Source organism: Neovison vison, chromosome 4 (assembly GCF_020171115.1).
Source record: "Neovison vison isolate M4711 chromosome 4, ASM_NN_V1, whole genome shotgun sequence".
NCBI classification, from domain to species: domain Eukaryota; kingdom Metazoa; phylum Chordata; class Mammalia; order Carnivora; family Mustelidae; genus Neogale; species Neogale vison.
Window position 1 is genome coordinate 178,575,671 of NC_058094.1, and position 72,089 is coordinate 178,647,759.

The 72,089-nt window shown below is 44.1% G+C and overlaps 1 long non-coding RNA gene across 1 annotated transcript; it reads right to left on the reverse strand.

Annotated features, from left to right (window-relative positions):
- Positions 1-34,317: 34,317 nt before the first annotated feature.
- LOC122904062 lies at positions 34,318-52,769 on the reverse strand. Its single transcript, XR_006384138.1, has 4 exons — positions 52,728-52,769; positions 45,888-45,974; positions 34,995-35,146; positions 34,318-34,346 (listed from the first exon to the last, which is right to left on the reverse strand). It is a non-coding gene; the product is annotated as an uncharacterized LOC122904062 (long non-coding RNA).
- Between the last annotated feature and the right edge of the window lie 19,320 nt (positions 52,770-72,089).

Here is a 72,089-nt window from a genome sequence, read left to right on the forward strand (position 1 = left end):
CACCTGCCAGCATTCCAGAAGACCTCTTATTTATAAGATCCCTTTCTTTGGCTCAGACTTGTCTCCCCTTGCCAATTGATTCAAAAGGATAATGACCTACTTTTAAGTAGAAAGCCCCTAGGAAGTCACTTTGAGAGGAAATTTCTCAGGAAATTCCCTAGTAATCTGTGGGGTGGATATCAGGATCTTAAATCTGCTTAAAAGCCAACCAGCCCCAAACTAGTCTACTGTGCTACAAGCCTGGATGGCAGGTTAGGACTGTGCTGTTTCTTAGTCTGCGACTGGGTCCTTGCGTGTGCTTACTAGGTGGAAACGAGTCCGGCTGTGCGTTCGTGCTTTGTTCACATTTTTGCATGTATATTTAACGTCAATATAAATTTTACTTAAAACAAACATCCTGCCAGGAGATACATATCGTTTGAGTCTCTTCTACATCTTCCTTGTGGATGCCTAAAAATTTCTTTGGGGAAGAGCTCCAAACCTTTTGCACCTACACTGAGGACTGAGCATTAGGTAGCTTCTACATGGGACCCCTAAAACATCAGTTTTTTAGTATGGCTATGTCCCATGTAATATTTGGGACATAGTTACACTTAAAAAAAAATCACATTTACCTGAAATTCAAATTTAACTGGGCATTCTCTATTTTGCTTGCTAAAGCCAAATTTTGGATAAACTGTTTCTTAGCATATCTCAAATATTTTTTTTAAGATTTTTTATTTATTTATTTGAGAGAGAGAGACAGTGAGAGAGAGCATGAGCGAGGAGAAGGTCATATCTCAAATATTATGTGGAATGATTTATACTAAAAAAATACTCATCTGAAGTTCAACTTCAACTGGAAGTCCTGTATTTTATCTGATAACCCCATTCTGAGTGATTTATACATACAGATTCATTGAACACTCATACAACTGAATGGGGGAGGTCCTATTATTACCTCCATTTTACAGATGGAGGAAACTGAGACATATAGGCTTAGTAGTTTTCCTAAAAAATCTACAATATCAAGTGCTGGTCAAGATACAGAAAGTTTGGCACTGTCATTCTGCAGGTCAAAATGCAAAATGACACAGTCACTTTGGAAAGTCATTTCATAGCTTCTTAAAAACACACACTATCCTAGGACCCTACCTACAACATCACCCACCAAAGCCCTTTGGAAGAGATTCCACTGGATCCTGGGAAGCGAAAGTAAAAACTAACTGTTCACATACTGCACTGTACTCTAGTTGGTAGATCTGTGTCTCACAGGAGCAAGGATTATAAGTTCTGAAACTGGGGCGCCTGGGTGGCTCTGCCTTTGGGTTAAAGCCTCTGCCTTCGGCTTGGGTCATGATCTCAGAGTCCTGGGATCGAGTCCTGCTTTGGGCTCTCAGCTCGTCGGGGAGCCTGCTTCCTCCTCTCTCTCTCTCTGCCTGCCTCTCTGCCTATGTGTGACCTCTGTCTGTCAAATAAATAAATAAAATCTTAAAAAAAAATAAGTTCTGAAACTATTTGTATACTAGAGAGGAAAAAATAAGCAAATATGTCATACAAATAACTACAGATAATCTCTCACTATTAGAAAAAGAAGTTACAGGTAAGAAAGGAAGAAGGCTAGAATAAACCTTCACGTACTGGACTGGAGTCAGAGGTATCAGTACTGATTTGTGTCCGTGAAAAATACACACACAGATAAACAGACAGAGAAATAACAAGACAGGGGTATACACACATGAGGGGGTATACATACATGTAATTACCTACTATCTTCATATAGGCTAGAAGCAGTAACTCCCCAGGAGCGAAAGAGTACACCCACTGCCCAGTTCTTGGTTTTTAATACCATTCTCCAATAAAAGGAGCCAAAAATCCTTGGAGAACTGGTTAATTCTAGGATTGGGGCAGAAAATGATAGAAGATGAACCTGGAGTCTCTTGTGGTGCCAGAGAGTAAGGAGGAGCTAAAAAAACAGGAGCATATCAAGGGGGCCAGGGAGCCACCAGAAAGAGCTTCCAAAGGCCAAAGTTGGAACCATCTGAGCCATAAAATAAAGGAAGGGATTAGATTAGAAACCAAAGAAATGAAGTAAGTATCTATGAGTCCATACTGCTATAAATAAATACATGAGGGATAACTGACAAGTCCTTGTCACAGAATCCCAATTAACACATGTAGAAGGAATGAGGGAAGGAGGAAATCGCCATCAGACGGTCACAGTAATCACTGCTGAAACCAAGAGGAAAGGAAGGGCACTCATGTCAGGGGGCAAGTGTTTCCACAGAAGCGGGATACTTGCATAGATTCGAAGTATCTCTCTTCAAACATTCAGTAGCTACAGGAGGAAAATAGTAAGTTTATTGTGGGGAATCCTGACAAACATGGCCTCAGCCAAGCGACCAAGGTTCACACCACCAGTAACACATATCAAAATTATGCACTCCTGAGTCAAAGCACGAAGGACAACCTTCTGTTCTATCCTTCTGCAAACTACATCATATTAATCTCATGAGGAAACATCAGATTAACCCAAATCGAGGCTCATTCTCTAAGGTAACTGACCAGTGCTCTTCCAAAGTATCAAGGTCATTAAAGATAGGGAAAGCTAACGAGACCTAACAACCAAAAGAGTGTGGGATCCTGGAACAGGGGAAAAAAAAAAAAAAAAAGACTAGTAATGGATAAAGTGGTGAGATCCAATTAGAGTCTGGAGCTTCATATAATGTCCCAAGATGTAAGATGCTAACATTGGGGGGGAGGGGGAATGAGTCAAGTATACATAGTAACTCTCTTTACTATTTTTACAACTCTTCTGAGTCTAAAATCATCTAAAAAATAAAAAGATTACCCTCTGGAATGTAAAACTCCCATTCCTTCACACAGTCCCTTACTCGGCAAAAAATAAGAAATAAAAACAAAAATAAATTAAAAATAATTAAAACTAAAGAGCTGGTTTCGGCTGTAAGAACAGGGCCAGGCTACCAGACTTCTGACTACTCAATTACTTTCTTAGTCCTCTTTTCATCTTTAAATCAGGTCAGGAATCCTAAAGAGTCTATTTTTTTTCCCCCTTTCCTTTTTCAAACTTCTAAATCAGGATTTCCTACGGAATGCAGCTGGCACTCTGCTCCCACAGAGCTCGAAGCCTGCTGGAGTGACAAGGCCCGACTGGTGGGCTGTGACCCTTCCCAGCCTCTGCTGTACTTAAGCTTTCCAAGTGCAGTTCTGGGAAAATGGGTTCTGGGGGTGGGGAGTAGGTGCCATATTCTGTTAAGATGTCTGCAGCCTCTTCTAGAATTTTTGGGAAAAAAGCCGTGCGGAGGAATCTCACCAAGAGCAAGAGTTGCAAGTTCTGGTCTTCAGTATCCCCACTGCCTCATTTTTTTGTGGAAAAGAACTCCCGTCTCTGAATGTATAAATAAACTATTAGTGGGTAACCAAGTAAAAACCATCTGCTGCCATCTGAAGATGCTGCCAAACTGTGACATTTCAGAGGGCTGTCTACATCTTCCATCTTTCCATCTTTAAAAAAAAAAAATTACATTTTTTAACCTAAAAGCAGCTATTTTACCTCATTAAAGTGTTGGATTTTTTTTTTTAAGATCTTTATTTGTTTTAGAGAGAGAGTATGAGAGGGGGTGGGGCAGAGGGATAAGGAGAGAGAATCTCAAGCAGACTCTATGCTAAGTGCAGAGCCTGACATGGGGCTCGATCTCACAGCCCTGAAATCACGACCTGAGCCGTAACTAATCATTGGTTACTCAACCGACTGCACCACCCAGGCTCCCTTAAAGCATTTGATATTGTATGAGAGACTGGTCTCTGACTTTTCAGTTAGCTCACAAGGTAAAGACCAATTTTGATCAATGTAAAATATTTGCATATTAGTTATGAATCACTGGCAATAATTACTTTAATAGGAGATGTTTCTGCCTAATAGAAAAATGGGCTACCTACCAAAAATCCACCACCAAAAGCTACCCATACCTATGGTTGTGTGTCAGGGAGAAAGTATATCTGTATATCTTTAATAGGTTCAAGACACACTGGAACTATTTATCTTTGGAAGCTCAGAGATTCTTGGAACTTCCAGGGTGGGAGAACTAGCACCATTGTTCCTTTCTCCAGGCATCAGGCCAACCTCGTAAAGCCTCAGGAGGACACACCTACGTTCATGGTAGTTGGGATTGCCACAACTTGATCACAGCAAATTAGTAAGCTGGCATGTTCACAGGGCACACTGGGATTTTTCCAGAAAGTCTACAAGGAGAAATTGTAGCTCAGAACAATCCTTGGAGGGGCAAGGGAAGGAGCTTTAGGTCCTGTTTCCAGTTGATCAACTTGTACCTTCCAGAAAACCACAATCCATGCTCCAAATTGCTGCATTTCATCTCAAACTAGATTTAGAAGGCAATTTAGGATAAGGGAGATGCCAAACCAAAAACAGTCAAGATAATGTGAAAAAGAACACAGGACTTTTGTTAAATGTCACAATTTCCTAGGTCATTTCCACCATTCAACCTTGTTATAAAAACAAGCAAAGCCAAATGAGACAGGTTGCAATCTGTGTCTTGAACCCCAGGATAGCGCTACAACAATGTAATTCTAAAATATGAATAGGAGATAGGTTTCTGACTTTTTCCAAAGTCAGATATTCATTCTACTTCCTGGCCTCCAAATCCCAAGGATAATGACTCAGTAGATTTGTGGTGGGGGAGCGAGAGCAACCAGACCCTTCTGGTTCAAGATGGCAGTTTGACTCTACAGAGAGTTGTGGGGCCAAGAGAGGACTGGAGCCCTTGGTGTTCATCTCCACATCCCTGGAATAGAGGCCTTGCGGACTCTGGGGCAGCCCAGGCTCTGGGTGCCAGCTGGGTGTTCTGGAGGTCCAGGCCAGGCTGCGAGTGTGAGGCTGAGGCCATGGTGGTGATTGATGGCACACCAAGAGCAACGAGGAAGTAGAGTTCTGCTCCGTTGCTGAACAGTTGCCTAGGCTTTCCTAGCAAGTACTCGTACTTATGGCTATAGGTCAAGATTAAGTGTATGGGGATGCCTGGGTGGCTCAGTTGGTTAAGTGTCTGCCTTCAGCTCGGGTCATGATCCCAGTGTCCTGGGATCGAGTCCCACATCGGGCTCCTTGCTCCCCAGGAGCCTTCTTCTCCCTCTGCCTGCTACTCTGCCTGCCTGTGCTCTGTCTCTCTGACAAATAAGTAAATAAAATCTTAAAAAAAAAAAAAGATTAAGTGTATGAACCTTGGTCATCAGTGAGTGTTTTATTGTCATTGCTCAAAAGGGTAATATGAATAATTATGGGATGCTAAATTCATAGCCTATTACTTTAGGGGGAGATCTACATATACATGTCTCTCTCCCTTCGAAGAATGTGTGTGTATGTGTGTGTGTATGTGTGTGTGTGTGTGTGTGTGTGTTTGTACAGCCACAGATATATTTATATATTTAAATATATATTATGTCCAGAGATCGGCCAATTTCAGGCCTACATGCTAGACATGATAAAACTTTATTTCCAGTGGCTTTCCCCCTTGGCCACACCAAATACTGATGCCTGGTTCCCATCCCCAGGGGTTCTGAGGGATGGCCTGGACATTGCAACATGAGGCTAAGGTGGAGGACCTCAGCTGCTTTTCGAATCTAAACCCCCCAGATCTAGCAGCATTGATTTCTATGGGGAAGCAATCAGAGCCAGCTTCCTGTGTGGCCAGTGAGGGCCACCGTGGAGAGGAAGCATGCTCTGTTGACAACTCTTGAGGGAAGATGGTTGTGCAGTTGCTGGTACACTGCTCCGGTCCTCATCAAAGGTCAACTGTCACTCTATTACCCACAGACCACAGCTGTCGATGGGTTTCTGTCTGGATAAGAGGCTGGAGCAGGCTTCACAGTTAATGCAGCCACGAGCTCAAACAAGATGGTAGAGTCAGACAGGAGAGCTTTGGTCCCTCACAGCCTCTACGGAGAGCCTAAGTCCCAGCCAGGTGGCTGTGTGGACTTCTGTCCTAGGAGATAACAGAGAGCTTCTAATTATAGATCTGAATCCAAGTTCAAAATCTCTATGGATTGCTAAACAACTAGTCTGTCGACTGTCTTATTTGCAAGTAAGATCAACTTCCTGGTATCTTTGTCTCTCCAATCATCCAGTAAACATCTTTGTATCCTCCTCTCTCATGGGAGGGGAAAAGGAATGTATCCTAAGCTGCTCCAGGCTTGAAAGCAGAGGGGTAGCCACATCAGCTCATTTCATCCCCCCTTCCACTGCCCTAAGAAGTGGCTCACTCTCCTGGCCTTCCCACAGTTGCTCCGAAGAGGCCACAAGCCTTGTCTGTCAGCCAGTGGGTAGGTGTTGGTCAGGACCCAGTGGCCAGCATGGAGTCCCATCTGCCTGGAGTGGGGGATGGCGGATCCAGCCACTCTCTTGCAAAGGCAGCCCGTCCCCCCCATTGCATGTGTCTGCACACGGTCAGGCCAGGCTCCTTGGCCCTTTCCACTCAGGGTCTTGTGTTGCTGCATCTTTCTGTTTCCTCCTTCAGGCAGCTGGTGGGAGTCTCTTCCAAACCTTGGTGTATTAGCTCTTTGCTGCTATCTTACAAATTACCACAGACTAGGCAGCTTAAGAAACACCCATCTATCATCACAGCTTCTAATGGCCAGGAGTCTGGGCACAACCTGGCTGGGTCTTCTGCTCAGGGTCTCTGAGGTTGCAACCAAGCTGCTGTTCTCATCAGGAGACTAGACTAGAGAAGAAACTGTTTCTGAGCTTACATAAGTAGTTAGCAGCTTTCTTCTCATGGCTATAGGACTCTGGGCTCTGGAATTTTGCTGGGGGGCGCTCTCACCCCCAGAGTCTCCCCGCTGTGTAGCCATCTTTCAACATGGCGGCACCCTTCTTCACAGCTCCCGCCAGAGAGTCTCCTTCTTCCCTTTGCTGAGTTACCCAATCACTACAGCAGTCACCTGCTAGATTGAGTGCAGTTCCTCCTGCACTCAAGAGAAGGGGAGATACAAGGGCACGACGCACTGGGGGTCACCTCAGGGTGTGTCTGCCACACTCAGCCACTTGGCTTTTGTCTTGGACACAGACTGTAGGATTAGACTTCCTCTTTGATCCTTCTTGCCAGGCCTGAACTTGACCTCAATTTTTGTCACTGGTCCCTGGCTGCTTCCACTAGCTCCCCCAACTCTTTCTCCCTCTAGATGCTCTTGGATTATAGTTGAACGTGCTGGTGGCAATCATCCTAGACAGAGAGATGCCATCTAAGGAAGCGTAGACAGGTTAAGTGGTCTTGTCCAAGGTCACATAGATTATAGAACAGATGGAATCCAACCTGGATATGTTTGATTCCAAATTCCATGACCTTGGAGCCTGCTTAGCCTATGTGATAGGAATAATAATTCCATCCACCTACCAGGACCAATAATGAAATAATAGATAGAATGGGACTTTGTAAATTGAAGAGTGTCATGCAAATATTTATTAATTAAGCGTTTCATTCATTAAAAGCATGCATTTTTTGGCTTTTTAAAAAAATAGATCCTCTCTTGCTTTTGCCCTTTGAAAACCCCACATGTAAGACAAATTTGTTTACATAGCTTTGTGGCATATTAACAAGAGTTTAATCTTTTTAAATGTTTCCCGTATCATCCAATGTGCGGCTTACAAAGCCCGAGTGGGGGAAAATTAACCAAAGAAAAATCTTTAATCTCCCCCTTCTTCATCTTCCTTTGTCCTTTCTGTGCTCTCTTAACAGCCTTCCTATTTAGACCCATGATTTCCATGAAGGAGCTACCAAACTTGGGAGACCAGGCTGTCTGTCCAGACGCCTTGATATCTAAAAATACAGGGAACATGTAACAGAGGCTTCCTTCACCTTCCACTTGGGTCCTGCACTGCCCCAAGCTCTAATCTCAGTCGGCAAACCCGTGGAGCTGCGGCTGCTCTGATGGGGGCCCGGGGAACGACACTGAGGCTCAGGCCTACCAGGCCCCCATGAGCGCACCAGACTGGCGAGCCCCGAATCTGGGCACAAGTCAGCCTCCGTCGGCTGGATAACGGAAGTCGGTCTCAAAAGCAGAACACTGAACAATCACACCATTGTCTGAGAAGCCCAGGCTCTGTCTTGGGTTATTTAAGGCGATGAGGACAGACCATGGAGATCCCCACATGTCTCTGGCGCTGAGACCCACGCCACGGCTCACAACACGAAACCGCCTGCTCTTACATATGGCCCACTATTCCGCTCGCCCAGCTACAAAGTGTTCTCTCTGTTCTGATTGCCGGGTTCTCCCAGAGTATCCTGAATCTCGGTCTGTAACACAGTCTTAAGCGAACAGCACACGGTTGCGGAGGGGAGTCACCTCTTAAGCTCCGAGGTCACACGTGATCAAAAGTCAGAGACACCTGGATGGCGAACTTGAACTGGGCCATTGGGTATCTGGTCGACCGTAAGCCTCTCCAGGCTTTCATTCCTTCTCTCTGAAATGAGAACACCTCTACTACCTAACTCACTGGTAGGCTGACATTTTGTCATGCGTTAACGCATGTAAGAGCTGACCGCAGAGCTCAGTCTCAACAGAAGCCACTGCAAGGACAGAGGTATTCCCTAGCTATGCCGGCCCATATGGGAACACCTGCTGTGCACGGCTGTTGAGCACTGAAAACCTGGCTGGTCTGGGCTTGGCTCTCTCATTTTTTTCCCTCCTCCATTCTAAGACAGATGTCAGGCCATTATGTTCCCTTGAGAAGACCACGCCCAAGGGGACTAAGAGTCATCCATGCTCCAGTATGATTATCAGTTCTACCACGAAATAAGCCATTCCCAGAGTTTCCTGGGGTGCCACTAAATCACAGACAGGGGTGGGGAACAGGGAGAAGGTGCGTGGAAGAAAGGAAAAAAGGGCAAAGCAGGACACCCATGCTGGAAAGAGGTGGTCCAGCTGCCCACACTGAGAATTCTCCCTGTCTTCCCTTAACAGAGGCACATCACAGTGCACGGCATTTTACAGTTTGCAGCCTGTTCCTTAAGAGTCTCTGAATTGTAACAACTAATTCTGCAGGGCAGGTCAGAGACATTTTGTTCATATTACCCTGGAGGAGTAACCTCCCACGGAGGGAGGGGTGAGCAGGGGAGACCACGTGGTAGCTGGCCAACACTTCGATTTCGCATGCTGCCTTCAGACTCTCCCAATATTCCACAGGCTAGCAGTAAGCCTCGAGGCTTTGAGGCATCAAGTTTTTTTTCTCTCTAGAGCTGTGCTGTGCAGGATGGTAGCCACTAGCCATGTGTGGCTATTAGGATTTTTAAAAACTTGGAATTAGGGTGCTTAGGTAGCTCCATCGGTTAAGCATCTACCTTCGGCTCAGATCATGATGCCAGGGTCCTGGGATCGAGCCCCCGGTTGGGCTCCCTGCTCAGCGGGGAGTCTGCTTGTCCCTCTGCCCCTCTGTCCCTCTCCTCACTTGTTCTTTGTCTCTCTCAAATAAATAAAGTCTTCAAAATAAATTCTATCCTTGGTCACACAAGCCATATTTCAAGGGCTCAAGAGCCATAGTGGACTACTGTCCACACTGCCGCCCAGAGCAGAGAACATTCCATGACTGCAGCAAGTGCCAGCAGAGAACGCTGGTCTACAAAGGACTATTGATGGCGTATCCAGAAAAGTATATTAAATAACTACTTTCTTCGTTGTTGTAATAACTTACGTTGTACTTGAAAAAATGAAAACAAGCCTTACCCTGTTCCAAATCCCAAGGAATCATAATCTAGAGTCATAATTTCACCTGTCGTTCACAGCTAAAAATAAAAAGCGAAGGCTTCACCAACACACAGCACTTCTCTTTCTTTTGGAAGGTGTGTTTGCTTCCTGGGGCCCAGTGACATTCTAATAGTCTCATCAGTGTCTGTGGGTGGCAGTGCCTTCTGTGCACCAAGACCCAGTAATTCCGTGAAGGTGACAAGAACATGGGGACCTGAGCTCAGGGTGAAGACACGTAATCCGTGCAGCCTGATGTTCCCCTTCATCGTCCCGGTGACGAGAGTTCTCTAGGTGGACCAGTGTTGCTGCTATATTTGAGCATCAGAGAAGAATGCTGCCTCCCATGAGAAACCTTTATCCATTTTTGATAGGTGCTAGCTGTAGCATGCCTACAGACTTCTAGAAGCATCAGGACCTGAACATTCCATGCTAACGAAACCGACGCTGTGGCAGAACAAGTAAAAGCAGACCTCGAAAGAGAAGGACAGCGTTCCAGCCCATGCCTGGCCTGAGGCCAGCTCTGCCAGTGTCCACAAGTCCTTCACAGCGCACGTCTTTGCTTGCACAAGGATAATGGTGTGAGGTCACACTGATAACAACAGTGACCAATTTATAGATGTTTACTCCATTGGGCTCAGTGCTAAGGATTAACACGCATTATGCTACAAAACTCTCTAGTCACGCTGTCAGGGGTCACTGCTCTAACCCCACCTCACAGCACCTTCAGCAAGTGAAGGGACACCCTTGCTCATGCAGTAAGTGGTAGTAGCTGAACGTAACCAAGAGGATCTGGCCACTTCTATGAATCTCTAGGAGTATGCTGGCCCAGGACCCTGCCAATTCATCTGTATACCCATCCAGCCCTCCCCCACCACCTCCCGACTTTTAATCAGCTTCCCCGGTCACCTGATTTAGTGGCAAAGCACATGGGCTCTTTGTAGAATAGCTGGGTTCTAGTCCCAGCTCTCTGGTTACACCTGTGTGCTCATCTGGACTGGGTGGTTTGTCATCTATCAAAGGAGGAAGATACTGATGGCTTCCATCACCTGAGAGCTAGGTTCGCCACAGAGACAGAACCTGCATTTTAACAAGATCCCCAGATGTATTTGCACATTATTTGGAATCCCCATGCTGTACTAGAAAACAGTGTCCTGCCAGGAACTATCAGTGGGATCCGTGAGACTCCCCCCTGCACCCCCACCCCACCCCGCAGTGGGCTGTGAAGCCAGACTGGTCTCCCAGGTGTAGCTCAGAGAGCTACAGCATTCCCCAGGTGATCATGGCCATGGTAGGCCAGAGGTTTACTCTGCAGAAAGAGGAGGGGATGAGGCTCAGTCGGGGCTGCCAGGACTCAAGTCAACGAGATAACAACAGCCACAGAGATCCGGCAACTCATGAGGGCTGCACAGAAAGCAGCATTTAAGTGGAACAGAATCTGCTGGCATCAGTTCCCATAAAGATTTCATGCCTAATTAGGTCCCACCTAAGAAAGCTGAATCCTGCTGTGGGGAGACGGGGAGGCCACTGTGGTCTCTCTGAGCACTGACTGCTCCCCACCAGGGGCCAAGCCAAACTGCGTCCGGGTCTGGTCCTCAGATTCCTGGAATTCTGCCTGCGAGGGAAGCTGCTTACAGGCCACTAGGCAAGTAATTTTGAATAAAGGATCCTCAGTGCCTCCAACTGGGTCTATTCTTTCCTTCCGCCCCCTCCACCCCCCACTTTCTTAGGAGGTTCCCGGGAACAGAGCTTGCGACAGGAACTCGTTCCCACGATTTATTGGGAGCATGCTCTCAGGAGAAGGGGTACAAATAGGGTTGCTGATAAAATTTAGGATGCCTCCTTCAATTTTAATTTCAGATAACCAACAGATAACTTCAATGCAAGTATGACCCAAATATCTTGTGGGACATACTTCAACTAAAAAGTTTTTCATGATCTTAAATTTAAATTGAACTGGTGTTGTTCATTGCTTGGTCTGGAAACACTGACTGCAATGGAAGACAGGCAGGGAGAGGAGCTAAGTAAGCAAGCAGGTAGATAGAGCTGGACCTGGCTTTCGCTTGAGCCCATGAGGAGTCCAGAATGTACACAACAGTAGTCCTACCTTGGAGCAAAGGGACTGGCTTTCTGTGCTGGTGTTACTCAGTCAATGGCATGGTCTGCCTCTGGGCAAGGGGGGAGGTAAATCCCGTTTGGTCAAGGGCAATTCTCCAGAAACCAAGGGTGCCTGGGAGTTGCCAACAGCCAGTCCTCAATCAAGATGGGGTACAAGAGCATCCACGACACCCTCCACTCCAACATATACACTCCTTATCAATCCTCAAGCCCTTGAGAAGTCAACATCTTCGTGATGGTTTTACACTGGAAGAGCATCCCTGGATCTTCTATTCTCATTTCATTGGGCTAGATCCATATGGAGGGCTTTCAAAAAACAGAAAAGGATTGTGTTTTATTCAATAACTGCCAGACCTGCATCGTCAGCGTATTATCAGGTCAACTCTGGGCAGTTCCAAGAGCTGGGCTGAGCATTTTCTTTCTGTGGTATTTCTAGAACAGAGTGATTGTTTCACTAGAACGGGAAATGGGGGAGGGAGAAAAGCTTCCTGCCTGGTTCCCGCCTTCCAGGCAGTGAGGACTTGGCAATGTCTGCTGGAGGCAGGCTTGGCCGGTGTCATTTTCAGAATACAAAATGACATGACAGCTTATGGACTGGGCATGAATCATACATAAGCAGCTAAAGAGATTCCTGTGTTTTATACACATTTGTCTATTTAAAACCCAGCAGAAAACTCAAGGTGAAAAGAAGTGTTCGGCACCAAAGACTTCCAAATTCAGGCTGGTGGGCAGGAGGGGACAATTGTGCCCATTTATTCAGCAAGGACACTACAGGAATATATTCCTACACTTCAGATTCAAGAGTTCTCCACTGATACTGCTGGTTATTGCTAGCTGTTTGCCAGCTACAACTAGATCAGTCTTCCCAGAATGTGGTCCACAGAACACCTCCCTGGTAAGTGAGGTTGTGTGTTTAAGAGTTAAACAACTCTAGAAGACATACAAATACCTAACAGACACATGAAAAAGTGTTCATCATCATTAGCCCTCAGGGAGATTCAAATTTAAACCACACTGAGATACCACCTTATACCAGTTAGAATGGCCAAAATTAACAAGACAGTAAACAACATGTGTTGGAGAGGATATGGAGAAAGGGAAACCCTCTTACACTGTTGGTGGGAATGCAAGTTGGTGCAGCGATTTTGGAAAACAGTGTGGAGGTTTTCCTTAAGAAATTAAAAATAGGGCATCCCTATGACCCTGCAATTGCACTACTGGGTATTTATCCCAAAGATACTGATGTAGTGAAAAGAAAGGCCATCTGTACCCCAGTGTTTATAGCAGCAATGGCCACAGTCGCCAAACTGTGGAAAGAACCAAGATGCCCTTCAGTAGACGAATGGATAAGGAAGATGTGGTCCATATACACTATGAAGTATTATGTCTACATCACAAAGGATGAATACCCAACTTTTGTGTCAACATGGAAGGGACTGGAGGAGATTATGCTGAGTGAAATAAGTCAAGCAGAGAGAGTCAGTTATCATATGGTTTCACTTATTTGTGGAGCATAAGGAATAACACGGAGGACATGGGGAGATGGAGAGGAGAAGTGAGTTGGGGGAAACTGGAAGGGGGAGACGAATCAAGAGAGCTGTGGACTCTGAGAAACAAACCAAGGGTTTTGAAGGGGAGGTGGGTAGGGGATTAGGTGAGCCTGGGGTTGGGTGTATATTATGGAGGGCACATACTGCATGGAGCACTGGGTGTGATGCATAAACAATGAATTCTGGAACACTGAAAAGAAATTTTTAAAAAATAAAATAAAAATAAAAGAGTTAGACAACTCTGTACACTGCAGCTCTTTCTTTGGAGCTTTCCAATGTCTATTTGTGTAATAAAGGCCCTGAGAAGTCCTGTAGTACAGAAAGCCAGCTGTTGACTAATATACCTTTTTGCAGAACACCAGAAGTTCTGAAGGGTAAGTATCACCTGAGCAATCCCCATAATGCAAGGGGAAGAGAGCAGGGGAGCAAAAGGCAGTTACTTGAGGGAAGGTGGTGGTGGGAGGTCCCTCTCCAGTATTTACATCAGAGAGCCTGTGTCAGTGCTGGTCATCACCGTATTGCTGGTTTCTTCTGAATAAGAAATTAAAGGCAGTTAAAGGCCTAATAGGAATCAGGAGGGTAAGACTTCGCTATTGTCAGCCCTTGTTACCCAGTAGATCCCATACTGCTTTCTTCACCACCGGGAATAAATTCAGGAGAGCAGAGTCCTGGTTTTCTCAGAAGTCACCACACGGGGGAGCTCTCAGTAGCACAAGAAGCATTTCCGAGGGTGCTGCAGGCTCAGGAACTGAAAGAGCATTTGCTCTCTTGCATACAGACAGAATATGGTCACTCTTCCCCCAATTAAAAGAATAGGTAACATGGGAAAATTGCCTGTGGCTATTATTTGGGAGGCAAGGAGAAGGTCTCTCTGTCCCCAGGATATTTTTTAACATAACTTACTGATACCTGGAATTCCACCATTAGAGATTCATTCCTTTGAGTTAAATCAGTGGTTCTCAACTACAGAACCCTCATGATTCTCCTCCCTTGTTAAAACAGTTTGCTAGGCCCCACTGCCAGAGTTTGATTCAGTAAGAACCAGAGAATTACATGTCTAATAATTTCTCAGAGGATGCTCATTCTGCTGGTTCAGAACTTTGAGAACTTCGGTACTTTGAGGACTACTAGTTCCAAGGCCTGAATGAGAAAACACATCCCCCTAGCTATTCACACCATGCCTGGCATATATAAGACTGCCGTGCTCAGTGGTTCTCGAACTCGATTACACATTAGAATCTCCTAGGGAGGTGTGATAATGCCAGGGCTCAGTCTGCATCCCAGACGAGTTCGATCAGGATCCCTGGGGATGGAAGGGTCCCAGACATCATGACTCTCCAAAGCTCCCAGGTGATTCCAGTGTGCAGCTGGGGTTTGGAGGACTGCAGCGAACGGCAGCTTAGAGACAGACTCATTTGCCGTGCCTGGTTTTCCCTCCCGCCTCGACAGCCTGGGCTTCAGTTGACCTCTCTTATCCCAAAGCACAACGTGTTCAAGTCCTGACTAGTCCCCCTCTAACGTCTACATCTTCTCCTACACTAGCACCCCTATCTCAAGTCATCCTCATCCCCCATGCCTGTCCACCCCCCCGCCCAGCAAGGAGTGCTCCTGCTGACCCACAGAGCTCAGTGCTCTCACTCTTCCCAGGCCAGCCTCCCCAGCTGCTCCACCCGTGCCTTCCAGCCATGCTGACCATCCATCCTTTTGGCCCTTTCTCTCTGCCCCGCCCCGCCCCAGCCATTTAGGGACAGAGACACTCTCCCACCCTCTGACTCCAGCTAGATGTCCCTGATGTTGTGCTCCCCTTCCTAAGGGCTGAGAGATGACAAAGGCTGTTACTATAAATGTTAAGAGTCATCATAATTATTGGTTTATCTCTCCAACTAGACAGGGGCAAGGGAGGGAATCTTCACTGATAACAAGAACCACCATTTAACAAGAGCCCAGGATTTTGTTTCTCAGCCACGTGGATAAAAGAATGAGAAAACGGCTCCTGCTCTGAGGAATTTACATTGGATTGATCAGAGAGCCTCCTAAAATGTCACCATGGTGACAGGTCTAGCCCTAACTAAACACCAGGACTAAGAGCTGCAGAAGAGATCTCTTTCAGTTATAGGACTGTTTGTCCAGAAACTCTTCCAATAGTAATAAAATCTAAAGCACATTTTGTTATACCTGGACCACACTGCCTAACCAAAGCAGGAAAGGTAACACAGGTAAAGAAATCTACAAGTGAACCAATGACAGCAATACCTGTATCTGTGGGAGTAACGGGGATGAGGACCATCAGAACCCCCATGAGTGGTCATCTACACCCACAGTCATCCCAACCCATCCTTGAGATTGGAAATCCAGGAAGAGATGCCTCCACTTCCTCAGACCACAGGGACACAGCTCCTGCTGACCCCTCTGGCCGCCTTTGAAACAGGTGGCCACACACTGTCCCTGACCTCCGCTTCCTCTCTCTCCTGGCCCTTTTCCTTGACACCCCCCCTTCCCAGGAGCAGCTGCCCACCCCCCCCCACCTCCAGTCCCCACAGCTCCCAGAGCAGATGCATTTCCTCTTCTTCCCCTGCCCCACCTAGCCTTCCCACAGAACAGGATACCTTCTACTGGTTTCCTGTGGGGCCATGCATTTTTTGTGTTTGTGTTGGAGGGGGGAGAAAATAAAGGAAGAGCTGTATTATTAGAGCCTCGACCTTTATAAATGTGCCTCCCTGCCATCTGTTATCCTACAAGGGGGAGCAAAGGAGAGGGCCCCAAATGACCTACTTGCTGAATGGCTTCCATGCCTCACACTGGGAACCAGAGTGTTTGAATAAGAGGATCCCACCCCATTCTCCTCCCTCATCCTTACTGTGTGGCACTAAACCCTTCTTTCAAAATAGTCAATTCAATCTTGAAATGGAAACCCAGTGGAGAATTTTTTTTTTTAAGAGAGGGAGGGGGGAGATGGGGGAAAGGGAGAGAGAGAGAGAGAGAGAATCTAGAGCAGGCTCCACACCCAGCATGGAGCCTGATGTGGGGCTCGATCTCACAACCCCGAAACCTGACCTGAGCCCAAATCAAGTCAGGTGCTTAATTGACTGAGCCCCAGGGGAGAATTTTAAATAACTCCTTAGCTCTAACAAAAGGAGAAGATGGGAGTTAGGGTTGATGGTAGGACCCACTATGCTTCCTAGGAGGACAGAGGGTAATCCCAACGCCTGTTGAGTGGAATCCATGCCAGCTGCAGCCACCAGGGCGGAAGATGGGAACTGCCATGGTCTTAGCTCTAACTTCCCCAGCACCTGGTCTTCATCCTGTCGTCCCCTGAGCCAGCCCATGCAAAGGTGATAGCTGAGCAGCAACCAAGAGAAAAGCCAAGAAGCTTTCACATTTCGCTGTAGACAAGCAGAGTTAAGTGAACATGAAAAGGTCTAGCAGTTGCAAAGACTGGGATCCCATAACTTCCGGCACAGGTTCTCTTTCAGTGACTATATATTGACTATATATTGCTGGGTTTTTCTGCCCAAGGCTTTTGTTGAGGACAATCACAGAGTAGGCAACAGCGACACCTGCCTTTCAGAACAGATTCAAACCAGGTAAAGAGAAACCAGAATGTTACCCCTCAGTACCCATGACTATGACCTTAATAGGAAATAGGGTCTTTGGAGATGATCAGGTTAATGAGATCATTTGTACGGGCTCTCATCCAGCAGGACTAGTGTCCTTGTAAGAAGGGGACATTTGCATACAAACAGACATACACACACAAAGACCATCACATGGAGATTAAAGTGGAGATGGGGGAAGAGGGGATACATTTACAAACCAAGAAATGCCAAACTGCCAACATACCGTCACAAACCAAAAGGGAGGCAGGGACCAGATTCTTCCACGAACCAACCGACCCTGGTGCCACCTTGGTCTTAAGCTTCTCATCTGCAGAACGGAGACCTTTCTGTTGTGCTGTCTTCCAGTTTGGGAGATGTTTTTACGGTAGCCCTAGCAAACTGACACAGGCATTAATTATAATTTGAAAGGCTGCTTACACGGTCGTCTCAGCTGCATAGAAGCATGTGGGGCAGAAGCAAAGAATTCAAGGGGGATCTAATCTCACTTCTCAGCTGTAGGACCTTAAAGCTCAAAGACACTCAAGTATTACCCAGTTGCCTTGTCTACAAAATGGAACCCTGTTGCCACTCACCTCCTCAGAGCGGACATGCATCCTTGATGAATTCATGGATGATTCAGTTGGAAAGGGTGACCCTTATAGTTATCACAAAGAGTACTGCTTTTCCTTCAACTGACCCACACATCGACAGACCGGCCAGCCCTGGGCAGCATGAGGCTCTTTATGTGCCCCCCACGACCACCTTGTTCTAGATCTTGGGAGGCTGACCTGTAGGGAAAATGTCAATGGCTCCCTTCTCTTCTGCTATGAGTCAGGACTGGCCAAGGGGATGATCTGAGGGCATGAAAGCAGAGATGTCCAGGCTCTCATCCCCCTGGCACCCTCCTTTCTGGGTTATCAGGAGTTGACCCTATCATCTACAGAAGGCTTCAGCTACCATCAGAAAAAGAGCTCTGTACAGCTACTCGCTCAGGGTTCTAGAAATTCTGTCCCCTCCTTGTACCTTTGGGCTTAGGAAGCACCAGAGCCCAACAGAACCCCACAAAGGCTAACTACAGGACATAATTTGCTTTAACTCTGCATACACCTTGGCAAATAATCCCTTTAGTAAAGGCTTCTCAAACTATCCTGTTTGAGTGTGCCCTCATATACCAACTACGGGTCAATAGAACTGAAAAAAAAAAAAAAAAGATGCAATTTGCAGTTCCTCCTATTAGAAGGTAGAGTTTCTCTCTCCACCCTGATTCTGGCCTTAGCCATCTTCTCCTTTGGCTACATAGTCACAAATGTGACAGAAGCTGAAGTGATCGAGCATTCATGGTTCGCCCCTTCTTGCCCCTCCTTGGCAGCCTTGGGTCACCACGCAGAGAGAGCTGGGTGGGCTTTCTGGAGGGAGAGACAGCGTGGAGAGGCCCCAGCCATCTTCAGCAAGATGAAGTGTCAGACTCCCCGTGCTAGACCAGCCAGCACTAGCTAAGCTGCTCAGACCAGAAAAAAAGGTACCAGCTGCCCCTACAGAACTGTGAGCAAAGAAAATTATGGTTTCCTTAAGCCATTCTCTTTTGGAGTGGTTTGTTACACTTCCAAGGTTAACTGAATGCATGACTGTAGAGACTGTAGGGTCCACTGACTCGCTAACAGATCTAGAGTGTGTGCAGGAGAAAAGGAAGGCCATGAATATCCAACTGACAATGGAACAGGCAGGTCTGCAGTCTCGAAGGCAGCTGTGAAGGGATCCCGCACCGCCTGTAATCCCAGACAGATGGGGCCCCGAGCCAAGCCCGACACTGGGCGTCAAGTTTACAAGACTGCAACAACGAATACGTATCCAAACCTACCAGGTCTCTCAAACTAAGACGGTTTCAACATGTAGTTCCCGTTCCACCTGTGACAGTCTCAGCTCCCTACTTATGAGAAAGGCCAATTCTCACACTTTACCAAAGGCCTCACGGATCAGAGAGACCCTCAGGATGGGGCCTTGCACTGGAATTTGTCAAGTCCTTCCAGTGACTTGGAGGCAGGTACCAGTGCATAACAGTAAGACTATGGTGGACCAGGAGTGGGGCTCTGACGTGGGGACATGGGCACAGACACAAATGAAGCTGAGAATTCTGAAGCCCCCTCCCCCAATTCCCCTTTCATCTGCGTTATCCCCAGAGGCTGTCCCTCCCCCATCCTGGAAACTGTGTGCTCAGCGATAAAATCTTTTAGTGACTCCCGGGAGGTGCCTCCAGGCCCCTAAGGAGAATGAGATCCCAGCCTAGTCCAGATCAACACTAGGCCTACTCTGATCTGACCAATTTGTGTGACAGGCGACCAGGGAACATACGTAAGAGTGTGTGCCAAGGGGGACAGACTGAGGAGGGGGAGCTGGCAGGGTGGCGGTGGTGGGAACCAAATGGTCATTTTTCAGGGCTTGGGGTACTTGTGAAACACAGATCTTATTAAAACTGGACTCGCATAAACGTACAATTAGGTGTACTAAAAATAAAGTTAATACTCAAAACTCATCACTCCCACTTCTCTCCCCTACATTTTACAATTATCGATGCTTTTGAGGTCAGTTGCCTCTACCACTCGCATAGTGGGAACACTGTGTCATAGCCCACTCTGCCTCGCTCCCCAGATCTGTCTTCAGGACTGAGATGTTCACAGCTTGAAGAGAGCAGTGGGGAGACTATTTACAGCTCCGAGAGGAGCCAACACGAGAAGCGAGGCTTTCCCCCTGCCGCGGATGGCTGATGACGAAGCCTCTACCAGCGCACCTCCGACTTGATAAGCCTAAACTTATTGTCATGGGTATATTCGTCTCAGATTTGGGCTTGAACCCGTTGGCCCTAGGACCCAGGAGTGACGTTCATGGAAGCTTGGATTCAGTGGTAGCCATTGTCCATTCCTGCTGCTCCTGTGACAAGTTACCACACACTTAGCTTAAAACAGAAATAAATGTAAAGAATTACCTGGAAGTCTGGGAGGTCAGAAGTCCAAATTGGGCCTCCCTAGGCTAAAATCAAGGTGTCGCCAGCACTGCGTTCCTTTCTGGGGACTCCAGGGGAGAACCAGCTTTCTCATTGCTTCCAGCTGCCTGGCCATTGCTGGTTTGAGACCCTTTCCTCCGTTTTCAAAGCCAACAGCGGCCACTGAATCCCTCTCCGGCTGCCAGCCTTCTCACACCGGCTTTTCTGCTTCCCTTTTCTCCATTTAAAGACTCCTGTGATCATATGGGGATCACCTGGATGCATCAGGATCCTCCCTTTAGGGTCAGCCAATCAGCACCTTAATTCCCTTGGCAACTCTTCTGCCTTCCACAGTAGCCTGCAATCAGAGTGAATCACCAGAACCTTCCTGCAAAGGCTCAGGGAGATGGGAAGATCAGAATTCTTTCTGCGCACCCTGCTCGGCACCCGCTCGCCCCAGCCCTACCCTGCTGGCAGACCCTAGAGCACTGTTCACACACATGGACAGGTGTATTGCGGATGGGACAAGAGCCCAACTCTTTGAATAACTCTGTGGAGGCTGTTCTCTGTAGGAAGGCACCCAGGTGGGACCCCCAATCCAGTAGACAAGATGGGCATAGTTGACACAAGGCTGAAACAGTGTAGCAGGGATTTGTGGCAATGACTAATCACAGTGTCCTTAGGAATGAAATCAGTAGATACCTACTAAAAGGCAGCTTGAGCTATACAAGGACAAACGTGGATTTACTGGCAGAAACCTAACACAAGTGATCCCAGAGGGATGCACGATCTCTTTCTCAGTTGACAGCCCCAGAGCCCCAGAACAAATGTCCAAGCATCAAGTATAATGCAGCCAAACAGCGTAGTCAGCATTTTCCTCCAAAGTTTTCCCAGAGCAAACTGTGGCCATTTACCCTGGCAACTGGGCCTGGAGAAGGAACGACACAAACCTCCCAAGAGTTACTAGACACTGGCTCTGAACTGACAGGAATCCCCAGAGACCTGAAATATCACCACGGACCGCCACTCAGAATGGGAGCTCGTGGAGGTCACGTGGTGGCTTGTGTCCTGGCACACGTCCCTCTCACAGGACGTCCAGCATGGACACCCACCGTAGTTATCTCCTCCATCCCAGGTGCACAGAAGAAAGAGAGAAACTTGGCGACTGCCAGCACATTCACATGGTCTCCCTGACCCATGGGATAAAGACCATTGTGGCTGGAAGAGCCAAACGGAGTTTCCGTCAGTTTACTAAAAAGGGCAACAATCTCTCCTAATATTTAGTTTGTTTTCATAGTTACCTGCCAAGACTGCTGACCTGTAACTTTAAAACCGTGTATTTGTTATTGAAACTGACCATAGTGCTTATTTTATTGGATTGTGTTTGTTTTCTTGCCAATCATGTTTGCATTTAGCTGCTTATCAGCCTGACACACTGAACCACTAACTACGACCTCCTGGGTCTTGTAATAATAAACAAGCCCGCATGAAAACTGTGAAGTTTCTTTTGGAGTTAAGCATGCTTCTTTATCTTGGCTTTCTCTTTTCACTGATTAAATAATCTTTAAGTGGTGTTAATATCAGACCTATTATCTAAAACACAATTCAAAATATTTCCTTTTCCAATTAGCTAAATAAATTATGGCACAACCAAACACTGGAATAAGGAATAGAGCAAATCCTCCCCAAACCCCCTAAGCCCAGGGGTTCTCAAGGCCGAGAAAAAAGGGCTTCAGCGAACACTCGCCATCCAGCAGGAGCCTGGCGTTTCTGGTTGCTCTGGTCTCGAATAGGGTGGGGGCAGAAGGAGAGAAGCTTCAAGTGGACTCCACTCTGATCATGGAGCCCTAAGGGGGGCTGTGGGGTTCCATCTCAGGACCCATGAGATCATGACCTGAGTGGAAACCAACAGTCCCAGATTAACCAGCTGAGCCACCAGGCGCCCCAACATAACTTTTACAAACCAAAGTTAGCAAGAGACTGCTGAGGCTGGGCACCGGCATAATGTCTCTATAGAGTGCATCCCTTTGCGGGGACTGGTGCCAAGCAGGGCACCCCGGGCTCACACCATCTTCATGGTCAAGTTTTTCCCAGATGTTGCCCCTGGTGGGACGTGGGGTGAACCCCCAGGGAAAATAGGCACGGCAGTAAGTGGGTTCACTTCTCATCCTGGGGGGCCTTGGGAAGCAGTCCAAAGAGGCCAGGACCGCGGAGATGCCCCGCCTGCCTCGGTGGGGACCGGAATCTGCAAGCCTGCGCTGGAGAGCGGGACAGAACAGCTGCCGTCCTTTCCTGAGCGACAGAGGGGACACAAACCGTCGCGGCCTTCGGAGTGGGCAAGGAACGCGCGATGGTGCTGCGACCACGGAGAGGCTGCCGGAGGGGCCGAGTCCGGGGAGGGAGGGGGTTGGGGGACGACAAACCAAGCCCGAGCACAAGACTCTGGTTGCCGCTCACTTTACTTTCAGGCTCCGACCCTCCGGCGGGGACGAGGAGGGAGCGCCTCCGAGATGCACCTGCGCCACGGGCAGCGCCACGTGGCATCTGAGTGTGGGGTGCGGCACCCAGGAAGGCACCTAAGTGGGAGACAGGAGGCGAGAGGCTTCCTCTCCCCCAAACACGCCGCCCGGAAAATAATCCGGCAGAAGCGCCCTGGCTCCCCAGGGCTTGATTTGCGCCTCTGTTTCCCGGTGGGTGCGGCCTGGGGCTGCGGCTACGGGGGAAGCCGCAGTGACGCCGGCGGCGGCTGCGCGCCGGGCCGCGACCGCAAGTAGCCGCCTTGGCCAGAGGAGGGCGCTGCTGCTCACCAGCTTGGGCAGAAGCGAGTGCCGGGCTCCTGACCGCGTCTTTTGAGTTTTACGCAACAGGACACTCTTGTTTAAAATCATACACCTCTGAAAAGTGGCTCCCACTTTGTGTCTCTCTCTGGCAAAGAAATAAATAGTCTTTTTAAAAGAAAGAAAGAGAGAGAGGGAACACAAGAAGGGGGAGTGGGAGAGGGAGAAACAGGCTTCCAAGGAGCAGGGAAGGAAGTGGGGAGTGGTCTCCATTCTAGGACTCTGGGATCATGACCTGAGCGGAAGGCAGACCCTTAACCACTGAGCCACCCAAGCGCCCTGATTTTTTGTCCTTTCTAAGGACACTAGAGGTAGGAAGTTTTGAGAAAAAATTTCTCCAAATGATGAAAAGAAAATTGCCAGACTCCTCTCATTTTATTCTACCTCTAAAGAGTCTCTTTCATCCTTATTACAAACTCTTTGTAGATGAAGGAAAAAACTGAAGCACGAGGATGCGTAAAGCCTGCAGAAGGCTGCAAAGATTCTCGTAAACACGACGAGAAGCAGATGCACACCTGGGGTAGGACTGCGTATTTAAAAATGGAATCTTACTTGAAAATAGGTAACTGTCAGTGCTGCAGAACCATAACAGAAAATAAGAAAATATATCCGTGAGCTTCTGCTGAACCCGTAAGAGACATAATCGTACTTGAAGCACACACAGGGAATCATCCACAATCTGTATGACTGTGCTAACGTGGGTTTTTGGCAGAAACCAAGCAAATACTGATAATATTATGGTAGCGCATTTATGCGGAATGGAAACATCAACTTTGAATAATACCTTACTTAGGGGACAAAACAGAACTGAAGAATGAAAAAAAAACTGGTGTGATGAATTAAATCATTTTGAATTAGGGAAGAAATGTTTTAAAAATATTCAATTCTACTGGATACAAATCCTGATACAAATTTTGTAGAACAGTTAAGAACAGTTAATAATTATCATCAGGTTCCTCATTTCTCAAATGCAACTATTCCCCTCTTTGCACATTTGGCCTTTCAAATGACTACTAGAAAAAAAAAAAAAAACCCAACATTGCATGGATTCAGGAGACCACTTATTTAAAATAAAACTATACCTAAACCCCAAAACATAATTTGAAAATCCAGGAATATATGCAAATATATGCAGGAAACATAATGAATCACAATAGAAAACCCTCTAAAATACTTCGAGGACATTCTGTATTTCTTATTCTGTGTACACTAGTGAATAATACAGCAAAAAAATCTCTTGACACCTGGGTCTTTAAAAATATTGCCTGAGACCTTTACAGCTACATGAAATACAGAGTCGCATTAAAAAACATGTTTAACAAACCTAAATTTGAGGCTAGTAACAAAGTCCAAATGGAAAGATTGAGTTAGAAGAGCAGTCTGCAATAAGCACTGAAAAATTGATTATTTTATTGATAAAGACCTTAGAATGCAAGCCAAAGGTACACTTCCAAAAAAAAAAAAAAATCAACTTGAAACTTTATTCACTTGGTAATAATTTTAGATGATAGATGATGTTAGATTAATGACACAAACCAAATGATGCAGGAGCCAAACTCAATGTGCATAATGACCTTGACAGCACCAAAGAAATTAAGAAACTCCTTGAAGACAATCAGTGATTAAGTTTATCAATCATCTGTTACTGATGCTAAATAAATTACAGAATCCCTTGATTTTAACCCCAATATCTCCCCATAAATAAATAGACAGATAGGAGGAAGCTCCTTGAAAGTCTCATGATCAGGTCTTCCATGACTCCAACTAGATTTTAAAGTCAATTTTTTTTTCTGTGTTAGATACAGTAATTCATTATTTGTTGAAAATTTATTTACTTGAGAGATAAAGCAAGAACACAGAGAGAAAGGGAGAAGAGGACTCCCCACTGAGTAGGAAGCCTGATGTGAGACTGGATCCCAGGACCCCGAGATCGTGACCTGAGCTGATGGCAGATGCTTAACTGACTGAGCTACCCAGGTACCCCCAGTAACTTCATTATTAAAAGAAACACTTGCAGGGGCTCCTGGATGGTGCAGACAGATAAACATCAAATTCTTGGATTCAGCTCGGGTCATGATCTCAGGTTCATGAGATTAAGCCCTGCTTTGGACCTCCTGTTCAATATGGAGTCTACTTAAGACTCTCTCTTGGTCTCCCTCAGCCCCTCTCCCTCCAAAATAAATATATAAATTTTAAAAAGAAAGAAAGAAAGAAAGAAAGAAAGGTTTAAAGACTGAAAGAATATCACAGATATCCCAGTTTTCTGGGTGACAAATAATTGGAAAGAGTAAGATAAGAGATAAGCCATTTTAATTATGTACCACTGCTTTAGAAAGTCAAATTTGCTATTGAAATTGACTTATAAACAGAGTAAGAGATGTGATACTGACAGGTCACCGTGTATGAGGAACTGAAAACTTGAAATTGCTTTCTAAATTCTAGTATGTGTCTCTTCTGACATTAGAGTATATCTAGGGCAATAATTCACCAGGAATTTCCAAATACTTTTGTGACTTTCAGGATATAGTTAACCTGGCCAGTGAGGAATATAGGCTTTTTTGTTGCTGTTGTTTAGAGAGGGTGAGCTGGGTGAGCGGGGGGTGGGGGGCAGAGGCACAAGGAGAGAGAGAACCTCAAGCAGGCCCCACACCCAGCGCTGAGGCCCATGTGGGCTCAATCCCACAACTCTGAGATCATGACCTGAGCCAAAATCAAGAGTCAAGCAACTGCACCACCCAGGTGCCCCTCAAAATTTAAATTTTATTTAAAAAAACACCTAAGTTTATGTTATGTCTGAGGATTATAATATTAGAGGATGAGTGTCGATTACAGCAATTATCTCTAGAGAAAATGAGATATTGGAGCAAGTAAGCATTGAAACTGCCAAAAGATGCTATTTTTGTGAAAGCAAGACAAATAACTACTTTAAAACAAAGTATTAACATCTTAGTGATATTGAATGCCTAATTGTGCTCATGAAAATTTCAGGTGTTCTATTATTGGATCATCTACAATTTAATTTGTGTAACTGATATAAGCTTTACATCTTTATAATATTGTTGAAATAATTTTTATTATTGAAAAATTTAAAATATGCTAATTTAAAAACATGATTTTACTTGAGTAAAAGGCACCTTTTCCTAATCACAAAGCTAGGTGTGTCTTCCGAGAAGGATGGATCTCTAATCCATTCCCTGCCTCGTATCCCCACCTCCGTAGGATATGGAACAATTTCATGTGGCCTATGAACTCTCCTCAAGTGGTTGCAAAAGTCTGCGTGTATGTGCCCTTGTGCGTTTTTCCCTGGGGCAACTGCCCCTGCCTCTAAAAGATCAAGAACTGTTATTTTAGAGGGTGACCCTGGCTCTCACACTTGAACATGTTTTTAGAATCACCTGGGGGTCATGTTAAACCGCAGGTTATTGGCTCCACCCTCAGAGTTTCTGAAATTCAGCAGATATGGAAGAGGGCCCAAGGGTTTGCATTTCTAACAAGTATCCAGGGGATGGCTTCGCTGCTGATCTAGGAACCATATCTCAGATCCGCCGTTTTGCAATGTTAGCTGCGGCCAGGCCCCAGAGGCCCCCAGTAGCGGAACCCTGTGTATTAACCCCGTCTTATCAGCAGAGGGCAAGCCCACGTTTATCCCAACTTGTAGCAATAGCATCTTTCACCATTAGGTGGCAGCACCTGCCTACAAATCCCTACTTACAGGGCTCCCATAAATTAAAAAAAGTAATCCCAAAAGCAAGGCAAGAAAGCTACAGGAACGGCCTTTGTCTACAATGGATGATAACCTAATTCTGACAAATGATCAAAACGTCTATCTGTTAGGAATACATCCCCATGCAAATTGGGTTTCAGGTACGAGTAAAATACACCATTTCAGAGAGTAAGGAGCTAGATGCTTGGTGGCCTCTGGCCTGAGGCCCCTGGATGGGGTTTCGTACATCTCTGATGACTGGAAATGTCCCTTTGTGGAAAGTCCTGGGCTGGATGCTGCAGAATTACCCAAGGAGCTCCCTCTCCCTCCACCCCCCATTCTAATGAAGCAGATCTGGGGTTAGGCACTGGCTGTCCTATTTTTAACAGGTGTCCCAGTGGATTCTGAGCCACAGCCATGTTTTGGCTACTAGCATCCATACATTTAATACGTGTAAACCACTGCTTAGGTATGAATATTTGGATATTCCCATTTTTCACAAAGTGGTTCTTCCTAGGTTCCAACATCAGAATGGTTCCGAATGCAGAAGAGCCACAATGTCCAACACGGCAACCATGAGCTACACATGGCCTTGGAGCACATGAACAGTGGGTGGTCTGAACTGAGATGTGCCCTCAGGGTTAATACCAGATTTCACAGACTTAGCAGGGGAAAAAAGTGTGGGGGGGAGATAAATTATTTTTAATGTGACTATCAGAAAAATTAAATCACTTAGGTGGCTCATCACCTATTTCTCCCGGACAGGCTATTTGGAGGACATGAGTAACTTGGAAAGGAATGGGTGGGAGTGGGGAACGGAAAGCAGAGAAGCAGGGCATGGCAGGCTCGGGGAAGAAGTTTTGACCTCCTGGCACTGGAACAGCATTCCTGACCCTGGGGCCTCACGCTCTGGCAGCTGGGCCTGGGAGCCTCCTCCTCCTGCCGGCAGCACCCCAGCAGCTTCTCCATGAATGCGTTTCCAACAGAAGCCCCAGCTGACTGTGAAAAGTCAGGAAACATTCATTCTCCAAAGAGGTCAAGTCTGAAACAGGAGCAGGTATTATCCACCTGCCCGAACTCAGAGGGGAGTTAAACGTAGGAAAATAGTGTGGTTATTACAAGTGGTTGTGGGTGTGTGGGGCCAACCCCCTGGGACTTATTTAACCTGGATCTGAGCTGAAAAACTGTCCACTGCAGCAGACAAAACCTCGACTGCTGATAATCGAACACACCGTGTTTGTCTTTGTGCTTGTTTTTTGCTTACTTATTAGAAGAAGAGTCTGTGGAGATCGCCTCTCTGCCGTCCTAGCTCTGTGCTCCAAGAGAGAAAGGCAGGTTTTCCTAAGCTGGGCTTCTCGGGCCTCAGGCGTGGTTCCCTGGGTCTGTAGCACGAGCATCATCTGAGAACCTGGTAGAAAGCCACATTCTTAAGTTTTCACCCCAGACCTAAGGAACTGGAGACTCTGCAGGTAGGAGCCAGCCACTGGGGCTTTGAGCAGCTGTCCAGGAGTGGTGACAATGACTCCTCCCTAAGAGGAGAAACACTGATCTAGAGAAAGAGGGGTCTGTGTAAAGGGAAGTCCAAGGGTACTGAAAGCAGTTGGAAATTGCTCCCCACTATCTCCTGACGATTGGAAGCTGTGTGGTGAGCCAGGGAAGGGTCTCGACTTCGGATTCAGGACAACCTCGCTTCCCCAGTTGAGCACTGTTCCCTAATGGGTGACCCACCACAGCGACTAAACTTTTCTGAGCCTGCTCTGCCATCTAAAAGTCTAAAAGACCGGGGTGGGGGTGAATAATGTATCTTGTGTATGATTCTAATTGGGAGTAAACGAGCCACTCTGTGAAAAAAGGAGCCCAGGGTTCTTGGTACAGGGGCTTATTTTTAGTTACGTGAAAGTAAGACATCCAGAATGCTAGGAAAAAAACAACCTGACAGCTCGTCTGTGGTATCATCCCATCATTCGTATCTTATCTGTGCCTGAAACATGCTTGCTCTTTTCATGGAAATTACTTATTTTCCACGATTAGTCAATAAATCTATGATAATTTTATCTAATCTCGTTCTTGCTTAATTGACTCATTAAAGCTTTATCTCCTCGGTTTTATAGAATCAGGTTGGACAGCTGGGAGCGGCCCACGTGATTTTTGAGGGTTCTATTTTCTTTGCCTTCTCATGATAAGGCTTGGGAGGCTGGTTTTGATTAAAAGAAACTAGTGTGTTGGTATTTTCTGTGCTGGGACCTGGATGCTCATTCCTGGGTTTGCTGCTTTCTTAAGTCTGTCTCATGAAATGTGTGTTGCTTTGATATCAGGGATGCTTGCTGACATAACAGTGACGCTGGGCTTTGGAAAGATCTGCTCAGGGTCGGAAGCAGCAGGTTTCACTCTTGGGTTTTCCTTCCTGGGTCTTTGAAGGAGAAGCATTGCAGGGAAGAGGTCACGTATCAGAAAACATCATTTTCAGAAGTCCTCAGATGGGGTGAGTCATCGGCAAGTACGCCCCACGGCAGCGTTCCCCAGCGGGCACTGCTAGTTCGGGCAGCGTCCTGGCTTTGTGGAACAGGCAGCAGAAACAGCCCAGATGAGGCCAGATTAGGAATCTGAAACCAAGAATCCCCTGACTCTCACCTCTCACTGGTTTCCCCTGTTGGGTCGCGAGTGTTAATCATGAACGACTGACTTTCAGTGCTCTCTGGGTGTCAGGGTGTGTATCACAGGTGCTAAGACTTTCTTCGCCTATAGGCATCTCGAGTAAGCCTTAAAACTGTTGGCTTCCCCTTCAGAAGGGGGAGAAAATGCACTTCCCATTTCCTGGCTGCTGGCTCTAACAGGCCGCAGGGCTGCGGTTGGAGGAGGAAGCCCAGGACCCCACTCCCTTCCTGTCTCCCCAGCTTGTGGACCTCAGGTGATGGGGGGAGAGAAGGTGGCACCTGCCTCCCCCACATCGCCCTTCCCAGGAAGTTCCAGACCACAAGAGAGACTGAACGTGCCCTCAAAACCAGATGATTTTAGCAAACGGGGCTGCCCACAGCTGCGTCGACCCCTTCCTAGGGCACGCACAGCGGAGAAGGCCTATTTACAATCATTGAGGAGAGAATCAAGAGACATTTGACCTTGCATCCAAATGTGTTCCCAGCTAAGGGCATGCTTCTAAGGCTATAAGCTGCCTATAAGGTGGAGAGACTCTTCTTGATTTTCGCTGAGAGGCTAAGCTCTCAAAATGCCTCTCTTGGATCCACGCGCTCACTCGATGACCGTGGGAGAGATGGTATTTCCAGCAGCCAGCACCCATTAATGTACTGACCCTGATCCATAGCTCCAAGGCTATCCCCTGGCTTGGGTGGAAGGAGACAGTGACTGGTTATTAATGTCTGCCCAAGGCCGAATGCGATGAACAACAGCCTCCAGGCACAACACGGGTACCTCTCTTCTAGAGCGAGAATTCTCCAGTTTCTCAGTGTAACCGGAAGGCTCGGTTACACTACTTACACCCCCCACACCTCGCTCAACAAACAGAAGGAAGATCAACATTACAACAGGTTGAGTCGCTGCTGAGTGGGTATCACTGCATCTTCGTGTATCGTCCACATAATAGCAATGATCTTCAGGGCGGCTCCTCAAGGAACAAATCACGATGGCTCGATGGAGGAGACGGCCAAGACTGGAGGAGGGCAAACGATGCCTCAAAGTAGCATTGGCCGGGGTCAGAATCTGAACCCACGCCAGCCCCCCTCAACAGCGGGTGCTATCTCCCCCACCTTAAAGCACTGGCTGCCTCCGGACCTCTCATTCTGGGGCTATGTCTGGTCTCTCCAATATGGTAAAATAAATACATTGTTAATTGATCAAGAAACAGAGTATGTGAGATGTGGGAGTTACTCAGTAAAGAAATATGAAGGGGAGGGGAGCACTGAGCTGTTATCAGCCCCTTTCCTGTTCACACGCACAGGGAAGAGGGGGGAGCCTCCAAAGCCAGGACCCCCTGAGGACACTTCCCTGGGCATGACTGCAGGCTCTGCACTGTTCCCTGACCTTGGAGGACCCTGAAGAATTCAGGTTTCAGGTGCTTTAATGTCTCCTGCCAGTGTTTCCCCAGAACTCAGACTTCGGTTTCCCTTTGCCTTCAGCGCACGTAGTGATGCAGGCAAACCCAGCTCCTTCAGGAGGCAGTCGGAACCAGACAGCCTGGGCAGGATGTAGGAAAGATGGTTTAAACAGCTTAAGAGAGGAACCATTTTAAGTCATGAATACTGCAGAAACAGCTTGGAGGCACTAAGGACCACAGATGGCTGGAAAATGCATTTGGATGCAGGAGAACTTTGGTTTTAATTTCAGATGTGTTTATTGAGGCCATATATATATATATACATATATATATATATATATATGGAAGAAAATACATATATATATATTTTTCTTCCTATAAAATTGAGAAAATGAAAATAAGACACCTGTAGGAGTATATTATAGCATGACCTAACATTTCAAAAATGATATTTAGATTCAAGGATTTGGGGGAAATAGAGACCATGGTTGTTTTGTTAACCAAATTCCAGCCTAGTTAGAAACCACATGTACACAGCAAATGAAGAAGTGGCTTAATGACTAACTGATGGTGCTAACATCTCCTCCATTCATCACCAGACCCACACTTTCTCACAGGGCCTATTATGCAAATCGCTAAAACTGTCTTTTTATTTTCTTCTTATGGCAGGATAAGAGAAGCTGATTCTCTCCTGACTAACTCCTGACTCCTAGCCCCTAAGTAAGGCACACAGACATGACTTTCACTTGGGACGTGCCCATCCTGTGGACAAGCAGACAGGCCATTCGTCTAGACACATGTGGCAAGCCTTCCCATTATAGGAGAAGCATCTCCATCCTTCCAGAAGCTCCAGCCAAAGACCATGAGGTTGACACCTTTGTTCTCTGATGTCCAACCTACCATCTACTGGAACATCTGTTAGCTTCAGAACATATCCAGAATCAAACTCTTTCAAACTCTTTCTTTCTTTCTTTCGTTTTTTTTTTTAAAGATTTTATTTATTTATTTAACAGACAGAGATCACAAGTAGGCAGAGAAGCAGGCAGAGAGAGAGAGGAGGAAGCAGGCTCTCCGCCGAGCAGAGAGCCCGATGCGGGGCTCGATCTCAGGACCCTGGGATCATGGCCTGAGCTGAAGGCAGAGGCTTTAACCCACTGAGCCACCCAGGCGCCCCTCAAACTCTTTCTTAATTCCTTTATTACCACCCCCCCACACACACACATAAACACTCATTTCACTCAAAGGAAAAGCCAAAGTCATCACAGTTTTCTCTAAGACTCTATCAGGCTTTTTCTGTCTGACCTCACTTACTCCTCTCTAGGCCCCCCGGCCTCCTGCTCATTCTCTATGCACATGGGGCAACTCATACCTTAGGACCTTGTCACTGACTACTTCTGCCTCCTTCAGGGCTTTCCTGAAGCATTACCATGAGGTGTGTGTGGCCACTCTACTTAAATCCAGGCTCTGAGGTCCCCATCCCCCTCCCAATCCCTTACCGGCAATACGCTTTCCTAGGTCTTGTCTCAGTCTATTTGCTGCCTATCATACACACCAGGATGTAAGCTCCATGGCGGCGAGGGTATTTTTTCTGATTTGTTCACCGAATGAAGGCCTAAAACAGAGTCTAGGCACATGGTGGGTGTTGAATAAATATCTATGGCATGAGTGAATGAACACCACACACAAACACAAATCTTTCATTTGAATCCCATTAGAGAAATAATCACCTCAAGATTCTTACTAGGATGAGCTGACCCTCCAAACGCAGCCAAAGTCACTCTTCCCTGTAACCCCAATTTTAGTCATTGCAGAAACAACCCCCGATATCTGAAATGAAACTGAAAGATAGTGTAATAATTTCATTTCTGCCTCCTAAGTACCCAGCTCACCACACTCTGACAACTCTCCTAGCTTTGCCAGGAGCCATGGGCCCCCTTTGAGGGTCAGGCAGCTGTCCTGAACCTCGGGACCGGTGTATTTGGTCACCGATTCCCACTGGCCTCAGCAACCACGGACTGACATTAATTCTCAGGAATTTCACTGCATTACCAACCTTTTTTGTTGCAACTTCTTCCCGCAAGTCTGTCCAGTATTTAAACTGTGTCTCAATCTCCACTCCAGCGAGACTGAGTTTCTTAAATCTCTGTCTCAGTGTCCTCACCTGTAAAACGAAGATGATGATAATACTAGTGCCCACCTCACAGACTCATGGCGAGGAGGGATGGCGTGAATGGAAACAGAGGGCTCGGAATAGTGCGGGGCACAGTAAATGTCAGCCATTGTTATCAGCCTTGTTGTTATCACTAGGCACACAAAACACGTATCCTTTTGGTTTCTTATTTCCAGCAGCTAGTACAGTGCCTGGGAAGTACTTAGGAAAAAAGTCTGCTGGATAGATGAGTTAATGAATGAATGAATGAATGAGTCAATGAGCTAACTCAGTGCAGAGGCAATACGTTCTCATCTCCATTTAGCACAAACCTAGCACCTAATAATTCGCAGGAATGGCTTGTTGAATTTTGAGCGAATGGCATACAGCAAGATTTCTGCACACATTCTGCATAGTACAGACAATTCTGGAAAAGCATAAAATAAACCATACTATGGAGAGCTTGGAGGAAAGTGGGGTGGTGCTTAAGTTCTAGGAGATGAATAGACAAGGTCTGTGACTTTGGGCAAATTTTTAAAACTTTTCTGGGTCTCAGGGCTCTCCTCTACCAACCAGGGCTGAAGAGTCACTAGGAGCTAGGAGGACTACACCAGACAGTGCTTGCAAAATGCACAATTCAGGGCCTGGCACCTGGATTACCTTGTCCAACAACCACTGACTTTAAAAAAACCACGTGGACAGAATGGCTGACACATGCACACCTGCACGGGAGGCCCCAGGGCTCCTAGAGAAGGCAGGTGTCCAGCTTTACAGAAGAAGAGCTAAGTCTCCAGGGACCCATTTTTCTAGCCGCACGTCTTTTCATGTTTGTGTGCATAGACACCTTCACCAAAGGTGTCTTTTTTCTTGTCCCCTCCTGCCCATGACCCCGGGAACGACCTAGATTAATTTCCCGCTTCTCTGACCAGAACTTCTTCATTGTCATGTGCGAGGCATTTCTCCAAACCTTTTAAAACAAGCCCAGACACGTCTTTTCCTTTCAGGAGACTTGAGAACGAAAACTGGGCATTTTTTCCCTCTCCCCACTTCCTCCCCTGGACCCTCGCCAAATCTACGCAAGCAAGCAAGTGGCTGGGCTGGGCGGCAGGAGGCTCCGTGCACGATGGTTCCAGCTCTTAATCGGGGATGGCACACATCTTCACACTGGCCCTGTGCAGCTGAACTTTCGCCCTAGTTGGTTTAAATCCAGCAAACAGCCGTGATTTGTTATAATTTCATTCGGGACTGCGCTGTGAGGTTTGTGTCATTACTCTTCCTTTTTAATGTCATCTATTTTGAACTGATTGACTTCTCCAAAAACTTATGGTTATTATTTAAGAGAAAAGACCTGAGAGGAAGTTTTCTTGCACTTGGATGAGAGGAGGCGTGGGAACTGTCCGCACCTTTGTCTATCTGAATGGGGTATTGGGAGGGGGGTGGAGGCAACAGCTTCCTTCTTTGTCTTTCAAAAAGTAAAATTTAGGGGCACCTGGGTGGGTCAGTTGTTAAGCATCTGCGTTCAGCTCAGGTCATGATCCTGGGGTCCTGGGATGGAGCCCCGCATCCAGCTCCCCTCTCCCACTTCCATTGGCTTGTGTTCCTTCTCTCCTTGTCTCTTTCTCTGTCAAATAAATAAATAAAATCTTAAAAAACAAAAAAGCCCCTGAAATTTATTTATATTACAACTTTAGGGAGTCAGAGGAATACCAAACCAAGCAACAAATTTTTTCTCCTCACATAAACTTTGAAAAGGAAGATTAAATGTTCTCAAGCTCAAAATCGGGAGGAGGAAAATCATGAAAACAAAAGCACAGAATGACAGAAGGAACAATTCCCACTATTTAAAAAATGTCCCCATATTTCCCCCATTTCATCCTATAAATGAAAACGCCTTCGAAGGAAAATACCTACTACTGCATAGTGTTCCTCATGGAGCCTGCTTACTCTTCAGTACCTTCTTTTTGATTATAATCAGTGAATTAAGGGTCTGTATCAGGAGCTTTAGTGATGTATGTGCCATATACTTGTTCATATGTATGTATGTACAGATGTGTGTGTGTGTGTGCGTGCGCACATACATGTGGTGACTAACTCTTTAAGAATCAGCTTAAAAATACTATTTGGAGCGCGAGCTGTTGGAGAGGGTGGTAGGAAAGTAGCAGGGACTCCTTCTGTCTTGTTTCCTACCAAATCTCAACACCGAGAAGTATACTCAGTCAATGTTTGTTGACTCTATGAAGACAGGAGATGATACACTGAAGAAACTTACACATTTAAACATGGCAGTAGTATGTACAACGCTGGAGGAAAGAAATTCGAGCAACCAGATGGAGGCATCTGCAGTGATTCATGACATTCCGACATTGACATTCTGTGGTAGTTGTTGGCATTTTAACATCCATACCACTTTTGTTTTTACCCCTGAAAACAAAACATTAAACTTTCAACTTCTTTTTATTACCATGCAGTCTGTGCCCACAGCCCACCCCTCCCCCTCCCCCACAATTAGCTTTACCTCATCCCTCATCCACAACCCATCCTTGACTCTCACCTCATCCCTCCATAGACCTCCCTGTATCCTTTACTCTATCCTTTACCAGGGGCCCCCAAATCAAAATATCCCTGGAGTCCAAGCAGTGCACAATGTCAAACAGTATTCTAGTGGCACTTGGAACCCATGGGGTACAAATGGCCTGACCAAGGGTGCTAGAAGTGCACACATCAGGAGAGGCAGAGTGAGAGGAAATGGGAAGGAACAACGCGTAGGATTTGGCAACAGAGTTGATACAGCAGAAGGGACACAGAGAATGGCCAAAGAGGACTCACTAGTCAGCACGCGATGAGAAGAATGAAGACATTGGGGAAGTGGGGGCCAGAAGAGGGTGTGAGAACAGCTGAGGAGGAGAGGGTTTGGACTGGGGCATGCCAAGGTCAGTAGCAACATCAAAAACCTAAGTAGCTTTACATGGTTGCTGATTACAGTTGGCATCGATGGTCCAAGATGCATGGGAACAGTACATTTTGGGGTCACGTTCTAGAAGGGCTGAAGAACAGAAGGAGTCCCAGAGAAGGACATCCCCAAACAAGGGCTGTGTCGAGGCTGCAGGGGCTACACTCTGGTGTGTGGCCACCACACAGGAGGCCACACTCTACCACTCACTTGTTTCTGAGGCCCTGGAGGTGAAGGGTGAGGCCGATCCCCTAAGCCATTTCTGGCTGAGGGAGTCGTCAAGGAAGCAACTGCTCATTATCCTTCTATACCTCACTTTAATCAAATGAAGAACTCCTTAGAATTCTTCCCCTGAGAGAAAGTTCTCTTCCCTGAAAGAGAACAGGGCTGTGACTTAGAAACCCAAAGACAAGTTTTCTATGGCTGCCATAAGCAACAGAAATTTGGGCGATGTGAGCAACAGAAATTTATTTTCTCACAATTCTGGATGCGAGAAGTCCGGGATCAAGAATTGTTCCTTCTGAGGCCTGTGAAGGAGAAGTGTGTTCCAGGCTTCTCTCCTTGACTTAGAGATGTCTGTCTTCATATTCACAGGTTGTTCTTCCTGTATCTTCACATTGCCTTTCCTCGGTATGTATCTCTGTGTCCAAACTTCCCCTTTTTATAAGGACACCAGTCATATGAGGTTAGCACCCACTGTAATGACTTCACTTGAACTTGATTGCCTCTGTACAGACCCTGTCTCCAAACACGGCCCCATTCTGAGGTACTGGGGATGAAGATTTCAACATATGAATTTGAGGGGACCCAGTTCAATCCATCACAGCGAGTCAGAGGGAAAGGACAAGTGCATGAGGAAGTACACATTCTAGGAGAGCTCCATCTAAGTGTGCAGGGTTGGCAGTCATCAGCTTGGCCTCAGACCTTTGGAAATCCCCTGCATCTGGTCTTCCCAATTCTCGTAATCTCATCCCACCAAAAAAGACATCTAAATACATTCCATGCATTTCTGGTGAGAAGCTCAGTCTGCTGCCCTCCATGCAGTATGCTAGTGAGGTTTTAACTAGAGTGGTTTAAATGGTTTGCGTAAACTAGGGCCTCTGAGGCATTTCACCCTTTCCTTAGGCCTAAACAAATCTTTTCCAGGTATTCAAGACTTTGCACAATATTAGACCTCCTGAAGTTCTGTCTCTTAGTGACGAATCACTATGATGATGAAAATGGTTGGTGACCTTTCCCCTTCGTGTCATTGCAGGGAAACCCGAAGTCGTGTTCTTCCAGACTGGTTATATGGACACTGCTAGGGGAAGCAAAAGGGTTTACACTCACGACACATAAATGGGGGCTCAGGCAGAGTTCCTGGCAGAGCCCTAACCGTGTACCAGGTGCTGTGCTAAGCCCGAGGGTTCACCTGGGAGCAGGGCAGGCTTCTGGGAGGGTGAGGGAATTCTCCCATTCCCCCAGGCAGATGGGATTTACAAGTGGAAGGACAGAGAAGCTCAGAGACAGGGGGACTCATCCTGTTGTTACAGTCTTTGCTTACTGTTGTGCGAAAATTTTGATTGGTGGGTTCCCCCGTTGTATCCGTTGCTAAGTATTTTTATACTACCCTTGCCTATGAGCGTACTGTTGGAGGGAAACTGAGAAGGAGTGAAGGCAGCAAACAGTGCAAGCTAAAGAAATGGGCTTTAGGTGGTTATAGTTTAGAGAATTAGCTTGAGGAAAATGAGCCAGGATTCGTGTGGCAATTCTCAACCATCTTAGTATTGGGACTCTTTTCCACTCTTAGGACTGAGGACCAAAAATAAATAAATAAATAATTTTAAAAGATTACTGAGGACCTTAAAGAGCTTCTATTTCTATCGTTTAAATCTATTAATATTGACTGTGCTAGAAATTAAAATGGAAATTTTTGTGACATACGTTTATTCCTTTAATAAAATTAACTATCCATTACATGTTAACAGAACTTATTTCTCATGAAAATTAATTATATTTTCTTCCTCAAAAACGTAGTGAGAAGACTGTCATTGGGTTATATTTCTGGACATTTATTTAATGTCTGGCCTCGGAAAAGGCAGCTAGAATCTCATGTCTTTCCTGCATTCAATCTGTTAGTCGTGCTGTTTCAGCTGAAGTACAGGATGGAAATCCAGTCTTACACAGATATGTAATTGGGAAAGGTAGGAGTTTGTGGGTTTCCAGAAAAGAACTCAGGACTCTCTAGGAGTCCTCTGGTCACACTTTGAAAACCACACTAGATTACGTTAGTGGTTTTATTATCTTATTATATCCTGATCATAACTCTTCTAATGATACTGTTACAAGGAGACTCAAATGTCAGCATTTTAATCCATAATATAAGAAAAATTTAAAAATTTGTCTGTGTGTACATACCTACGTCTCAACTCTTTTTACCTCTACATTTGAGAAGTCAGTTTTGTGCTAAAACTATCTTTTAGATTGTTTAAAGAAGGTTAGCTAAAAAAAAAAAAATTAGAAACAAATAGAATTACTCAACACCGATATTCAATTATCATAGTTTTTTTAAATGCCTCCAACTCTGAAGACCCAAAAACTCTTAACTATGCATTTACAAATGATATTAAAATATGTATCATAAGCCATAGGCAATAGGGAGCATTTTGTGAAATTTGTTTCGTCTTTTTTTTTTTTTTTTTTTTTTTTGGTCTTTCGAGGAACTGTGTCATATGAATCATGGTGATGACCATTGTCAATGCAAAAGGAGATAAGGGAAACTGGTTCATTGCTCAACTGTTTCAAGCCCAACCCTGATTAGCAAACTGTGGCTCTTCAGGCTGACCAAGGGAGTCTGAGCCTCATAAGACTGAACGGAGTCACAGGAGACTGACCCTTGCAAATCTTAGCTGAGGTACAGAGAGTATCACCTTAAAAACAGCCCCTAATTGTTTTTCTAAGCCAGTGGTTTGCAGAATTTCATGTGCTATATATAATATGGTTAATAAGGATGACTGAGTTTGAAGAGAGCAGTCCACAGATGCCAAAAAGGCTAAAGAAGCTCACCATGAAGTTAAGTCTTAGGACCAGTAATTCTAGCCAAAGGAGGGAAGAAGAAGAAGGAGAAAGAGGAGTGCTGCCTCACCCCCTTATTGAAAACAGGGCTGTCCCTAGATGGTACTTACCTTGAAAGGCCCCCTTCCACAAATTTTTTGCACCCTCTACCACACTGGAAAGCCCCTCTCCCTGAATGCACAGTGTTTCCCCCTGTTCTTGCCCTATGTCACTTGGGTCCATAATTTCCCCAATAGCTGCCCTTCTCATTAGCCTCACTAGCTAAACTCTGGTACCTCACCTGGGTGTTCCAACAAAGTCTGTTTTAGGCACATTCAGCCTTCAAGCTTCAAGTTCAAATTCACATACACATTTCCTGCCTTGTCCCTGTAAAACCAGTGTCCCTGAGGACCTACCTCTTTGCCAAGCCAATTTGCATCTTTAGAAGTAGGCTTAATTGGTGATACTTCAGTAGAGTGTCATAAAGAGAACTCAAAACCCTCAGATGCTGTGAGGGGAAATGCTGGGCACCAGGGAGAGGTTATAAGGACATCTCACACTCCCATCCCCAAAGCTACTTTAAGTTACTCTTGTCAGGAGAGAAGCATCATGCCCCAGGGAACTCAACTTTGGGTGTCTGATTTTGTGTGAAGAAAAGTCATAAGATGTTTTTTCTAGATTTATTTGCAGAAAAAAAAATCATGGTCTTCCAGCTTCAAATTGGGATTTTTTAAATTTTTTATTTTTTATAGACATATAATATATTTTTATCCCCAGGGGTATAGGTCTGTGAATCGCCAGGTTTACACACTTCACAGCACTCACCATAGCACATACCCTCCCCACTGTCCATAACCCCAAATTAGGATTTTAAATGATGGCCTATAATATCAGACATTGTTACTGCAGGTCTGCTGATGGGGTCCAGAGAAAAGGCCAGAGGCCTTAGTGGGGTGTTGCCAACTGAGGGTCAATCTGTGTGTGTGTTTTTTTTTTAAGATTTTATTTATTTATTTGACAGACAGAGATCACAAGTAGGCTTGAGAGGCAGGCAGAGAGAGAGAGAGGCGGAAGCAGGCTCCCTGCTGAGCAGAGAGCCTGATCCAGGGCTCCATCCCAGGACTCTGGGATCATGACCAGAGCCAAAGGCAGAGGCTTTAACCCACTGAGCCACCCACGTGCCCCTTGTGTGTTTTTTCAACTACCATAAAATGACAGTATGCTTTTGCATTTGCTGGAAAAAGGATACCTTTCTTTTTGCCTTGTTGCAAATCACTGAATTCATGGTAGCATTGGACAGGCTGAAACTTTCCAACACCACACTTTCCCTTCCTTTGTGGTTTGATTTTCTTGGTAATGATTCCATTCTATAGTTTTCTATAGAAAACTGGGTTAACATTTCTCCCGGATATTCTGTAGCAATCCAAAATCAAGTATGAGTCTCCACTAAATCATAATAGGGGTGGTATTGATCCTTGCCTTGATTGCATCCGTCAGGAGACTGATGTCCAGACAGACTCCATTTGGAGCAGAACTGCTGTCTGGGTTTTCTGGAACAAGAGACTGATTTGGACTCATGCAAGGCTTTCCAACCCCAGCTAGACACTGGTGAGGGTCTCATGTGCCAGTCAGAGGCTGCAGGGGATATTCATTCTCAATTTTAGTGTTCCATGAAGGAGGTTTGGCAGACACAAAGGAGAGAGTACTATATTTACTTTAAAAAAAAAAAAAGATTTTACTTACTTGTTAGAGAGGGGGAGGAGAGAGAGAGAGCACAAGCAGGAGGAGCGGCAGAGGGAGAAGCAGGCTGCCTGCTGAGCAGGGACCCAACGCTGGGATCTGTCCCAGGACCCTGGGATCATGACCTGAGCTGAAGCTAGACGTTTAGCCAATTGAGTCACCCAGGTGCCTCTACTAGGTTTACTTGTAAAGAAATGTTAAAGTAGTTATAATTATTGGATTGCATATATGGATTAAGTTGTGGAATAGGAATAATAGGACCTTGAGATAATGTGGTTTATTTTAAAGTATAAACACATAGGCGTGTGCTCATATTTCGTGGAGTAATAGAAGGAAAATTTGTCCTGAACGAGCAGATAAGCTTAGGAAAACCAGACTCACGGATTCGTTCACATTCCTGGCTTTATGACCCTATGGTTTTATCTGGTTAATGTTAACTTTCCACACTTGGCTACCAAAATAGCTTTCCATTCTGAGGCTTTTACTGCGAATGGGTAGCTTCAGTTTTCCTTTCACACCTCACCGGATATTAATCTTTCAGAATCCTTGTCCTCCCTTTTGCAATGTTCACACTTCCTATTGAGAAACTGCTGCACACACTGAGGATATCCTGCTTGGTCAGCAGGGTCGGCTGTTCTGAGTGGCAATTCTTAGGAGATATGCCCCCATTATTCCCCCTGACGGCGGCCCTGGGGGACACGCCTTGTGCCCTAGTAGCTCTGAGGCTCGTCAGACCCAAATCATTCTCTCTGACTAATCATGGTCTTGAATAACAGTTGTCATCCAAAGTTGGTTCTCTTATGGAATTACCATGGCTAAGCAATCATTTGTTTGTTTAGAAGCATTAGACATTTTTTTTTTAGAGGCGATTCCCTGGGGATTATGCTGTTTTGCATCAGGCTATGCAGGAAGACATCTTTTAGGAACACTAGGTTCTCAGGGAGGCGCATCGAAGTGAGTAGAAACAATTGTGAATGGAAAGGTGATTTGAGGACGCGATCAGTCCAGCACAATTTGTTTCTGAACTGTGGCTTCTGAACTGTGCTTCGTGGATTGTTTTATGAATGTTGGGAAGTCTGATGTGGGAAAAACATGGGCAACTTTTCTAAGGCTCATATCATTGAGGGTATTTCTTCATTCAAAGAGGAGAGTTTGTTCCAAATTGGGAGAGACTGAGAACATACTTTCTAGAATCCTAACTCTGCTGCTATCCCAGTTATCTACTGCCATGTAACAAAGCACCCTAAAATTTAGAGGACTCAAACAAAAGCCATTTTCTTGTTCATGATTGTATGGATTAGGAATTCAGACCAGGCTCAGCGGGGATGGTTTACGGTATTGTCTAAGGCAGATTATGCAGTGCTAGAAGATCCAAGATGGCCTTACCCTCATGGTTAGGACACTGGTGCTGGCTGATGGCTGGGAGGTATGGGCAGTTGTATGTGCACTGAGGGAGCTGGCTCTTCAAAGAACTGGATGTCCTCTTATAACTGTAAGTCACACAGTGTCACTTTCCTCACATTCTGTTGATCAAAGTAAATCACAGTGTTGACCTAGATTCAAACAGAGGGGCAACAGACCCCGCTCCTTGGCCAGAAAGCATCACAATGGCACAGGAATTGTTGCTAGCCACTTTCTGCTGAAATGTTTCTACAGTGGCTTGTTCCTAGCAAAAGGCTTATAAGTTCCTTCACTTAGCCAATTAGTATTAGTCAACTGCCTCAAAAAAATAGAGAGGGTTACTTATTTTATTAACTCCAAAGTGCCATTAGCTGTAAAAGGTACATTGTTCTAAACATTATTTAAAAAAAGAAAAAAGCCACCAAGTAAACCATGACATGACATAAATTGTTAAGATGCATCTTGATTTAAGAGATATTACAAGGTAGAGGAAATGTGCATATTCAAGATAATGAAAAAATGGTAATTATCTAACTCAGCAGAGTTCTAAGACAAATAGATAAAATCCAAAGTTTGGAAGCTAGTCATTATTTTGATCACTGACTCCATCAATTGGGCATCTTGCATAGTCCTTATCCTGACTAAGGCACTCATTCTGGCATGGTCTGATAGCACAGGGACTTAAAAGATCATTATTTTCCTCCTACCTCCTCATCAAACCACGAGGGGCAGGCAAACTCTGAGAATCAAGAGAACAGCTGGGTATTTGTGGCTCAATTAGCAAAGCTGCACTCTTTTGGGTAACTGATCCCCATTTTTGGTTGCTTTGCTTCCACTCAGCTCAACCAATACACCCAGACCTTCTACTAGATTCTTTATTTCACTCACTGAAATTTCATCATAGGTAAGTTCTCAGTAGTTTCACACTGGCTTCCTAGATGACGGGATTTCCAGGAATAACCTGGGTCATAAAAGCAGTGAGTACCATACTTCCAAATTTGGTCAATGCTTATTGGATTCCTATGTATGCCACAGAGTGTGCTAGATGCTACAGTAGTCAGAAAGACAGACTTGCAGCATTCCCTCTCATAGTCCGATGGGGGAGGCAGGCAGTGGACAAGTAAAACAAACATCTTAAATCATGAGAGATCTTATAAGTACGATGGGGGAAATGAAGAAGGTAATGAGAGGCGCCTGGGTGGCTCAGTGGGTTTAAGGCCTCTGCCTTCGGCTCAGGTCATTATCCCAGGGTCCTGGGATCGAGCCCCGCATTGGGCTCTCTGCCTGGCAGGGAGCCTGCTTCCTCCTCTCTCTCTGCCTGCTTCTCTGTCTACTTGTGATCTCTGTCAAATAAAATAAATAAAATCTTTAAAAAAAAAAAGAAGGTAATGAGGGAAAATAAGAGGAGACTTCTTTAAATAGCGATGATCATGGAAGGGCATTCTGAGGAAAGAGTATTTAAGCAAACAACGAAAGATTTAAAAGGACAAGCCATGCATTAAGCCAAGGGAAAGTGCTTCTAGCTGGAACAGAAGATACAGCAAGCACAAAAGTGCTGAGGTCGCAAAGAACTTGGCATGTTTTTGAAACTGAAAGTAGATAGATACAATCCGAGAACAAGGAGCAAATTGCTCTAGAAAACCATAGAGCAGGCCTAGAGATTGATGTCAAAATGTCTCCTATGTTCCACACGGGCAAAACAAACAGAAAATATTTAAAAAACAGACAGCAAAAACAAAAACAAAAACAAAACTGGAACCAGAATATTATAAGCCTAAAAACATCTCTGAGAGGAAAAGAAAAAGAGTCCTAGAGTGGTTTTTCTCTTTCCTTTCTTCCTAGAATATAATGAGACAGTTCTTAGATTTATAGAAGCTTATTCATGAAGTCGGTATTTCTCAAACATGAGTAATGAAGCAAGCCTTTAAAGGAAAAAAAATATATAAATCATCAGCATTGACTTAAATCATTTTAATTATGTTTCTTTAAGATGAATGAAGTGTGAATGCCTTGTGCTCATAGATCTTATGCAAATCTAAAACGAAATCAAGTTTATCAATTAAAGGCAAATTGAGTTACAAAACCAACAAAGAGTTATCAACATTAATTTAGAGCAATGAATGATGCTATTTGCTGCTGCTAAATTGCCCACGTTTGGTTTACTAGCAGACTATACAACCGATGAGTTTCATTCCACTTGTTGCAAAGTTGGATCATTACTGTTATCATCTTCTTTGATCATCTTTTTAAAAATTAGGTTTCCTTATTTAGATGGATGCATTATTCATCCAGTGGATTCATTATCATAAAGGCCAATGAGCACACTTCAAAATACAATGTTGAAGTTAAAATATACAACAACAAAAATACACTGTTTAACAAAAAATTTTTTTGTTCTTCACTATTGCACTTACAATCTAACCATGCTAATTTAGGTATTCACAATGAAGATTTCATAAATAGCCAATGATTTTTTTAAATATGTACTAATGGTCAGCTCTGGGGTCTATATAGTTTCTTATGCTAATGATTAGGACCATTCCATTCTCCCACTACCTTTCTCTATGAAATGATTGGTGTGTATATTGCATTATAATTTGGCTTTCCTTGGTACTCATATGCCCATATGTTCGACGCAGATGTCCCTAGGAAATCACATGGAGTATTTCAATAATAGGTGGTAGTCTGGGAGTTCTAGAATGTGCTCAGATTATTATAAGATTATCATAAATATGAAAACCCCACCAAGTTTAATCCCACAGAATTTGCAGACTTTAGAAATACATCAGAAGGGTCCAGGTTGAGAAATGGTACATACATCAATAATGGGTTCAGAAGGAAGAATGGGTCTGAAATGTTTAATGATATCAGGAACAATCAGCCTAATGTGAATACAGCTGGACTAATGCATGCCACAGAGACACAGCATGGGACATCTATTCAGTTTAGAAAGAATGTGAATAAGGAAGTTTGAAAAATGTAGTGGCTAATAATAATGATGATTAACACTTATTAAGTGTTTAGAGTATCGGGCACTGTGTCAAGTAATTATTAACGATGATAAAAAAAGAATACAGTTCATTTATTAGCTACTACAGGCATATGTAATAGAAAAACATAATTCCAACTAGGTCACTTTTTAAAAGAGAAAGCAGGAGAGCAATTACTTTCTAATTTAACAATGTCAGGTCTAACAGTCTAAACAAAATCTCTCACGAAAGATTTCCTGCCTGATTTCTGGAGACCCAGAATCTCTTCCTGAGACTTGAATACCCATACACATCTCAAACAGTGTCAGTGGTAGAATGGTGTCCACAGACGGCTGCCAGGAGCCCCTTCCGTCCCTGTCCATGTGAAATCTGATGCCCCTTCCTTTGTAAACAGTCTGGTCTTCGTGGTTTGCTTAACCAGTAAAATACAGTAGAAGTAGCATTTGGGTGTCTGTAAATCTAGGTCTTAAGAATGGAACTTGGAACTTCTACCTAGCTCTTCTGAACTGGAACTGTGTGAGATGTTCCCTCTTGGACCCAAGTATGAGAAGGCTGCTGGAGGAAGGCCAAGCAATGCGTGTGGGCACTGGCACGGTCCGTGCCAGCTGAGCCCCCAGCCAATGGCCAGCATCCATGGCCAGCCAAATGTGTGCACCCCATCTGTGCCTCCTGGCCACTTCCAGAGAAAACCAACCGAGAGAATCCCAGCTCAGCCCATGGAAACATGGAAAATACTAATAAGTGTAGTTTGAAGTCCCTAAGTCTGAGGATGCTTTGTTATGCAGCAATAGGTCAATACACTAAGATCCCAAGCCAAATCATTCATTTCCCCCAAAACCCACTCTGCCTTTGTGTGTCCCATCATAAAATTCCATTTAATTAGGTAAAAAATCTTGAAGTCATCCCTGAGCTTCTCTTTTTCTCAAATGCTGCCTGCAATTCACTGGCAAATCCTGTTGGCTTAGTATCTAAATCGTATCCCAAATTTCCTCACTTATTACTTCTTCTGCCCCTCCCATCTTCATCCAAAGCTCCCAGGACCTCTTACCTCCTGCACTAGCTGCGGAGTTGGGCTCCCTGCTCCCACCTTTGCCTCTAGGGTTTCTTCTCCACGTGACAGGCAGCCAGAGTCCTCCTGCAAAAACAGAAATTCCTCTGCTCACAGTCCTCTTGTCACACGTAAAATAAGCCCAAAGTCCTGGCCATGGCCTAGAATGTACTCCAGGCACTGGCTCCCATTTCCTTGCTGACCTCATTTCTTACTGCTCTCCTCTTTGCACACTCTTCGGCCAGACAGACCCTCTTGCTTGTTTCTTGAACATGCCAATCACATCTGTAGTTCGTTTTTTTGTTTTGTTTTGTTTTTTAAGATTTTATTCATCTATTTGACAGACAGAGATCACAAATAGGCAGAGAGGCAGGCAGAGATAGAGGGGCAAGCAGGCTCCCTGCTGAGCAGAGAACCTGATGTGGGGTTCCATCCCAGGACCTGAGATCATGACCTGCAAAAGCAGAGGCTTTAACCCCCTGTAGTTCGGGTTCTTTGCACACTCTCTTCCCTTACCCTAAAATACTCTTCCTAGTGATATTACTATGAAACTTTGATCCACATCTCTGTCATAATGCTGCTGCTCCAGGAGGCCCTTCTCTGACCACCCTCACTAAAATAGCAATGCTGGACTTTCTGCAACCCCATATACTGCTTTAGTCTTCTCTGTCATATTTCCATCACCACCATTTGCTGTGGATCACTTTGTTTCCTGCTTCTTTTGCTCCATCTCAATGGAACCCTGTGAGAACAAGGATATTTTCTGTTTGTTTACTGATGCATCTCCAGTGCCTAAAAGAATGCCTGGCACATAGTAGGCCCTCAACAAATACTTGTCGGATGAATGAATGATCCCCAGACCTGTTTCCCAGAGTGTCAGTAAGTACTTACACACATCTGCCTGCCTGACATTTAAGCTAATGTTTTCCATATGTCATTCAGCTCTGAACCTCAAGACACATGACTTTCCCAGGCTAAAAGGGGATGGAGAGGACACATCATCCCCATGCTGTCCACCTTACTAATATTTGGCCTCAGTACTGTCTGGGGGTTAGGTATTTTCTGTGTGTGACCACAAATCCTCCTCCCAATCCTAACTTCTTGGAGCTCAGTTTCAGATAGACTTTAGGAGCCTACGTAAATTCAGATGGCCGACCCTGGTCATTCATCTATTTAATAAAAGTCAGTAGAGCCCCTACTCTGTCCCAGGCCCTGTAAAACGTACTGGTGATACAGTATGGAATAAGATAGACTTATAGGAATAAGAATAAGATACAGTATGGAATAAGATAATACCGCATTGCTGCCTATTAAAAATTAAGATAAAATGTTCTGGTGTCAATACCTGTAAAAGTTCATGTCTGTTATCTATTTTTGCCATTATATATACTTCTGAGTCAGCAAAGTCAAGTGCTGCTTTCCCATTTTACAGAAGAAAAAATTCAGTCCCATTAGAGAAGCATAATGGAAGTCATTTAAGACTACCAGGCAGGTTTGTATATTCAAAGGTGTTTCCCACATTGGCTGCCACTGAAACCAACATTCTCCCATAAAAGATTTTTTTCTTTGACCAATGATAAGGTTAGGGTTCTAATTGCTTCTTATTAAAATATGAGTACTCTTAAGAGGGCTTATAACCCAAGCAAATTGTCAGGTACTATCTTCTTGGGGTCTGCCTGAGAGTTGGCAGAGAGGTTTATTGCTTTCAAAGTAAGGCATCCAGAAATTGGGGCGCCTGGGTGGCTCAGTGGGTTAAGCCTCTGCCTTCGGCTTGGGTCATGATCTCAGGGTCCTGGGATCAAGCCCCACATCGGGATCTCTGCTCTGCGGGGAGCCTGCTTCCCCCTCTCCCACTGCCTGCCTCTCCGCCTACTTGTGATCTCTCTCTTTCTCTCTCTGTCAAATAAATAAATAATCAAACAAACAAACAAAACAAAGTAAGGCATGCATGGGAAGAGTTCCAGGCACAGACTCCTTCTTCAGAAAACCACTTAGACTGGGCTCAAACTGGAGCTACTACTTGACTGGAAGGGGCCACATGAGTATATTAGCAAGACAGCCAACGCTCCTGGCTTCCTGACTCTCCCTTGGGCTCACTCTCAGCGCTCCTGGCTTCCTGACTCTCCCTCGGGCTCACTCTCAGTGCTCCTGGCTTCCTGACTCTCCCTCGGGCTCACTCTCTTCTGAACCCATCAACCTACACGCGTGGGGGGCCCATGCCGTCCCTGACGGTATGGCTAATGAGCACAGACCCAGAGAAGCAGCAGGAGAGCTTTCAAACTCCATTTAGTACAAAGATCCAAGATTTTTGAAGTTTGTTTCCCTACTTTGTAAATAGCTGGACCTTAAGGGTGTGTTGCTGGGATAGAATCCTTGGCAGCAAACAGGAGATCCATCAATAGAACCTACTTGGGCATCCTGGCTCAAACTCAGAAGCACCACTCAGGGATGTGTTCCAAATCCTTGGGACAGACGCATGTGTGGCTCGGGAGGTCCCGTCTCAGTAGTGTCTTCTAGATGACATTGGCTGCAGCCAGCCCACTCGCCAACTGCCGCATAACCAAGATCGCTTTGCCCACACATCACGAGGGGGGGGCAAAGCCAAAGAGCCATAGCTCTCCAGACCTTTCAAAGCAGTCCTAAAGCCCAGAGGGCAGTGTATTATCTGTATTTACCCAACAAAACAGCAAAGGCTAAACCCACAGTTGTGGATATTTTCAGCAGTTGTGACTGTCAGAAGAGCAAGAAGCATGACTAAACATATCCAGGCAGCTTCCCTGCATTGCGAGGCAGGGCTCATATTTTTTGATTTGTTTTGTTTTTGTTTTGAAATTCCAGCACCTTCAAAGAGTAGTCATATTGAAAGAAAATAACCACTAGAATGATAAACATCCCTTATACATCATGAATTGTTATGGAAAACTTTCCTGTATTTATTTTCTTGAGAATTCCTAAGTTCCTGCAGATCACACTGCTAATAGGATCTTCAGTTGTGGGATCTTTTGCGACAATTCAGAAATGTGGGCGGCCAGCTCACATAAGAAAGTGGATGCCATTTCCCACATCCATCCAAGTCCTCTCGATACTTCTTACATGTTCTAGCTCACCAACCTCGTCAATGAAACTCTAGTGGGTCATTTTCTTTTTCAAAAAGAATAAGAATCATGTAGCATATCTCAGGGACGAACAGCAGATGACAGCATCTAACATAAACGCTCAGCTCAGTGTGCCAAGTGGGTCACAGGCATTCTCTCACTGAATTTGCACAACCATCTTTTGGGGGAAGCACTTTCAGTATCCTCACCATTTTCCAGATGAGGACACCAAGGCACGGCACGTTTGAGTGACAAGCCCAAGGTTACATAGCAGGTAGCTAACTGGTAGAATGGGAGAGTAAGCCAGGATCCATCTTCTGCAGAGACAGCAAGCAAAGACTCCCCACGCTTCCTTGACTCCCCTCCCTCCCTCTTGCCCCAGCTCTGTAACCTCAGTCTCGAGCTTGCCCTCTAGGGGCCGGCGAGGGAACTGTTAAAACGCTGGTCACTTCTGGGATGGGTTCTCCCTTGCAGGGACCTGCACCATTACCTTCCCCTCAGTTTCCTTACATGAAGCATTCTGTTGTCCAGCCGGCAGTCATCTCTCCAACAGTATGATTTTCCATAGGGAAGCAATACTACTTTCAAACAACCAACCTGCAAGCGAGCTCTATCCACGCAAACTGCCTGTTTAAGATCACGTTGTAGTGAAAATTCCCCTCTGATCATCTCTCTCCACACCTAACCCAGAAAACTGTAGATATGTCAGGATGACATTAAGTCCAAGTTTCCTGTTTCATTTTTTATTGTATGTTTGTAAAGCAATCAATATTGTACCGTTTCCAATGCAGAAGTTACCAGTCATCTCAATGTTCAATGGCACATTTTGTGAAATCCTCTCCAGTGCAAAACCACACAGCATTCGTGTTATCTACTCTGTGCTAGCTTCCAGCCTTCACCATTTTGAAATTACCTGATGCCTATTTTCCACTTCTGTTTTCTATGGGCTGCATTTTCATTCTTCACTCTTACCTTTTCCTTGTGTTCTTTTAGGCTCATCTTTGAGTGTCAGTCTTGGTCCACGAACATGAAAGTTTTTTTTAAAAAAGAAAATTTGCACTCATTTCTTTCAAGTTGTAAAAGTAATCGATGTTATTTATTAAAAAAATACTTTTTACCAATAAAAATTAGCTTTGGTCTTCAATCTGATAATCAGAAGGGAAAACCTCATCAGTCCTTCTGAAAATGCCTTTTATTGCTTTTTGTTTTTTGTTTTCTGTTTTTTTAGAGGGAATGGGAGATAGGGGAGAGAAAGAGAGAGACTCTCAAGCAGAGTCCACACCTGGCACCTGAGCCTGAAGCAGGGCTTAATCATCTCACGACCCTAAGATCACAACCTGAGCCAAAACCAAGATTCAGTTTCTTAATCAACTGAGCCACCTAGTCCCCCCTAAAATGCCTTTCTTAAATAAAATATACCTCTGTTAGACTAGTAATATAGCAGTTCTCTAAAGGGTACACATCAAAATCACCTGGAGGAAGGATGACTAGGTCAGTTCAGCGTCTGCCTTTGGCTCAGGTCATGATCCCTAGGTCCTGGGATTAAGTCCCACACCAGGCTCCTGGCTCAGTGGGGAGCCTGCTTCTCCCTCTGTCTGCCATTCCCCTTGCTTGTGCCGGCTCTCTCTCTCTCTCTCTCTCTCTCTCTGATAAATAAATAAATAAATAATCTTTAAAAGAAAGATCACCTGGAAGGCTTGTAAAAATGCTAATTGCCAGCCCCACCCATAGAGGTTGTGGGGCCTGAGGTGGGGCATTTCTGACAAGTGGCCTGATGAAGTTAATATTGCTGGTTGGGGGATCCCACTTTGAGAACCAGTGGTATAATATTAGAGGTCACCCCAAAGTCATTTACGACTTCTTTAAAGCTCTAGTGGTTGTAATTTACAAATGCCTACTCATACGGGCCTGAGCACAGGGGAGAGTTTATTGGAGCAGCTGGAATAGACTCCCAAGATGAAGCTGAACCACCAGGCTAGAGCAGGCAGATGGAGGAGCATGGCAGGATGCAGGCAACCTCCTGGATCTCTGTCCAATCTAAGCTCAAAGTTGCTCTGTTCAAATCATCCAGGGAGAGATCAGACAGGCCACTGGCCAGTTGATGAATGGACTCCCCCAGGGTCAGAGTTCAGCCCTGATTAAGTCAGTTTAGGCCACAGGCGCGGAGTCTCTTAATCCAAATAAGGTGCCATGAGAAAGGTACGGCTCTTAGAGAAGACTGGCTTGGCCCAAAGCCTAAAGGGCATCTGCTGCATCATCTGAACTCTCATTGTCAAGAGACAACTGTGGTTTGGGGAAAGTAAAGTACTTGCCGAGGAGCCTGCATCTAATAAATGGCAAAGCTGAAGCCAGTCTTACTTGGGTGGTGGGGATGTGGGGGAGGGGTGTGATGAAATGTGATGCCTGGATTCAAAGCTAGTCTGGAAGCAGAAAAGAGAGATTTGTTTCTTAGCCAATGCTGGGCTGGAGCTTCTGGTAGCAGCTCCAGAGGTCTCAGAGTTAAATATTCAGGAATTCTGCAAGAAGGTCAACCGTGGGTAGCCGGAAATCAGCTGTAGTTGGAGTATCTACACCATGAATATCGACTAACTTTACAAATCAGCCCTCCCTTAATTTTTAGTTCCAAAGAGCTTGTTTGCTAGCACCTCATTGGCTAGCTCCACGTGGGGAGAATTTACAATCAATATAGACACCATATTGCATGTAAGATAAGGCAACCTGAATTCGCAGTTTTCCCAATTGTTGCCCTTCTTTTTTTTTTTTTTTAAAGATATTTATTTATTTATTTATTTGATAGACAGAGAGAGATCACAAGTAGTCAGAGAGGCAGGCAGAGAGAGAGGGGGAAGCAGGCTCCCCGCTGAGCAGAGAGCCCGATGTGGGGCTCGATCCCAGGACCCCGAGATCATGACCTGAGCTGAAGGCAGAGGCTTAAACCACTGAGCCACCCAGGTGCCCCCCCAATAGTTACCCTTCTAAACCCCACCTTTAGCTGATTGCCCTGGGACTGGTGGCTAGCAATAACTTTGTGTATCCAGTCCCTCAAACTTCTCTCCCCTAGTCCCTCAAACTTCTCTCCCCTAAGGGCAAGCACTCTTTCTTGCAGGAAACAAGCCTACTGTCTTGGGGACTGGACTGTGGGCTGCTCTCATTCCCAGATTCAAAGCTGGCTTTGTCCCAACCACTGAACTGCAGAACTTCAGTAGTATAAGAGGTAGACGAACCTGAGCAAGTGCAAATAAAACCAAGAGAGGTATCTTTAAAAGATTTGTGTTTAAAAAAAGGCGGGGGGGGGGTCGCCTGGGTGGCTCAGTGGGTTAAAGCCTCAGCCTTCAGCTCAGGTCAGGATCCCAAGGCTCTCTGCTCAGCAGGGAGCGTGCTTCCTCCTCTCTCTCTGCCTGCCTCTCTGCCTACTTGTGATCTCTGTCTGTCAAATAAATAAATAAAAATCTTTTTTAAAAAAACCAAAAAAACACAACTAATGAGACAGCTGATAAATAGTTTCCCTTGGGGATATTGGCTTACTGTGTGATAATTTAACGAAGGAAACTCCTATACAAATTGCCCAAGACGTCTTTCTCCTGGCTCCCTCCAGGCTCCTCCAGGCTCCCGTTATGAGTCTTGGCTGCCCAAGACCTCATTCCCATCAGTGGACAAAGGCTGGGAGAGAGAGAAACCTCTGTGACTGTAAGTGATTCCCCAGTCCCCTGGCCTCTGCCACCTGTCACAGAGCCCGCTGACGTACCTCCATTGCCGCGCTGGCAGCACTCCACACAGTCTCCTGTCCCATATTTCTAAAGAGGCACTAACTGCCGGTGCTTCACTGACCACAAGTCAGCACAGGGGCCGGGTGGGCTGGGGGTGGGGAAGAGTGTTTCCAGCCAGGGCTTCCTGGGCCAGAGAGCCTAAGACAACACAGAGCAACACTCTAGCCTGCCCGGAGAGGAATTCCGGTGGGGAGATTGCTGCCCATGCTGCTGCTGGGACGGACTGCAGCATGATTTCCTGGAACATAACCTCGTCATGAGATCTCCCGGGCGTCTTCTCCTACAGGAGGCTGGGATTTACGAGTGTGCTCGTGTAAAATACGAAAAACATGAGAGGATGCCAAGATAAATGAAGTCCTGGCACTGACATCTATGGAGACAGAAACATTTTCCAAATTGTAATGCTCTATCTCCTCCCTCCCCTTTCCTTTCTTCTTCCTCCTTTTGCCTCCTCCCCCTTCTCTCCCTCACTCAAAGTCTGCCTTCCGCCCCATTTATAGTTATTGAACTTTCACTGTGAACTTCCACCGATGTACTAAACTAGCTACTTTGCGAAACACAAAAATGTGTGTTGAGGTGAAAAGTGTTTAGCGCGTGGATCCAGCCGCTTCCCTCTCCAAGACCAACCTGTTTCATCTTATTCATTGTTTCCTCCAAAAACTTGAGCACACTGTTCTTAGTGATGGTGGGCAAAACCTGACCCCCGCCCCTGCAGTCTCCTGGGGGAGGTGGATACTAGCAAAACTAAGGAGAGCCCGGAAAAATACCTGCTCCAGGGTGGTACCTGTGAAGGGCTAAGATCAGTGTCTCTAGTTTTTGGAATCGGAAGCGCTCTCACTGGGTTAGTGCATGATGTAATGTCATCTTCACAGCAGCCCTAGGAACTGGGCAGGGGAACAGTGTTGTGCATGCTGGGGGTCTACTTGTCCCTCCAGGGCTGAGGGCTCTCTGAAGGAGGGACCATGTTATAGAGTCAGAGAATCTCATAACTGAAGAAACTATGGAAGAAAGACACACAGTCTAGCACTTTCCCTATACCAACAAGAGACAGAGTAGGAAGGCAAGGAATTGGACTTGGTCACCTAGTTCCTGCCCCAGTGCTCAGCCATTTGCTACATACATTATTTCGAATATGAACTCTTTTTGCCTTGACATTCTCTTCTATAAAGTGGGATTAACACTATCTTATTGTGCTGTTAAAATATTAAATGAGGTAAGGATGTGAAAACACTTGCTGAAACACTGAACATTATTAAAAATATGAGAGCTCTTTGTTCCTATCTTTCTTAAGCCTAATTCTTTTACATTTACTTGAAATTGTGGTTGTATGGGGACCACATGTAGGCTTTTTGGAAGCAGAAGACAAGTATTGATGTGAGTATGGTGGCTGCTAAAATGTTGTTTTAAACATAATTTTTTAGATAATAATTACTGGTTGGGTGGATAAAACATAAATACAGCTTGTCCAAGGGCAGTTCTGAATGTCTCCGGGGTTATTTCAGATATATCGTAAACATGGCCTCTGAAGAATTTCTCTTCCACCTCCATTCAGTCCCTACGATATGACTACAAGGCAAGTTGGTCACAGTGTCCCCATTACAGCAGAAAGATCACCCATGTTTCTCACTGTACCATTAGCCGGGGTGAGAGTCAAGGCTTGCCCCTCAGATCTCACTCTCAAGAGGACACTTGTCATTTTCCTTTTGTAGGCTGATGTCCTGTGGGCCATGCTGCTGGGATGGATTGACAATCATGGGAATGGAGTCCTGGGGCCTTCAAGATTCAACAGAGCCACTGGAATGTCTTGGCCACAGATTGTAAATCCACTGTTGGGCACATATCCCTTCACACACCCAGATACAGATTCTGTGGGCAATTCCAGCTGCTCCTGTGAAGCTCTCTGGAGATATTGTGCTCATCCTCATCAGCTATTTGATTAATTCTAGACTGTCTGTGAAGCAACTACTCTATCCTGTGCTTGAAATACTGATGTAGGAGTTGTTCTCAGAGGCAGGAGTTGAAGCCATGAGAGTGAATGCCTTCAGGGAGAGTGTGTGAGTAGACTGGAGTGTTGGAGGATACTCATAGTTGGTAAGCAGTACAAGGAAGAGGAACTAGAAAAGGGAAGAGAGAGAATGTGAGAGAAGGAGAATGAGGGAGTGACATGGGGAAATGACATATCATAGAAGCTGAGAGACAGAGGTGACATAATAGTGTCATATCCAGTGGAATCATCAAAAGGAACTCTGATGAAAGACCACGAGATGTGGCAATAAAGAGGTCATTAGTAAAATGTAGGAGGGAAGTTTTAGCTGTGTGGTGAGTCAAATGGAGCAAGAGAGGGAAGATATAGCTGCCTGGGAAAGTGATACTGTGCCAGCAGTTCACATATTCAAGGATTTGGACGGGAGAGTATTGTTAACCTGTAGTGAGAAGAGGTATCAGGATCAAGTAAATATCCTGTCAATTTGGGCAAATCTCAGTATGCCTGGTATTAGGAGGGAAAGAGTCAGAAGGAAGGGTAGGAAATAATATATGTATCTATCCTCAATTCCTAGCACAGAGCTCCTAAAATCCTTGTGATTTTCTAAGTGATAAGAATATGAGGAGCACCTTTTGTTCTAACATTTAGTCTTTGCCTGATTTCTGACCAGAGCTCCTAAATTCTTTGGAATTTCCCAAATCCCTTGGAATGTCCTTTGTTCTAATGAGGTAGCTCTGGGTGGGCTCCTGAATAGCTTCATGATGATAACTGGTCACCAAAAGACAAGATCATGTTGGAAGTTTGGAAGTTTCCACCTCATTTCCCATTCTTTAAGATGGGGAGAGGGCCTGGAGACGGAGTTAATGATCAGTCAGACTTTGTTATGAATCCTCTACAAATATCTCAAAAGTACTAGATTTAGAAGCTTCTGATTTAGTGAACACAAGGTGCTGGGAGAACGGGGTGCCTGGAGAGGGCATGGACACTCTGTGCCCTTTCCCACACATCTTGCCTTATATATCTCTTCATCTGGATTTTCACCTATATCCTTTATAATAAACCAGTAAATATAAGTGTCTCCCTGAATTCTGTCATCTGTCTAGCAAATTAATGAACCTAAGTAGGGGGTTATGGGAATCCCAACTTACCGAAGTACAGGTGATAACCTAGGACTTGTGATCAGAATCAAAATTGGGGGCAGTCTTGTGGGATTGATTTGTGTGATCTGAGGCTAATTCTGGGTAGATCATGTCAAAATTGAATTGTAGGGTACCCAGCTGGTGTTGCAGAGAATTACTTGATGTGGAAAATCCACACATCTGATGTTGGAACTACTGTGAATGTATGGGTAAAGGAAAACATAGAAGTGGCTTCCCTAGACAGAGGGGAAGGTTCCAAAGGAGAAAATGACTGGAGGAATCCATATTTACAGGAAAGGATGGGCTTCATATGATGGAAGTCAGAAACCTCTTCCTTCTAGCCTAAAGTTGTAAAATGAGGGTGCAGAAAGAGAGCCAGTGAAGTTACATTATCAAGAGCCAACTCATCCAAAAAGACCACAGAAAAACCTGTTAATCAAATAAGGAAAGATATTTACAGGGTTTGTGGGTCTGGGTTCAAGTGGTTCAACATAGGTCTTTGAAGGGGAGATCTGATTGGGACTAAGCAAAATTCATGACATGATTGCTAAAACTGGTGAACTCAGGAGGTGAAGGTCAAGTCTTGGATAAGCAAATGGTTATTTGACAACTGAACTGCTTGCCAAAGTAAATAATCTATTGTCCTGAGAAGAGAGCTGTTTGACCGGATGAGCAAACTATTTGCCCAGACAAAGCAAACAAGGTTATTTATTGGTTTACAGCTTTTACTTCCAAGACAAGAAATTCCTCCAGAGACTAGTTGTCATGTTGACAGAGATGGTCTTAGGCTCAGTCCTCACATTTAAGCTTTGTTGATGTAGGTGGTCTTGATGCCTAACATTAAGGGTCTCCTTAAGTGTGAGCATAAACCAAAAACACTATGACAGTTGTTTCAAACTTTATTGAACACTGAAATCATCTGAAGATCTTCAAAAAACTACTCATGTCTCATGCTCATCCCCAAAATTCTAATTTAGTTGGTATGGGGTGCAACCTGAGCATCAGAACTTTTAAATGTCCCTCACCTCCAGGTGATTCCAAATTCAAGGTCTGGCAACCACTTCACCAGAATTACAGGAGAGAGTAGGGATAAAGTCACCATTTGGGTGGTGCTTTGGTATTAGAAGAAGATGAGTAGGAGGAGGAAGAAGGAGGAGGAGGAGGAGGAGGAGAAGGAGATGATTGGTACGCTATATAGTATATGGCAGGTTGAAATCACCAGCAGTATTCCAGAATAGGCCTGGTCTGTAGCTTCCACCATGGAAGGCAACAGCAGCTTGGGTGAGGCAACCTCAGCGGAAAGCTGGACGGAAGGGACTGAGGCGTTGAGCAAGTTCTCTGTGGTGATCAGTGTGGGGAATGTGGACTTGAGTGAGGAGAAGAACAGGCAGCTGAGAGCTATAAGCAGAGAGAAAAGTCTGAGGTATGGACTTTTCAGAAGTGGGGGGATCCCTCAAGGGGCATTAGAAGGAGGAGGCCCAGGATGTGAGGGTGCTGCTTCGCTGTTATGTTAAATGAAGGTGGAGGCCTGAGGCCTCATGGAGGAGAAGGACAAACACATGTAGTGATGGGTGACGATGGGGTGGCCTGCATGGGGAGAAGAAAGAACACTGAAGACATGTGGCAGTGCCTGTGAGCAGACATGAGGCCACGTATCACTGATTCGAAGAGGACAGTGTGGACAGATGACATGGAGTTCAAAGGATGAAACAGGAAGAGAAGCTGTTTCGACAGCCTAGAAATGGCCCTGGGAAATGAGGAAATCCTGCTCAGTTGCCTTCACCATGGAGAATGGGTCTGGGAGGTGGTGAGTACTGCCCAGGAAAAGGCAGCTGGGGAGACCCAGAAGACTGAGAGCCAGTTAACCATTGGACCAAGAGAGGGTGGGAGGGAGGGAAGGGATGAGCTGTCAGACAGAATAAAGGTGGTTTTGTTTCTGCAAAGCAGGAGTTTCCCAGAACACAAAGCACACGGGAGGTGGTGGGAAGGATGGGGTTGTGGGAAATATGAGTGAAGTTGGGAGAGAACTAGGAGACAGTGAGGTGAGAGCAGAGAATCAGAATGTACCTTGGGGAGAAGAAGGCGCAGGCCCAGCACAGCACTGGCCTAAGAACAGCCTTTGTTTCAGGCCAGGAGGTCTAAGAACTCAGAAAAGACTAAGGCATCAACCAGGATATCTTTTCTATTTATTTTTTCATCTCTTAAAAAATTATTTAATTTTTTAATAGGCTGCACGGACAATGGCTTAAAATACCCAGAATGTGTATTAGAAGGGATACAGTCAAAAGCCTCCCTTCCATTTCTGTCCCTTAGTCCTGCCCCAACCTCTCCAGCAGCTAACCATTCTTATTAGTTTCTCATGCAGCATTCACAGAATAAAGGTTGTGTACATATGTAAGCATATATGAGCACATGCTCCCTCTTATATTAACACACTAATGGTGTATTATCAGGGTACCTACTGTTGCACAACTCTGGGAGGGGTGATGCTCACATAGAAATCAGTGTGAATAGTGCTCCAGGTTTGTTCAACATGGAGGAATCCAAAAATCTGTAGTCATTTTACTTAACACTATGTCTTGGATGTATTTCCAATTAGTACCTAAAATTTGTATCTTTTGAAAAAAAAATTATTTTTAATAGCCACTGCTATGCCTTGGTGTACCATAATTTCTTAAATACCCTGCAATGGTCATTTTGGTCATTCCCAATTATATGCTTTATAAACAGTGCTGAGTATTTCATTTTGCACATGTCCAAGTACATAAAATGAATTACACAAATTGTCATTACTGGTCAAAGGATTTCTGCTAGTAGTATATAGGCAAATGTTTTCTGTAAAGAGCCAGATAGTAAATATTTTAGGTTTTTCAGGCCAGATGGCCTCTATTTCAATCTCACTTAGGCAGTTGTTATGTGGAAGCAGCCATGGATAATATATAAATAAATGAGCATGGCTGTGTTCTAATAAAACTTTATTTAGGGACACTCAAATTTGAATTTCATATCACGTTCATGTGTTATGAAATTGATTCTTATGTTGATTTTCGTTTCACCATTTAAAAATGTAAAAATCGTTTCTATCTTGTGGGCTATCCAAAACCAGACAGTAGCCCATGAGCTACAGCTTTCCAGACTCTGGTTGACACAGTATAAATTCTGGTAAGTTTTACCAAATTGACCTTCCTATAGGTTATCACTTCCTATTTCCACTAGCAATGCATAAATTGCTATTTTCCTGTAGCCTAGCCAACAGAGTATATTAGTGAGCTTTCAGAATTTTTGCCAAACAAATGGGTGAAAGCCCTATCCCAGAATAGTTTTATGTTTCTCTGACAATGGATGTATCTTGATATGTTTAAAAGACATTTTCTTTTCTGTCAATCACCAGTTTATGTCTTTTATTACAAATAAACCTTCAAATATCAATTTCTCTTATGAGTAAATCCTTTTTCTTCTTTTTAAAAGTGGAAACAGTTTTGATGGATTTTCTGATTATAAAAGTTATTATGACTATGATTATATTCTACGGGTATAAAAAGTTAGAGAAACTATAAAGAAAAGAAAAACTATTACTCATTGTCTCATTCCCAGAAATATCTACTTTTTTTTATATTTGTATATTTTCCTCAGGCCATTTTTCAGACATCTTTATATAGGCATGTTTTTAGAAAAAATGTGACTCATTCAAAAAATATTTATGTGTTATGACTATTACAAGGGTCATACTACATATACCATTTTGTAACTTGCTTTTTTCACTTAATGATGGATCATGGAAATTTTATTCTCAGCCTGTAAATGCAGACAGTTGTGTCAACAAAGTACAAAATGCAATTATAATCCAATTTATCTCATCCTCTCTGGACCTCTATGGCTGCCTGCTCTGATAGAGATGCCAAGTAAGCCGGTGACATGGACTGACAAGAGTAGTTTTACAAAGACAGAGAGAACAATTCATTCATCAAGAATTTATTGAGAACCTACTGTGTACCAGACTGAACATGGGGAATGTAACAGGAAAAATGCTGGGAAATTTCCCTGATTCCATACAGCTCAGCGAAGGAGATAGGTAATGTAGGCAAGAGGTTCCCATAGTGAGATATGTGTAATGAAGAAAATAAAACGACATGATGTAACAGAGATCAGTGACGGAGCTCCTTTAGATTGGAGAATACCCACTAAAGAAGACACAAATGAGTTGAGGTCTGATGGACAGGAAGGAACTAGCCAGGTAAAGATCAGAGAAAGAGAAATCCAGGCCAAGGGAATGACATAGCCAATGAACTTGACTGGGTCTAGGAATAGGAAATGTCTACCAAGACAAGCAGTCAGAACGCTAGGACCAAGGCTGAAGAGATAAACCATGTCAGACAGTGAAAGCCTCAGTAGGCCATGGCAGGGAGTTTGGCCTTAATTTAGAAAGCACTGGGAAGTCATTGGTAGATTGATGTGATTTGATCTACATTTTTAGAGATGATTCTAGTTTAGGATTGCCAGAAAAAATACACGATACCTAGTTAAATTTTAATTTCAGATCAATAAGTAATTTTGTAGTTATATAAAATACCAAAATTAGTTTTCATATGAAAAAACTATTCATTGTTTACCTGAAATTCAAATATAACTGGGTATCCTATTTTTTTTTAATTTGCTGGTTCTAGCAACCCTACTCTGGCTGTCATGGAGAGTTCTGTGGGAGGTTGAGGGGTAGGAGCAGAGCAATTCCTAAAAGGCTTTATGAGAAGTCAAAGAGGTTAGGGCCTTAGAAATGGAGGAAAGTAAATGGATACAGAGTCTGTTTTGGAAGTAGAGCCCAAAGGACTTACTGACAGAGTGCTGTGGGTAGGAAGGAAGGAGAGACTTCAGGGATTGACTCCCAGCTTTGCAGCACCGCTGGGGGGGATAATTGCAGAGTGATCATGAACAGGATTCTCTTCATTTCTTTGAAAGACAGCTTTAAAACTTTTTCTTGGATCAAGACAAAAGAGGGAACATAAAATGTTATTCAATAATTAGAGTGAGGATTAGTTATATTTTGGCTCTGTCCAGTGGACAGTTTCCCGCTATACCGCAAGAGTAAATGATATTGAGGAGAAAGGTGGGGAGGGTGGGAGTAGAAAGAAGAAGAAGGTGGGGTAGGAGAGATGTTAAAAGGAACAAGAAGACAGAGAAAAGGTGAGAAATTCAATGTTTTGACTTCTACACTGCCTACATAACATTTTCTTATTCAACTGGTTAATTCCAAGGTATTTAGCACTGGTTTATATTGCTAACAATCATAGCTTACTAGTCTGTGGAATGGTGAGAGAAAAAATATTTATTGAGCCCTCAGCTAGGTAACAAGTCCTTTACGTAAGTTTTCCTGATTAACAACCTGTGCTGTGGTTATGTTTATTCTTGTTTTACAAAAGTTAGTGATTTGCCCAAAGACACAGAGGAAATGGTTATCAGACTTGTGTTTGAATGCATGTTTGTCATCTGCCTGAATTCCAGGCAGGTGGTTTATCCTGAATACTGTTTATAATAAATGTCTTTGCTGGCTCTTTTCTCCTTCACAGATTCTCCAAGTTCCAGAGATAGCCATTATTTTCCTTCCCCTGTGCCAAATGAATATAAATAAGGATGTTGGAAGCAGCAGAGAAATAAATGTTTTAGCATGGGTTTTGTTTCAGGAACAAAAATCTGCCTACGGACTGTGGCTGTTGCTAAGTGGGAGTGCTTGGTTCATCTTTAGAGGGATATATCTCCCTCTTTTTTTTTTTTTAAGGAAGGCTTTAAAGGAATTTTTGTTGTCTAAGATAAGGCCTAGGCTAATTTGAAATGAGGAAAGTGGTTAGAAAAGGAGGTGAACTTCATCTTAAAAAAGAAAAAAAGGAGTCTTCCTTAAAAGAGTTGTGGGTGGGTTTCTGGGGGAACAGAAGTGTTTGTTTTTATAAATTTGCCTTAATTATATTTTCCTTTTCCCCTGCAGAGTCTGGGAATTGGGGGTTTGGGTGTGAGAGAAACAATGGATTCCAGCAACCAGCCAGAACCCAGGGAGGAAAGGAGGAGTAAGGTCTCTTTGTGTCATAGATTGCTGAAGGGGACCCAGGTGTCTGAGAGCTTTCTGTTTTCTTTTGCATGTTGTGATCTACTCTGTCATCTTGTTTAGGAAACTGATTGACCACTGCAGTTTAAATTGTTTTAGCAAAAGGGGAACTGAACACTTGGAACAAAGCCAGGAGAGAGAAGCAGAAGACTTCAGAAGCTGGTACTAGGTAATAATAAGAAATCACTCTCTGGAGTCCCGGAGAGTGGATATTCTGGAAGAGAATGGATTTCCTGTTATTATGCAGGATGAAGACTTGAGAGATTTTGCTTGATTATTATAGGAAGGCTGGAAGATAGGGGTCAGATTATTGCAGGGCTGGGAAAATTCTCCTAGCACTGTGTGTCTAAGGCAGGAAATCAGATATAAGATGAAATCCAAGAAGGTCCTGTGGTTGGGTTTCTCCCACAGGAGGAGAAAAATCCCTGTATCCCTAGTTATGCAAACAGTATGCAAATTGGGTGATTACATATTTGCGTAGAAAATTTCCGTTACCTCATTTTGGCTTTGGGGTGGGGGAGTGGGGACACCAAAAGGGAATGTTTGTCAATAGTCCAGAGTTGTTAGACTTATTCCAGGGGAAACAAAAGGGTAAATTTTGTATCAAACAAATGTCAGGGCTTTAAGCGAGTTTTCCAAATGCCTCAATGTCTCTCTTTCATGAAACACACCAAAGAATAATTACGAAATGGTCAAAATGTGATCCACAGATAAAATGAAGCACAAAAATTCTTTTCTGCCTCATTCATTTTACTGTAAGGGACTTTCCTCTTTTTTCTTGGCTCAACAATATGAAGGAAGACTTGAATTTTTTTTCCTGCAGATGATTTTTGCTATCATTTCTAGTGATTTCTCTAAAGCTGGGCTTTGAATCTGTTGTTTGTGACATATGAGGCTGCGAGCACCAAACAACTGGGCCAGGTGCTTCCACAGCTGCATGTGGACCATATCCAGCTGTGCCCAAGCAGCACAGCGGAGACCTGCCTAGGACGGCTGTCAGCAGCAAAAGGGGGATATGGCTGCCCTTGGGAGCCACTGTCTCTCCAAAGACAACCTAAAATTGGACAAAATCTGCCTCGGGCTCAACTTTAAAATCTTTTCTGAACATTAGCTAACCTGATTAAGAGTTAGGTGTCTTTCGTCCTGCAGAAGGTGGTGGAATAGGGCTCCTGGCAAAGGGATATTTTACCTTTTAGAGTAGGACTGTCTCATGGTGGACATTTTGTTCTTCTGCCACAGTTATCCCAATAATTACCAGAAAATGGTCATAGAACAAACTTAGCCATTTGGCCTTCAGTTTCAATGCATGATTGTAACGAGGTGACGATCCCAAGACCTGGATTAACTAAACTGAGTCAACCAGATTTTTCTGAGTGTTTCCCTATTTCTGTTAAAGGTGTCATCATCACACTAGCTGATGGCTTCAAGAACCTGTGTCTTCCTTCTCTCTCTTCCATCTGATGTCTCTCTCTCTCTCTCTCTGTCTCTTTCTCGGCTCTGGCTTTCTCTGCCCCTCCTCTTTCTTCCTCTTGTTTCTCTTTTCTGTCTAATCTCTTACTCCTTTCCTTCCTTACTTCTCTGACTGCTATTTCCTTTTCAACATCTGTCTTTCAGCACTTCTCTTTCCTTTCTTCACTCCTAGCCCTGCAAGTTCGCAGGCAGTTGTACTCCTGCAGACTATCAAATCTTCCCTCTACTTCTACCCCCTAACCCCTGTTCCAGGTCCAAGGGGTTCCTTACTCTTTCTGTGGACAACAACATGGGTCTTGGCTTCTAGTCTCTTCTCAAAATATTTTACTCTATATGCAGCTACCAAATTATTTTCCCTATAACAAAATCATAACCTCACCCTGCTCAAAAACTTTCAAGGAGTCCCCATTTCCTATGAAGCAAAGGCCAAAGTTCTAAGCCTGATACATTGCAGCTCCAATATGGTCTGGTCCTGCCCATCTTCTGCCGTCCGACCTCTTCCTGTTTTCTTTCAGGCATATCTGGCTTCTGCCAAAATAGGTGGCTTGGGGCCTTTCCTCAACCTATTTCTTCTGCCTGAAGTTTCCCACTGGAGCCCCACCCAACTCCTCCATCTTTATATATCCCAAACCACCAGACCCAGCTCAAGTCTGACCCAGTCTTTATAGCCTTCCTGGGTATACTTAGCTTATCTTCTGAACCCCTATACAATTTAATCACATAATGAGGTCACCCTAACAATAATGAACCAGGTGTTGCTGGTTCTGTCCCATCTGCTTATATGGACCTCAGTCTCCCTTTTAAGTTCTAATCAACCAGTATTTCCAGAAGTTTCCAGAGTGCTTCCTATGGACTCAATGGTTTTCCCATTGCTCTGCCATCTTCCCCCAGTCATCTCCTGGGCACTGCTGCTCCTGCCACAGCTAGGGTGCTGGAGCCTCTACCATGTCAAAGCTGTATAGTGTTCTGTGGCAAGTTGTAGAAAAAAACATGTAAGTTCTCCTTATTGAGGACATGGAATCCACTCTATTAAAGAGGTCCCAACCTCTCCAGGTCCCAACTTGTTGATGCCCTAACTGTCTTCAAGGCACTGTGAAACAGTTCTTTCTGTTTTTTAAAAAAATTCTTGATTTCACTTTTCTGTCATCACTATATTTGATGTAACACTGAGTTCTAATTATCCTACCACTAGGCTATCTCTCAAATCTAGTCACATTCCTCCATCTCTACCACCACTCCCTTGTGCAAGCCACCGCTCACCTGAACTATTGCATCCATTCTTGTTCTATTCCAATCTGTTCTCCTTGTAGCAAAGACAATCTTATACTGTCAGTCAAATCATTCCATACCTCAGCTCAAAATCCTTCAACAGATGCTCCTTGTCTGTGGGGAAATATCTAAGACTAGTAATGAGCCTGGCCTCCTGTTTCTCCAGCCCCATCTCATACCCTGGTATGCACTCATATCAACCTCTTTTCAATTTCTCATGGATACCAGGCCCTTTTTCTCTTTGACTGTGATGTCCAGGCTATTCCTGAAGACTGAAATGCTCTTCTCTCAGCCTCTCTCGGGGAAATACCATTCTTTTTTTTTAATTTTTTAAAAAAATTTTATTTATTTATTTGACAGAGAGAGAGAAAGATCACAAGCAGGCAGAGAGGCAGGCAGAGAGAGAGGAAGAAGCAGGCTCCCCGCTGAGCAGAGAGCCCGATGTGGGGCTCAATCCCAGGACCCCGGGATTATGACCTGAGCCAAAGGCAGAAGCTTAACCCCCTGAGCCACCCAGGCGCCCCGGGGAAATACCATTCTTTATGTCTCAGCTCAAAGGTCACTTTGTCCAAGAGACTTATCCTGGTCTACCTCTTTGAAATTTAGGAACTTGTATTTTTTTTCTCTAAAGAATTCATCACAATTTGTACCTATGTATTTATTTATGTGATTATTCAAGTCTGTCTCCCCATCCCACTGGGGAAGGAATGAATATACTGTTCTTTACAGCATTCTCAGTACCTAGCACAGTGGAGCCTCAAGAACACTGACTGAATGAGTGACTGGAAGGGAAGAGGGGAAAGGAAGGGATAAATTATTAAAATCCTGCAAGGAAATTAAATTTTACTGTGGATTTGAAATACTCTAGCTTCAACCCTATTTTCCCCCATTGAAATAGTTGTGCACTGAAACAGCTCTTGCTGTGTGGACATCAAGTCTCTTCCTTCTGATCTCTGTGTCCACCACATTTTGCCTTCCCTTTCTCCAGCAGTGGATACAGTGCTGCCAACTCTTTAATTATCATAAACAATAGGCAATGTTTAAAATGCTACTTTAAATATGTCTCAATGTGTTTTTAATAAAGTTGAGTTAAAGGGTTTTGAAGGATATCTTTCATAATGACTTAAGTACCTAAACAACTCAGTATTTCCTTTAATCCCCCAAATACATTTTCAGTCCTTTAGAAAAAATAGAAGCACAAAAAATATATATATATTTTTTTGTGCATATATATATATATATCTATATATATATATATCTCAGTAAATATGTATGCTCAGTTAGGATCTTGACCAACTAAAGAAAAAGCATAACCAAGAAGGCCTCAAAGAGAAATAAAAGAGATAGTGTAGGCAGTCACACCAAACATTTACCTAATTTCTCAAGCCAGAAATCTAGGACTTATCCTTGATTCACACATAATATTATTATTTCATCATCTGGGGCAAAACCTAGTCATTTAACATTTCTGTCTTGACGTTATTACTACTTTATTCATACAACCTCTGAACTATGATGACTGGCAGGCTCAAAATGAAAATAGCCAGAAAATTATCAGAAAATTTTGGCTTTCTGCCAGTTCTACAGATACATGAATATTTCACAAGAGTTGTTTCCAGATTTCACTCAATGTGCCCCCTCCTTTGCCCATATCCTCTCTCAATCCCTTCTAACCCATTCTCCAGACAGCAGCTAGAATAATCATTTTATAAAATTTGAATTTGATTCTGTTGCATTACGGCTTGAAAAACTCTTGATGGCCTTTCAGCCAAATTCTGTAACCTGCTCCCAAGGGCTGGCCCTGCCTGCTGTCCCAACTGCCTCCTACTCTGCTCCTCTATTCATCTCTGCTCTTCCCGGCACACGATATTCCCAGTTCCTCAAAGACACTAGAGCTCACGTACTCCCTGCTCTCTCTGCCCGGAAGGCTGTTCTCAGTTTCTCACCCCTGACACCTCCACTCCCAGCCTTCTGCTCTCAGTGCAAGCATCAGTTCCTCAGGAAAAGATACCCCTGGCCTCCCATTTACTGTGCTCATGGACCCTCATTCTTCTCCTTTGGCACACTTAACATAGTTGTAAGTTACAGACAGCTCTGTGACGCTCTTGAGTTTCTGAGCATTCTTGCTAGACCAGAGGACCCGAGATTATGGGCTTGGCTAACGTTGTTCACCACTGTGCTCATGGACCTCAGTAAAACCAGCATAGAATCAGTATTCAGAAACTATTTTCAATGGAAAAATAAATGAATAATTAGACAAGTCCTTTTTTTTTTCAAGTGAACTCTCTACTTACTGTGACCAAAGTCCAATTCCAGTTGAAAAATATCTGTGAATTATTTGTGATTCTTTCCAGTGACTTTTTTATTGGTTGGGTTCTCTTTTTCCTTACACACAGATTCGGATTTGTATTAGTGTTACTGAATGTGTAGTGTGGAGGGAAGATAGTCAGGGTTTGGTGATAACAGCCAAGCTGGAGGACCAGGCAAGAGGCTTTTGTCTTTATGAAAGTCAATCCCATTAAAGAACAGGGGATATTAAAGGGAAAAATGAGAATTCTAGTCAGTACTATGGTTCATCCAAGTGGATCTATCATCCAAAAGACAGAAAACTAGGACTGGATTGAGATTACAGTGTACAACCGTGTGGGTTGCTTTCTAATTTATGAACATTGGGAACAAACCAATAGACATAGGCAGATTCCAAGTAGTCTCACCCGCATAACACAACCCTGCACGTCTGTCCAGATTTGACTGACCCACCATTAGGGCCCGAGTTGGTCAAATTCTCTCTTCTAGGAATTTGAAACCAGGAATAGAAAAGCAAGGAGATTGGTCTTGAGTTCACATATTAGCAGTGGACTCTAGAGCCATTTCTTTTCATGCCTGTTCCACTCTTGAGACTATGAGAGGTCACTCACCTTCCAATACATTTCCCCTTAGTTTTGCATCCAGTAAAAGCTGGGTTTTGTTATTAGCAACTCAAAGAGCCCCATAACTACAAATATAGAGAAGATACCTCTGTGCAGGTGATGACAAACTACAAATATGGAGAGGTCATTTTGCAAATTGCAGGAGACAGAATAAGAGGGAGAAAGAGAGAGAGAGAGAGAGTATGAAAGAGAATAGAAAGAAAATGTGAGTAAGAAAGAGAGCGGGCACAAGGGGCAACATGAGAGTGAAAGCCAGAATGCAGAAAGTGTGAAGAGCAAGTGAGAGAGAGAGAGAGAGACAGCAGAGAAAAGACGTCCCCACCTCTTTTGGAGGAAAGGTAGAGGGTGGAAGGTGGAGGAAAAGTGTATAAGAATGGTGCTGGACCAAGTTTTTAAAAGTACATTGTGCCCATTTTTTAACTGAATTATTTGTTTTGGGGGTACTGAATAGTATAAATTCTTTGTATATTTTGAACACTAACCCTTTATTGGATTATGTCAACTGCAAATATCTTTTCCCATTCCATAGGTTGTAATTTAGTTTTGTTGATTGTCTCCTTCACTGTGTAGAAGTTTTTTATTTGATGGAGTCCCAGTAGTTTAGTTTTGCTTTTATTTTCCTTACCTCAGGGGACTTATCTAGAAAAATGTTGCCACAGCTGATGTCAGAGGCATTACCCCTCATGCTCTCTCCTAGTATTTTTATGGTTTCAGGTCTCACATTTAGGTTTTTAATCTATTTTGAGTTTATTTTTGTCTACGGTCAATTGGAGAAAGACAAATGCCATATGATCTCACTCTTATGTGGAATTTAAGAAACAAAACAAATGAGCAAATGAAAAAAGAGAGGGAGAGAGAGAAACCAAGAGACAGACTCTCAACTGCAGAGAACAAACTGGGGATTAAAGAGACACTTGCTGTGATGAGCTCCCGGTGATGTATGAAGTGTTGAATCACGATATTGCACACCCGAAACAAATATGACTGTATGTTATACTGTATGTTAACTGTATTGGAATTAAACACTTTTAAAAAGTACATTGTGCCCATTTGGAGTATCAGAGGACCAGGCAAATAGAGGCAAAAGCTGTTTCCTCGTATAGCAAAACAGTGTAAAGAGAAAGCCTCATAGACCTCTGGAATTAGACTTGGAGATGAGAATGCTTATAACCACTACAGAAGGGGACTTATGAAAAATAATTACCTATCACCCACATTGCCTGAGAGTGGGGCCAATAAGATTAGTTTTGCCTTATCTGAAATGAGGGGGGAAAAAAAAATCAAGCATGCACAACCAAAAACACAGTAACAATAAAAAAAAGGTCTAACCAAAAAAAAAAAAAAAAAAAAAGGAAAAAGAAAAGGGAGTATCATTCTCAAATGTAAAAAGAAAAACAAATTTTCAAAAATGATCTCATATAAAGTATAAAAGAAAATTTCAGAAAATTATTTTGTAAGATGTAAAATGAGTCACTTCATGTAAAAGAGGGGAAAGCTGTATGAATAGGTCAACCAGTATAAAGAGACTATAGAAATCAGATTGAAAGGGAGATGACAAGTAAGAAAGTATTGCAAAAACTCTAAGAATATATAAGCAAAATTCTAATTCACTTTGATGACAATAAGACCAAAATCAACACTGTTGGAAACAGCGTGGTTGGCAAACTTGGGAATTTTTCACACAAAGCAAAAAAGGTGTGCCAGTACTCAAATTCCACTCCCAGAAATTCGGGTTTAATTGACCTAGAGTGGGGCCCACACATATTTTTTATTGTTGTTGTTTTGTTTTGTTTTTAATCCTGATATCCAGGCCACATCTCAGACCAATTATGTCAGAATTCCTGGCAATGGGACCCAGCCAACAGCATTTTTTGAAGCTCTTGGGAGATGACAACATGCAGTCAAGGTTGAAAACCACTGCTCTAGAGGTTTGAGACCAAAAACTTGTTGCTTGAAGATTTCAAGGTTATTTTTCACTCATGAAGACAATAAGAGACATAATCAAGCATGCAAATTACAAATTACAAATTACCAGTATATCTTCTAGAAGAAATAAATTTTTTAAAAAACATTAAATTTATTTATTTGAGAGCAAGATAGAGAGACAGAGACAGCATGAGTTGGGGGGAGTGGCAGAGGGAAAAGGAGAAGCAGGCTCCCCACTGAGCAGGAAGCTGAAGTGGGGCTTGATCCCAGGACCCTAAGATCATGACCTGAGCCAAAGGCAGATGCTTAACTGACTGAGCCACCCAGGCATCCCCTAAAAGAAATAACTTAAAGGCATCCTTCAACTGACCAAAACATAAAGCCAAAAATGGAACTAAAAACTAGTTAAGTTATAAAAGATGTGGACCTAGTTTAAAATGTCAATGTTATTCTTTTTTTTTTTTTTTAAAGATTTTATTTATTTATTTATTTGGCAGATAGATCACAAGTAGGCAGAGAGGCAAGCAGAGAGAGGAAGGGAAGCAGGCTCCCTGCCGAGCAAAGAGCCCGATGTGGGGCTCGATCCCAGGACCCCGGGATCATGACCTGAGCTGAAGGCAGAGTCTTTAACCCACTGAGCCACCCAGGTGCCCCGCTTTTTTTTTTTTTTTTAAGATTTTATTTATTTATTTGACAAACAGAGATCACAGGTAGGCAGAGAGGCAGGCAGAGAGAGAAGAAGGGAAGCAGGCTCCCTGCTGAGCAGAGAGCCCAATGTGGGGCTCGATCCCAGGACCCTGGGATGAAGAGCTGAGCTGAAGGCAGAGGCTTTAACCCACTGAGCCACCCAGGCACCCCTGTCAATGTTATTTTTGAAAAGAAATAATATCATTTAAAAGCATAATTTAATAAAAAAATAATAAATCCTCATATAGTAATAATGACTGAAAAGTGAGGTTAGAATAAAATATATATATTATATACATTTATATATATACATACATAAGTATGTGTGTATTTGTGTATATATATTTTAAAAAGACAATATAAGCAAAAAATTATAAAGGTATTCATACCATTTCATATTCAGAATCCCATAGCATCAGTCAATTTTGATTATTGCTAGCTATGGTTATTGCTGTAAGCGTATATAGTCCATTCAAAAGCCACCATTCATTCTGACAACTTTCCTCCCTACTTCAAATTTAGCAATATCTCTCAGGGCCATGCTACTTAATTGCTCAGGGCCTCTGTAATTGAGAGTCCAAGTCTGGACCACCAATGTAACCCTTTATATCCTGGAATCCAAATACTAGGGACAGGCTATGGTCCTTTTCTTAAAGTTGTAACCATATTGGTGAGCATTTACCCACAAAACATAAGGATCAGGGGACCTCTATTCCTCAGTAAAATATGATAGGTTACGGCAGATTAGAAATCCCATTGCAACAACTTGAAAAAGTCAGACAGACTACAAAATTTACATTTTTAGGGGTCTCAGAAAATGAGGAAGCAATGAAGGCTACATAAATTACCAGTTGTTTTCTTCTTTGGGGATATTTGACAATTCTGGGCATGGACTGAGAATTAGATTTGGCTTGTAAAGAAGAATTTCTTGAAGAAAGAGAAACCAGAGAGGTTTTTGGTAGTCACATGGGGCTGGTGAGAGAAACTAAACTTGAGAACTACTAAACACACAGCTGGTTTTCCCCATGGGACATCTTCTGAGTTCAAGGGCTATGCAAAGAAAGCCGAGAAGTTTGGCTGAAGGCTTCCGAATGGTCTCTTCTAGTTTTATAGTGCTAAGGAGGAAAAGTGTAACTAGAGAAGGAGGTCTTGTCATTTAAACATATAGTCAGGCACCCCTTAGGACATCTTCCAGATTTTGAAGTCATGACGGAGCAAGGAGTGGGAGGATAAAGAGCTAAGTTCAAAACCTCCAAAGTACAGCACTAAATTCCCCAGTCTTTCAGGACTGAGAATCAGATAGAGATCATGCAGGCTTTAATCAAAAGCCCAGAAGAGCTAGGTTTGAGGAACAGGGAAAAAAACAGAAGTGGACTATGTCTCACTAAAGCTGCAACTTAAATCCTACCCATCTCAAAGATAAACCCCTCATCCTATCTGACTTATGGAGAAAGGGGAAACACTCTCTAGTGTAAAACATCCATCTGGAATCTCTGCAGTGTTCTTATATACAATGCCTAACAGACAATAACAAATTACTACACATTCAGAGAAGCAAGAAAATGTGACTTGTAATCATCAACAAGAGAAAAAGATAAATAATAGAAGCAGATCTACAAATAATCCATAAATTGAAGCTAGCAGACAAGGACTTTACCTGACTAATGTATTAAACGAAACAGAAGAAAAAAATGGGAAAATGAATGAAAAGAAATAGAACAGAGAACTGAAATCTGTGTAAAAGGATCAAATGGGCATACTTTAACTGAAAAATACAATATCTGAAGTTAAGAACACATTGGATGCATGTAACAGCAGACTGAACAGCAGAGAAGACAAGATCA